This window comes from Phyllobates terribilis, unplaced genomic scaffold (assembly GCF_046119375.1).
Source record: "Phyllobates terribilis strain yellow unplaced genomic scaffold, ASM4611937v1 Scaffold_500__1_contigs__length_1315687, whole genome shotgun sequence".
NCBI classification, from domain to species: domain Eukaryota; kingdom Metazoa; phylum Chordata; class Amphibia; order Anura; family Dendrobatidae; genus Phyllobates; species Phyllobates terribilis.
The window spans coordinates 197,414-269,502 of NW_027363260.1; the positions used below are offsets into that span (position 1 = coordinate 197,414).

At 46.6% G+C, this 72,089-nt stretch overlaps 1 protein-coding gene across 1 annotated transcript; it reads left to right on the forward strand.

Moving 5' to 3' along the window:
- The first annotated feature begins 16,357 nt into the window (after positions 1–16,357).
- On the forward strand, positions 16,358–55,054 carry LOC141230952 (uncharacterized). The gene is made up of 12 exons (XM_073667653.1): positions 16,358–16,424; positions 19,833–19,968; positions 26,747–26,819; positions 26,949–27,053; positions 27,137–27,260; positions 27,344–27,441; positions 35,662–35,811; positions 35,941–36,120; positions 36,204–36,327; positions 36,411–36,508; positions 36,706–36,796; positions 54,292–55,054. Exons 2-12 carry the CDS (start codon positions 19,889–19,891, stop codon positions 54,915–54,917), a joined length of 1,749 nt encoding a protein of 582 aa, XP_073523754.1. The 5' UTR covers positions 16,358–16,424; positions 19,833–19,888; the 3' UTR covers positions 54,918–55,054.
- The last annotated feature ends 17,035 nt before the right edge of the window (positions 55,055–72,089 follow it).

Sequence of the window (72,089 nt, forward strand, 5' to 3'; positions counted from 1 at the left end):
GAGAATGAGACAAATAGTAATTTTTCCAAAGTTTACTGCTTCATTTTTTGTAATGGCAATTTGCATATACTCCTGAATGTCAAAGAGTGATCAGCTTAACAGCAATTACTGTACTTGCAAAGTCAATATTTGCCCAGAAAATGAACTTTAACCCCCAAAACACATTTCAACATCATTGCAGTCCTGCCTTAAAAGGAGCAGCTAACTTCGTTTTAGTGATTGATCCATTAACACAGGTGTGGGTGTTGATGAGGATAGGGCTGGCGATCAATCAGTCATGATTAAGTAAGAATGACATCACTGGACACTTTAAAAGGAGGCTGGTTCTTGGTATCATTGTTTCTCTTCAGTTAACCATGGTTATCTCTAAAGAAACACGTGCAGCCATCATTGCACTGCACAAAAATGGCCTAACAGGGAAGAGTATCGCAGCTACAAAGATTGCACCTCAGTCAACAATCTATCGCATCATCAAGAACTTCAAGGAGAGAGCTTCCATTGTTGTCAAAAAGGCTCCAGGGCACCCAAGAAAGACCAGTAAGCGCCAGGACCGTATCTTAAAACTGTTTCAGCTGCGGGATCGGACTACCAGCAGTGCAGAGCTTGCTCAGGAATGGCAGCAGGCTGGTGTGAGTGCTTCTGCACGCACTGTGAGGCGGAGACTCTTTGAGCAAGGGCTGGTTTCAAGGAGGGCAGCAAAGAAGCCACTTCTCTCCAGAAAAAACATCAGGGACCGACTGATATTCTGCAAAAGGTACAGGGAGTGGACTGCTGAGGACTGGGGCAAAGTCATTTTCTCTGATGAATCCCCTTTTCGATTGTTTGGGACATCTGGAAAACAGCTTATTTGGAGAAGAAGAGGTGAGCGCTACCACCAGTCTTGTCTCATGCCAACTGTAAAGCATCCTGAAACCATTCATGTGTGGGGTTGCTTCTCATCCAAGGGAATCGGCTCACTCACAGTCTTGCCTAAAAACACAGCCATGAATAAAGAATGGTACCAGAATGTCCTCCAAGAGCAACTTCTCCCAACCGTCCAAGAGCAGTTTGGCGCCCAACAATGCCTTTTCCAGCATGATGGAGCACCTTGCCATAAAGCAAAGGTGATAACTAAATGGCTCATGGAACAAAACATAGAGATTTTGGGTCCATGGCCTGGAAACTCCCCAGATCTTAATCCCATTGAGAACTTGTGGTCAATCATCAAGAGACGGGTGAACAAACAAAAACCAACAAATTCTGGCAAAATGCAAGCATTGATTATGCAAGAATGGACTGCTATCAGTCAGGATTTGGTCCAAAAGTTGATTGAGAGCATGCCAGGGAGAATTACAGAGGTCTTGAAGAAGAAGGGGCAACACTGCAAATATTGACTTGCTGCATTAACTCATTCTAACTGTCAATATAACCTATTGGTACTCATAATATGATTGCAATTATATTTCTGTATGTGATATAAACATCAGACAAACACTAATAAAAACCAGAGGCCAGCAGATCATGTGAAAATATCATTTTGGTGTCATTCTCAAAACTTTTGGCCATGACTGTACACTGTGTGGGGTCATCATACATCCTGCATAAGGGGCATAATGGGGGCATTACACTGTGTGGGGGCATCAAACATCCTGCATAAGGGGCATAATGGGAGCATTACACTGTGTGGGGGCATCATACATCCTGCATAAGGGGCATAATGGGGGCATTACATTGTCTGGGGGTATCATACATCCTGCATAAGGGGCATAATGGGGGCATTACATTGTCTGGGGGTATCATACATCCTGCATAAGGGGCATAATGGGGGCATTACACTGTGGGGGATCATACATCCTGCATAAGGGGCATTACACTGTGTGGGGCATCATACATCCTGCATAAGGAGCATAATAGGGGTATTACACTGTGTGGGGGCATCATACATACTGCATAAGGGGCATAATGGGGGCATTACACTGTGTGGGGGCATCATACATCCTGCATAAGGGGCATAATAGGGGCATTACACTGTGTGGGGGCATCATACATCCTACATAAGGGGCATAATAGGGGTATTACACTGTGTGGGGGCATCATACATACTGCATAAGGGGCATAATGGGGGCATTACACTGTGTGGGGGCATCATACATCCTGCATAAGGGGCATAATGGGGGCATTACATTGTATGGGGGCATCATACATCCTGTATAAGGGGCATAATGGGGGCATCATACATCCTGTATAAGGGGCATAATGGGGGTATTACACTGTGTGGGGGCATCATACATACTGCATAAGGGGCATAATGGGGGCATTACACTGTGTGGGGGTATCATACATCCTGCATAAGGGACATAATGGGGGCATTACACTGTGGGGGGATCATACATCCTGCATAAGGAGCATAATGGGGGCATTACACTGTGTGGGGGCATCATACATCCTGCATAAGGGGCATTACACTGTGTGGGGGCATCATACATCCTGCATAAGGGGCATAATGGGGGCATTACACTGTGGGGGCAGTAAAGGGGTCCTGTACTATGAGAACAATACGTTTCCTCCCTTCCTGTCTCCATAGTTGGGTCGTATGTATGTATTACAGGAAACAGAACAAAAACCTTATGATTCTTATAAAGGGGCAACACAAGACCCCAAAAGAGTCTCCGTGCTGAAGGGGTTAATGCCCCCTGCGCCCAGTAATGGGGGTCTCCACATACCTCCACCTGCAGAGCCGCCACCACATATATGGCTGCTCTGTGCGCACAGGAGCTGTGATGAGGTCACAGGAGGGGAGGAGTCAGGGGTCACATGATCAGGGGCCTCAGTGGATGCAGGACTCTGCTGTGCTGGTTGTCATGGTGCTGGATGAGCTGAAGTTTATGTGTGGGGTCAGGAGGGGTTTACAGTGTGGATGTAGCAGAGCCGTGTGTACGAGGTGTACGGAGCAGAGCCGCGTGTGTACGAGGTGTACGGAGCGGAGCCGCGCGTGTACGAGGTGTTCGGAGCAGAGCCGTGTGTGTACGAGGTGTACGGAGCTAAACTGCGTGTGTACGAGGCGTGCGGAGCGGAGCCGTGTGTGTATGAGGTGTACGGAGCGGAGCCACATGTGTCCCCGCTTTCCCCCACATTTCCCAGAATAATGCAAAGTCACGTTCAACTATTATGGGATGCAATAGGTCCTTAACGACCGCCACTTCATGAGATGTGGTGCCACAGTCCGTGTTTACATCCACCGGGGCCACTGGATAGTTCTTAGCGTCCCCATGGATACACCGGACACGCACCACCTTCCCAGGAATCAGTCCATGAGGGAGTGTGGCCCTTATCAGTGTCTCCAAACTTCCTGAGTCCAATAGTCCAGAGACTCGTGCCCCGTTTACTGACACTGAGCATGCCTGAGGGCCCTTGACATGTTGAGAAACCGCGCTGCCGGCGGGGTAGGCAAAATAAGAGCAACGTCGGCCCATGTTGCAGTCCATTGGCTCAGAGTTTACGGAACACCGGGCGGCAGTATAGCCAGGGGTATGACATCTTCAACACACTATATTATGGGGTGGAACCTTGGGCACCAACTCAGACCCCTCCTGAACTCTATGACGCCCCCCAGATGTGGCGCTAGCTCCCTTCTTTTGGTTGTCCGCTGCCTTTTGAGAACCCCAGTATTGAGAGGCTACGACCCCTTGTTTTCCCAACGGACTCTCAACCGCCTGGTATCTTTCCACCAACCCCACCAAGTCATCGGCATTATGGGGATCTCCCTGGGCAACCCAGGATTTCACCAACTTCGGAAGAGAGTGTATAAACCTGTCTATAATGACCTTCTCCACCATCTGTGCTGTGGAAGAAGATTCTGGTTGCAACCACTTTTGGACCAGGTGTAGGAGGTCGAACATCTGGGACCGGGGAGGTTTGTCACTGCAATAGGCCCAGTGGTGCACCCGTTGCGCCCTGACAGTCAGAGTCACTCCTAAGCGTGCCAAAATCTCAGTTTTCAACATAGCGTACTCTTTCGCGTCCTGCAAGGCCAAGTCATAATAGGCTTTCTGCGGCTCGCCTGTCAAATATGGCGCCAGCACCTCCGCCTACTGCTCCGGAGACAATTTTTCCCGCTCTGCCACCCTCTCAAAGACAGTCAGGAACGCCTCAACGTCATCACCCGGGGTCTTCTTTTGTAATGCTCTTCTTACCGTCTTCCTGACATATGAGTCATCACCTAGATCTGAGGATGTGGCGGTCGTCCTGCCACGGTTCTGCTCTGCCAAGATTTCATTTGTCTTTGCTGCTGTTGGATCAGCTGCATCAGAAGTTTGCTTCCTGCTGCAGCATGCTCTGCTGGTACTGCTGCTGGTGTTGCGCTTGTTGCGCCTGCTGTGCTTGCAACTAATGTTTAAGCAGGTACTCCATTTTGTCCGGCGACACTTGCTGGCTTATGGCGGACTTCACCCAGGACATATACGTCTTCTTGCAGCAGTCACACTGCTGCTTGGGATCTGTGCCCGTGCTTCTAGCACCAATTGTAGGGATTTGTACTCACTGAGCCGCGTTGGAGGTAGGCACAGATTCACACAGTGATGCAATCCGCGAGTTCAAACAAACTGGTGGTTTATTTAGTGTCCATACACCAGTGAGGAAACAAAAGTAACAGTCTTTTCCTGGCACAAAAAGGAATAACAGAACAAAGCTCAAAATAATAAGTCCATGCGACCAAAAGTTTGGACACACCTTCTCATTTAACGATTTTTCTGTATTTTCATGACTTTGAAAATTGTACATTCACACTGAAGGCATCAAAACTATGAATTAACACATGTGGAATTATATACTTAACAAAAAAGTGTGAAACAACTGAAAATATGTCTTATATTCTAGGTTCTTCAAAGTAGCCGCCTTTTGCTTTGATGACCGCTTTGCACACTCTTGGCATTCTCTTGATGAGCTTCAAGAGGTAGTCACCGGAAATGGTTTTCACTTCACAGGTGTGCCCTGTCAGGTTTAATAAGTGGGATTTTTGGGCTTATAAATGGGGTTGGGACCATCAGTTGTGTTGTGCAGAAGTCTGGTGGATACACAGCTGATAGTCCTACTGAATAGACTGTTACAATTTGTATTATTACAAGAAAAAAGCAGCTAAGTAAAGAAAAACGAGTGGCCATCATTACTTTAAGAAATGAAGGTCAGTCAGTCCGAAAAATTGGGCAAACTTTGAAAGTGTCCCAAGTGCAGTTACAAAAACCATCAAGCGCTACAAAGAAACTGGCTCACATGAGGACCGCCCCAGGAAAGGAAGACCAAGAGTCACCTCTGCTTCTGAGGATAAGTTTATCCGAGTCACCAGCCTCAGAAATCGCAGGTTAACAGCAGCTCAGATTAGAGACCAGGTCAATGCCACACAGAGTTCTAGCAGCAGACACAACTCTACAACAACTGTTAAGAGGAGACTTTGTGCAGCAGGCCTTGATGGTAAAATAGCTGCTAGGAAACTACTGCTAAGGACAGGCAACAAGCAGAAGAGACTTGTTTGGGCTAAAGAACACAAGGAATGGACATTAGACCAGTGGAAATCTGTGCTTTGGTCTCATGAGTCTAAATTTGAGATCTTTGGTTCCAACCACCATGTCTTTGTGCGACGCAGAAAAGGTGAACAGATGTACTCTACATGCCTGGTTCCCACTGTGAAGCATGGAGGAGGAGGTGTGTGTAGCGTCGGCGTCCCTGCCTCCTGCTAGGCAGGGACGCCGTTCCCCTCACCTCTCCGTGCCCGGCGGCTTCCTCCCGCTCTGCTGGCAGCGCGCGCTGCTTCCCGGCCTCTGTGCTTAGGGCGCGTGCGCGCTCCCCCTCTCTTAAAGGGGCCGCGCGCGCTGTCCTAAGGAGTCCCCGGCCAATGGCCGGAGGACTTCACCATATATAAGGCACTTCCTCCAAAATGGAGGTGCCCGAGCAATGTTGTTGCAAAGTCTTTCAACTCTGCTTCAGCCCTCAGGTCCCGTTACCAGTTACCTGCCAGTTACCGGCCAGATTCCTGCTTGATACCTGCCTGATACTTGTCTATCTGCTTGCATTCCTGCGGTCCGACAGCCTGCCTACCAGCCCTGCCAGTCTGTCTATGGATCAGTCCGCCCGCTCACCTGGGAGCGCTCACCTGCTACCTGCCTGCTAGCCTACCTGGAGGCTCTTCCGTCACGTGCCGTGACCACCTGCCTGTCCAGAGACTCTTGCCCGCTCACCTGGGAGCGCTCACCTGCTATCTGCCTGTTAGCCTACCTGGAGGCTCTGCCGTCACGTGCCGTGACCACCTGCCTGTCCAGAGACTCTTGCCCGCTCACCTGGGAGCGCTCACCTGCTACCTGCCTGCTAGCCTACCTGGAGGCTTAGCCGTCACTTGCTGTGACCACCTGCCTGTCCAGAGACTGTCCCCGTCACTTGCCGTGACCTCCTGCCCTTCTACCCAGAGACTGTCCTCGTCACTTGCCGTGACCTCCTGCCCTTCTACCCAGAGACTGTCCCCGTCACTTGCCGTGACCTCCTGCCCTTCTACCCAGAGACTGTCCCCGTCACTAGCCGTGACTACCTGCCCGCCTTCCCTGGGAGCCATCCGCTTCCTTACAAGGACTGCCCCTTTGTATAGTTGCTCAGAGGTTCCACCTCCCAGACCCGTTACAGTTTGCTCGGGCCATGGAACCCGGTGGCACCCAAGCTCCCTCGCTCTCGGACCTATGTCATGAACTTTCCCATCAGAGGTCCCAACAGGAGTCCATCCTGAGTCACCTGCGTAGTGTTAACTCCCGCCTGGACACATTGACTACCTCATCGGGAGCTGCCTCCACTCGCACACTTACTACTCCGGCACCGTCGCTGCCAATCAATACCATGGCATCTCTTCCCGGTCCCCGCCTCTCCGCCCCGCCTCGTTTTGGCGGAGATCCCAGCCAGGCATGGGGCTTCATTAACCAGTGCACTCTGCACTTCGAACTGTTGGCACACCAGTTTTCCTCCGACCGAGCCAAAGTAGCCTTCATCATGTTCCATCTCACGGGGGAGGCGCTGGCTTGGCTAAATCCTCTATGGGAGAGAGGAGACCCCCTGGTGTCCAACCTGCCAGTCTTTCTCACGGCTTTCCGGAAAGTTTTCGACGAACCAGGACGGAAGACCTCATCCGCCTCATCTCTGCTTCGCCTCCGTCAAGGAAGCCTCACCGTGGGCCAATATGCCATACGGTTCCGTACCCTTGCTTCGGAGCTTGCCTGGGATAACGACGCCCTGGTGTCCGTCTTCTGGGAGGGTCTGTCCGGCCGTATTAAAGATGAACTCGCCGGTCGGGACATTCCTACCACTCTCGACGACTTAATTACCCTTGCCACCCGGATTGACATCCGGTTCCAGGAGCGCATCAAAGAGGCTACCCATGAGAGGAGGTTTCCACGCCTTGCCCCTACCTTCCAGAGACTCACTTCCTCCGTTACTTCCCCGGCGCACTCACCCGAGCCTATGCAGGTCGACCAGACCAAGATGGTCAAAACCCGTCAAGAATTACGCCGTGCCGAGGGGAGCTGCTTCTACTGTGGCAGTAAGGAGCACCGGATCCGTTCCTGTCCGGAGAGGTCGGGAAACGCCTGTGTCTAGGATCGCTCAGAGAGGTCGCCCTAGACAGAAATAAACCCTCTCCATCTCTTATGCTGTCGGTCTCTATCATCTGCGGGGAGAACCGTTATTTTGAACTGGCTCAACTTGACTCTGGAGCTGCCGGAAATCTCATTTCTCAGTCCCTGGTAGAGAAATACCGCATTCCCACCAAACCTCTGGCTGTACCCTTATCTGTCGCCGCCGTGGATGGGGGCCTCTTACCTCATCCCATCCAACTCATCACCGAATCCATAACTCTGCAGGTGGGAATGTTGCACTCTGAGAGCATCTACTTCCATGTTCTGCCTGGACTCTCTCACACCCTCTTGCTAGGCCTACCTTGGCTCCAGAGACACGCACCCGTGCTTGATTGGCAGACCGGAGAAGTTCTTCGCTGGGGACAGGACTGCATAAGACTTGTTTAGTTCCCGTTCATCCTGCTCGTCCTTCTCCTACCCCAGCCAATCTACCCGGCCTACCGGTTCCCTATTGGTCTTTTGCGGACGTCTTTAATAAAAGAGAAGCGGAGACATTACCCCCTCATAGACCATACGACTGCCCAATTGACCTGATGCCCGGCGCTACTCCTCCCCGTGGGCGTATTTACCCTTTGTCCACTGCTGAGACCCGGTCCATGTCTGAATATATTGAGGAGAATCTGGCCCGAGGATTTATCCGGAAATCTACCTCCCCGGCGGGAGCAGGCTTCTTCTTCGTCAAAAAGAAGGACGGCTCACTCCGTCCCTGTATAGACTATAGAGGCCTTAACCAGATCACAGTGAAGAATAAATACCCCCTTCCGCTCATTCCTGAATTATTTGACCGTTTGAGGGGGGCTAGAATCTTCACCAAGCTGGACCTCCGTGGGGCGTATAATCTGGTCCGTATCCGTCAGGGGGATGAATGGAAGACGGCATTCAACACCCGGGACGGCCACTATGAATACCTTGTAATGCCCTTCGGTCTCTGTAATGCTCCCGCCGTCTTTCAAGAGTTGGTCAATGACATCTTCCGGGACCTTCTCTACTCCTGCGTGGTGGTGTACCTGGACGACATCTTGGTCTTCTCTCCGGATCTTCTCACTCACCGGAGGGACGTTCGTCAGGTCCTGCTCAGGCTCAGGCAGAACCACCTCTACGCTAAATATGAGAAGTGCCTCTTTGAGGAGACCTTGCTTCCATTTCTGGGCTACATAATCTCTCAGACCGGCCTACAAATGGACCCTGAGAAACTGTCTGCCATCCAGAAGTGGCCTCGACCTGAGGGGTTGAAGGCTATTCAGCGGTTCCTGGGCTTCGCCAACTACTACCGCCTCTTCATTCCGCACTTCTCTTCCCGGACTGCCCCTATCTCAGCGCTCACCCGTAAGGGCGCTAATCCCAGAGAATGGTCGCCCGAAGCAGAGGAGGCCTTCCTTTCCTTAAAACAGGCTTTTTCCTCCGCCCCTGTGCTGCATCGTCCGGACGGCAACAAACAATTCTTCCTAGAAGTCGACGCTTCCTCCTCCGGAGCCGGAGCGGTACTTACCCAAAAGTCGTCTTCCGGAAGAATGGTAACCTGCGGCTTCTTCTCCAAACTCTTCTCCTCTTCTGAGCGCAATTATTCTATAGGAGACCGAGAATTGTTGGCCATTAAGCTGGCACTGGAGGAGTGGCGTTACCTGCTCAAAGGGGCTCTTCACCCGGTAATAATTTATACGGACCACAAGAACTTGGCTTACCTCCAGAGTGCCCAGAGACTTAACCCGCGCCAAGCCCGGTAGCCCTTGTTCTTCGCCCGCTTTAATTTCATTCTTCATTTTCGCCCGGCTGACAAAAACATCAAAGCTGATGCCTTATCCCGATCCTTTTTGGTCTCTGATCTTGAGGAGGAGCCTAAACACATCATCGACCCCGCAAAAGTGATGCAGGTGGCCCCCGTGAATCTGGATCGTCTTCCACCCGGTAAGACGTTCGTAACTGTACCTGATCGTGAGAGGGTTCTACACTGGGGACACTCGTCCAAGCTAGCTGGCCACGCTGGTCAGAAAAAGACCCTCCAGCTTATTACCCGGCATTACTGGTGGCCTACCCTGCACAAGGACGTAATAGACTTTGTTTCAGCCTGTGTGTCCTGCGCCCGCAACAAGGTTCCGAGACATCTGCCAGCCGGCCGTCTCCTTCCTATTCCTGCTGCCCCGTGGCAGCATATAGCTATGGACTTTATAACGGACCTCCCTGTCTCTGCCGGTTGTACGGTCATATGGGTGGTCGCTGACCGCTTTTCCAAAATGGCTCACTTTATTCCCCTGCCGGGTCTCCCGTCTGCATCAGAGTTAGCCAAAGACTTTATCCATCATGTCTTCCGTCTTCATGGTCTTCCTCTCCACATCGTATCCGACCGAGGGGTTCAGTTCACCTCTCGTTTTTGGCGAGCTATGTGTAAATTGCTGGGGGTCACCTTGGACTTTTCTTCAACTTATCACCCACAGTCCAATGGCCAAGTAGAACGGATCAACCAAATTTTAACCAGTTACCTCCGGCACTTTGTTAATGCTCACCATTCCGACTGGGTGGATCTTTTACCGTGGGCCGAATTTTCTTACAATAATCACGAGAGCGAATCTTCCTCCAAATCCCCGTTTTTTGTAGTCTTCGGTCAGCATCCTCGGATCCCGTTTCCCGTCTCCACCTCGGTGGACAACCCGGCTGCGGAATCTCTCGTTAACGAATTTTCCTCCATTTGGGAAAGTACCAGATCTGCACTTCTTCAGTCATCCGAGCGGATGAAAAAACAGGCTGACAAAAAACGTCTGGATCCACCACAATTCCGTCCTGAAGATAAGGTCTGGCTCTCGTCCAAATATGTCCGGCTCAAGATTCCTTCCTACAAGTTAGGGCCTCGGTTCATCGGCCCACTGGAAGTTATCAAACAAATCAACCCAGTGGCCTATAAATTGAAACTCCCGGCCAATTTGCGGATTCCTAACTCCTTCCATGTATCTCTACTCAAACCCGTGGTACTTAACTCTTTTTCCAAGTCTACAGGTACGCCTCCTGCTCCGGTTTCCGCTGAAAACGAGTTTGAGGTAGAGAACATTCTGGCCACCAAAAGGGTAAGAGGAAAGACCTTTTTTCTAGTGGATTGGAAGGGGTTTGGTCCTGAGGAGAGAACATGGGAGCCCCGGGAGAACATCCATGTCCCTCTCATCCTTGATAAATTTCTCTCTGGCCTAAAAAAGGGGGGGCCTAAAGGGGGGGGTACTGTAGCGTCGGCGTCCCTGCCTCCTGCTAGGCAGGGACGCCGTTCCCCTCACCTCTCCGTGCCCGGCGGCTTCCTCCCGCTCTGCTGGCAGCGCGCGCTGCTTCCCGGCCTTTGTGCTTAGGGCGCGCGCGCTCCCCCTCTCTTAAAGGGGCCGCGCGCGCCGTCCTAAGGAGTCCCCGGCCAATGGCCGGTGGACTTCACCATATATAAGGCACCTCCTCCAAAATGGAGGTGCCTGAGCAATGTTGTTGCAAAGCCTTTCAACTCTGCTTCAGCCCTCAGGTCCCGTTACCAGTTACCTACCAGTTACCTGCCAGTTACCTGCCAGTTACCTGCCAGTTACCTGCCAGATTCCTGCTTGATACCTGCCTGATACTTGTCTATCTGCTTGCATTCCTGCGGTCCGACAGTCTGCCTACCAGCCCTGCCAGTCTGTCTATGGATCAGTCTGCCCGCTCACCTGGGAGCGCTCACCTGCTACCTGCCTGCTAGCCTACCTGGAGGCTCTGCCGTCACGTGCCGTGACCACCTGCCTGTCCAGAGACTGTTGCCCGCTCACCTGGGAGCGCTCACCTGCTACCTGCCTGTTAGCCTACCTGGAGGCTCTGCCGTCACGTGCCGTGACCACCTGCCTGTCCAGAGACTCTTGCCCGCTCACCTGGGAGCGCTCACCTGCTACCTGCCTGCTAGCCTACCTGGAGGCTTAGCCGTCACTTGCTGTGACCACCTGCCTGTCCAGAGACTCTTGCCCGCTCACCTGGGAGCGCCCACCTTCTACCTGCCTGCTAGCCTACCTGGAGGCTCTGCCGTCACTTGCCGTGACCACCCGCCTGTCAAGAGACTGTCCCCGTCACTTGCCGTGACCTCCTGCCCTTCTACCCAGAGACTGTCCCCGTCACTTGCCGTGACCTCCTGCCCTTCTACCCAGAGACTGTCCCCGTCACTTCCCGTGACCTCCTGCCCTTCTACCCAGAGACTGTCCCCGTCACTAGCCGTGACTACCTGCCCGCCTTCCCTGCGTGCCACCCGCTTCCTTACAAGGACCCTTTGTATAGTTGCTCAGAGGTTCCACCTCCCAGACCCGTTACAGTGTGATGGTGTGGGGGTGCTTTGCTGGTGAAACTGTTGGGGATTTATTCAAAATTGAAGGCATACTGAACCTGCATGGCTACCACAGCATCTTGCAGCGGCATGCTATTCCATCCGGTTTGCGTTTAGTTGGACCTTCATTTATTTTTCAACAGAGTGATGGGGTGCTACGCCAGATGACCTGGCCTCCACAGTCACCAGACCTGAACCCAATCGAGATGGTTTGGGGTGAGCTGGACTGAAGACTGAAGGCAAAAGGGCCAACACGTGCTAAGCATCTCTGGGAACTCCTTCAAGATTGTTGGAAGACCATTTCTGGTGACTACCTCTTGAAGCTCAGCAAGAGAATGCCAAGAGTGTGCAAAGCAGTCATCAGAACAAAAAGTGGCTACTTTGAAGAACCTAAAATATAAGACATATTTTCAGTTGTTTCACACTTTTTTGTTAAGTATATAATTCCACATGTGTTAATTCATAGTTTTGATGCCTTCAGTGTGAATGTACAATTTTCATAGTCATGAAAATACAGAAAAATCTTTAAATGAGAAGGTGTGTCCAAACTTTTGGTCTGTACTGTATATATTCTGTACTGTATGTATATAGGGTCAGTATGTATATATTCTGTACTGTATGTATATACGGTCAGTATGTATATATTCTGTACTGTACGTGTATAGGGTCAGTATGTATATATTCTGTACTGTATGTATATAGGGTCAGTATGTATATATTCTGTACTGTATGAGTATAGGGTCAGTATGTATATATTCTGTTCTGTATGTGTATAGGGTCAGTATGTATATACTCTGTACTGTATGTGTATAGGGTCAGTATGTATAAATTCTGTACTGTATGTGTATAGGGTCAGTATGTATATATTCTGTTCTGTATGTGTATAGGGTCAGTATGTATATACTCTGTACTGTATGTGTATAGGGTCAGTATGTATATATTCTGTACTGTATGTGTATAGGGTCAGTATGTATATATTCTGTTCTGTATGTGTATAGGGTCAGTATGTATATACTCTGTACTGTATGTGTATAGGGTCAGTATGTATATATTCTGTACTGTATGTATATAGGGTCAGTATGTATACACTCTGTACTGTATGTGTATAGGGTCAGTATGTAGATATTCTGTACTGTATGTGTATAGGGTCAGTATGTATATATTCTGTACTGTATGTGCATAGGGTCAGTATGTATATATTCTGTACTGTATGTGTATAGGGTCAGTATGTACAGTATATACTCTGTACTGTATGTGTATAGGGTCAGTATGTATATATTCTGTACTGTATGTGTATAGGGTCAGTATGTATATATTCTGTACTGTATGTGTATAGGGTCAGTATGTATATACTCTGTACTGTATGTGTATAGGGTCAGTATGTAAATTTTCTGTACTGTATGTATATAGGGTCAGTATATATATACTCTGTACTGTATGTGTATAGGGTCAGTATGTATATATTCTGTACTGTATGTATATAAGGTCAGTATGTATATATTCTGTACTGTATGTATATAGGGTCAGTATGTATATATTCTGTACTGTATGTGTATAGGGTCAGTATGTATATATTCTGTACTGTATGTATATAGGGTCAGTATGTATATATTCTGTACTGTATGTATATATGGTCAGTATGTATATATTCTGTACTGTATGTGTATAGGGTCAGTATGTATATATTCTGTACTGTATGTATATAGGGTCAGTATGTATATACTCTGTACTGTATGTGTATAGGGTAAGTATGTATATATTCTGTACTGTATGTATATAAGGTCAGTATGTATATATTCTGTACTGTATGTGTATAGGGTCAGTATGTATATACTCTGTACTGTATGTGTATAGGGTCAGTATGTATATATTCTGTACTGTATGTATATAGGGTCAGTATGTATATATTCTGTACTGTATGTATATAAGGTCAGTATGTATATATTCTGTACTGTATGTATATAGGGTCAGTATGTATATATTCTGTACTGTATGTATATAGGGTCAGTATGTATATATTCTGTACTGTATGTATATAGGGTCAGTATGTATATATTCTGTACTGTATGTGTATAGGGTCAGTATGTATATATTCTGTACTGTATGTGTATAGGGTCAGTATGTATATATTCTGTACTGTATGTGTACATTTATAAAGATAAGTGATATAGTGATCGTACACACACACGGCTCCGCTCCATACACCTCGTACACGCAAGGTTCCGCTCTGTACACCTCGTACATGTGTGGCTCCGCTCCGTACACCTCGTACACACACGGCTCCGCTCCGTACGCCTCGTACACGCGCGGCTCCGCTCCGTACGCCTCGTACACGCGCGGCTCCGCTCCGTACGCCTCGTACACGCGTGGCTCCGCTCCGTACGCCTCGTACACGCGCGGCTCCGCTCCGTACACCTCGTACACGCGCGGCTCCGCTCCGTACACCTCGTACACACGCGGCTCCGCTCCGTACACCTCGTACACGTGCGCCTCTGCTCCGTACACCTCGTACACGTGCGCCTCTGCTCTGTACACCTCGTACACACGCGGCTCTGCTCCGTACACCTTGTACACACGCGGCTCTGCTCCGTACACACGCGGCTCCGCTCCGTACACCTCGTACACACGCGGCTCCGCTCCGTACACCTCGTACATACGCGGCTCCGCTCCGTACACCTCGTACACACGCGGCTCCGCTCCGTACACCTCGTACACACGCGGCTCCGCTCCGTACACCTCGTACACACGCGGCTCCGCTCCGTACACACACGGCTCTGCTCCGTACATCTCATACACACGCGGCTCGGCTCCGTACACCTCGTACACACGCGGCTCTGCTCCGTACACACGCGGCACCGCTCCGTACACCTCGTACACACGCGGCTCCACTCTGTACACCTCGTACACACGCGGCTCTGCTCCGTACACCTCGTACACGCGGCTCCGCTCCGTACACCTCGTACACACGCGGCTCTGCTCCGTACACCTCGTACACACGCGCCTCCGCTCCGTACACCTCGTACACACGCGCCTCCGCTCCGTACACCTCGTACACACGCGGCTCTGCTCCGTACACCTCGTACACACGCGGCTCTGCTCCGTACACCTCGTACACACGCGCCTCCGCTCCGTACACCTCGTACACACGCGGCTCCGCTCCGTACACCTCGTACACACGCGCCTCCGCTCCGTACACCTCGTACACACGCGGCTCCGCTCCGTACACCTCGTACACACGCGGCTCCGCTCCGTACACCTCGTACACACGCGGCTCCGCTCCGTACACCTCGTACACACGCGGCTCCGCTCCGTACACCTCGTACACACGCGGCTCTGCTCCGTACACCTCGTACACACGCGCCTCCGCTCCGTACACATCGTACACACGCGGCTCTGCTCCGTACTCCTCGTACACACGCGGCTCTGCTCCGTACACCTCGTACACACGCGGCTCCGCTCCGTACACCTCGTACACACGCGGCTCTGCTCCGCACACCTCGTACACACGCGGCTCTGCTCCGTACACCTCGTACACACGCGGCTCCGCTCCGTACACCTCGTACACACGCGGCTCCGCTCTGTACACCTCGTACACACACGGCTCCGCTCCGTACACCTCGTACACACACGGCTCCGCTCCGTACACCTCGCACACGCGCGGCTCCGCTCCGTACACCTCGTACACACGCGGCTCCGCTCCGTACACCTCGTACACACGCGGCTCCGCTCCGTACACCTCGTACACACGCGGCTCTGCTCCGTACACCTCGTACACACGCGGCTCTGCTCCGTACACCTCGTACACACGCGGCTCCGCTCCGTACACCTCGTACACACGCGGCTCCGCTCTGTACACCTCGTACACACACGGCTCCGCTCCGTACACCTCGTACACACACGGCTCTGCTCCGTACACCTCGTACACACGCGGCTCTGCTCCGTACACCTCGTACACACGCGGCTCTGCTCCGTACACCTCGTACACGCGCGGCTCCGCTCCGTACACCTCGCACACGCGCGGCTCCGCTCCGTACACCTCGTACACCTCGTACACACGCGGCTCCGCTCCGTACACCTCGTACACACGCGGCTCTGCTCCGTACACCTCGTACACACGCGGCTCTGCTCCGTACACCTCGTACACACGCGGCTCTGCTCCGTACACCTCGTACACATGCGGCTCCGCTCCGTACACCTCGTACACACGCGGCTCCGCTCCGTACACCTAGTACACGCGCGGCTCTGCTCCGTACACCTCGTACACACACGGCTCTGCTACATCCACACTGTAAACCCCTCGTGACCCCACACATAAACTTCAGCTCATCCAGCACCATGACAACCAGCACAGCAGAGTCCTGCATCCACTGAGGCCCCTGATCATGTGACCCCTGACTCCTCCCCTCCTGTGACCTCATCACAGCTCCTGGGCGCACAGAGCAGCCATATATGTGGTGGCGGCTCTGCAGGTGGAGGTATGTGGAGACCCCATTACTGGGCGCAGGGGGCATTAACCCCTTCAGCACGGAGACTCTTTTGGGGTCTTGTGTTGCCCCTTTATAAGAATCATAAGGTTTTTGTTCTGTTTCCTGTAATAGATACATACGACCCAACTATGGAGACAGGAAGGGAGGAAACGTATTGTTCTCATAGTACAGGACCCCTTTACTGGCCCCATAGTGTAATGCCCCCATTATGCCCCTATACAGGATGTATGATGCCCCCACACAGTGTAATGCCCCCATTATGCCCCTTATGCAGGATGTATGATGACCCCACACAGTGTAATGCCCCCATTATGCCCCTTATGCAGGATGTATGATGCCCCCACACAGTGTAAAGCCCCCATTATGCCCCTTATACAGTATGTATGATGCCCCCCACAGTGTAATGCCCCCATTATGCCCCTTATGCAGGATGTATGATGCCCCCCACAGTGTAATGCCCCCATTATGCCCCTTATGCAGGATGTATGATGCCCCCCACACAGTGTAATGCCCCTTATGCAGGATGTATGATGCCCCCACACAGTGTAATGCCCCCATTATGCCCCTTATGCAGGATGTATGATGCTCCCACACAGTGTAATACCCCCATTATGCCCCTTATGCAGGATGTATGATGCCCCCACACAGTGTAATGCCCCCATTATGCCCCTTATACAGGATGTATGATGCCCCCACACAGTGTAATGCCCCCATTATGCCCCTTATGCAGGATGTATGATGCCCCCACACAGTGTAATGCCCCCATTATGCCCCTTATGCAGGATGTATGATGCCCCCCACAGTGTAATGCCCCCATTATGCCCCTTATGCAGGATGTATGATGCCCCCATTATGCCCCTTATGCAGTATGTATGATGCCCCCACACAGTGTAATGCCCCCATTATTCCCCTTATGCAGTATGTATGATGCCCCCCTCACAGTGTAATGCTCCCAATATGCCCCTTATAAAGTATGTATGATCCCCCCACACAGTGTAATGCCCCTCTTATGCAGTATATATGATGCCCCACACAGTGTAATGCCCCCATTATGCCCCTTATGCAGTATGTATGATGCCCCCCACAGTGTAATGCCCCCATTATGCCCCTTATGCAGGATGTATGATGCCCCCCACACAGTGTAATGCCCCTTATGCAGGATGTATGATGCCCCCACACAGTGTAATGCCCCCATTATGCCCCTTATGCAGGATGTATGATGCTCCCACACAGTGTAATACCCCCATTATGCCCCTTATGCAGGATGTATGATGCCCCCACACAGTGTAATGCCCCCATTATGCCCCTTATACAGGATGTATGATGCCCCCACACAGTGTAATGCCCCCATTATGCCCCTTATGCAGGATGTATGATGCCCCCACACAGTGTAATGCCCCCATTATGCCCCTTATGCAGGATGTATGATGCCCCCCACAGTGTAATGCCCCCATTATGCCCCTTATGCAGGATGTATGATGCCCCCATTATGCCCCTTATGCAGTATGTATGATGCCCCCACACAGTGTAATGCCCCCATTATTCCCCTTATGCAGTATGTATGATGCCCCCCTCACAGTGTAATGCTCCCAATATGCCCCTTATAAAGTATGTATGATCCCCCCACACAGTGTAATGCCCCTCTTATGCAGTATATATGATGCCCCACACAGTGTAATGCCCCCATTATGCCCCTTATGCAGTATGTATGATGCCTCCACACAGTGTAATGCCCCCATTATGCCCCTTATACAGTATGTATAATGCCCCACACAGTGTAATGCCCCCCTTATGCAGGATGTATGATGGCCCCACACAGTGTAATGCCCCCATTATGCCCCTTATGCAGTATGTATGAGGCCCCCACACAGTATAATGTCCCCCCAGTATCACCTGAGGTCCTGCAGTTGGAATAATCCCTCTGGAAAATGGTTTTCCCTTTGCCTGCTCCCCTACATGTAGACCAGGGGTCTCAAACACGCGGCCCGCGGGCCGCATGCGGCCCCTGAGGCTGCTTTATGCGGCCCGCAGGCACAGACCCCTTGACGATCCCGACCTGGTCCAGGAGGAGCCGCCGACAGCAGCGCAGCATTGCCACACAGAGACTGTCTCCCAGCACTGCATTTTCAATGCCAGCCGCCGGCCAATCAGAGGCCAGCAGCTGACATCTGCATATGGCAATGACGTCATACTCGCTGCGCCGACACGCAGATATCAGCTGCTGGCCTCTGATTGGCCGGCGGCTGACATTGAAACTGCTGTGCTGGGAGACAGTCTCTGTGCGGCAATGCAGCGCTGCTGTCGGCGGCTCCTCCTGGACCAGGTCGGGATCGTCAAGGGGTCTGACTCTGTGGTGCCTGCGGGCCACATCTGCAGGAAGGCCGCCGAGGGAACGGAGGACAGGTGAGAATCATCTTTTTTTTTTTTTTTTTTATGTGTGTGAAGAACAGCACAGGGGGCACAGAGCCACAACATGGGGACCGGGATGGGGCACATAGCCACAAGAGGGGACCTGGATGGGGCACATAGCCACAAGAGGGGACCTGGATGGGGCACATAGCCACAAGATGGGGACCTGGATGGGGCACATAGCCACAAGATGGGGACCTGGATGGGGCACATAGCCACAAGATGGGGACCTGGATGGGGCACATAGCCACAGGATGGGGACCTGGATGGGGCACATAGCCACAGGATGGGGACCTGGATGGGGCACATAGCCACAAGATGGGGACCTGGATGGGGCACATAGCCACAAGATGGTGACCTGGATGGGGCACATAGCCACAAGATGGGGACCTGGATGAGGCACATAGCCACAGGATGGGGACCTGGATGGGGAACATTACTACAAGATGTTTGCCATTATTACTATATGATGCTAATTGTAAGACAATATTACTGAATGTGGCCAATTGGGGGAAACAAAATTGTAAAAATCAAAAAAATAAAAATAAAGCATGAAAAAATATTGGGCACTAAAAATGCTGTTTTAAATGTAAACTAAAGTAAACACAAAAAAGTGCACGTTTATTATCGCCACATCCATAACGACCCAAGCCATAAAAAAATAAACACGGAAAAAATGGTATCACTAAAAATGTCACATTCAACAAAGAATGCGGCCCCCCAAATTCAATTTTTTTCCATGTGCGGCCCATATACCCAGCCGAGTTTGAGACCCCTGATGTAGACCCTCGAGCATGTATACATGCATGTAGGGGAGCAGGCCTTACTAGATATCGAGGCTTTGTACAGTAATATACCGCATGAGGATGGTATCAGAGGAGAAAGACATTTCTTGAAATCGAGATCAATACAGTGTAGCAGACATAATGACTTCATGGAGGATCTTCTAAAATTCATTCTTACTCATAACTTCTTTCTTTTTGACAGGAAGTATTTCCACCAGCTCAGCGGTACTGCGATGGGGAGCCTCTGTGCCCCCTCATATGCTAACTTATCCCTGGACTGGTGGGAGGAATCCACAATATTCAGGGATGATCATAAGTGATGGCAGCCATATATTGGGGTATGGTACAAATATATTGACTACATTTTTATCACCTGGTCAGGGACGAGTGAACAATCTTTTTAATTTGTCGGGGAACTCAACATCAATAGAGTGGGCCTTAGATTTACATCTGAATTTCTTATAATAATAATTTTTATTTTTAAAGCGACAACACATTCCGCAGCATTTTACAATTTAGGGGGGGACTTATACAGACAATACAGACTTTACAGAATAAGCATAACTCAGATATTAAAAGGAGTGAGGGCCCTGCTCACAAGCTTACAGTCTATAAGGAAATAGGGGAGACACAAAAGGTAAAATGTACATATATTGTATAATACTGCCTTAATATACTAAATAGGGTAAGTACATAACACTACATGAACTGGTCCCCAGCCAGTATGTGTACAGTACAGGCAGAGGCTATTCAGTGCATGGATGGTATGAGCATGATTTTGAAGAAAATTTAAATATGGGCCAAACTGGGACAGTTAGATAAGTGTGTTGAGGTGATAGGCCAATCTAAAGAAATGGGTTTTTACGGCACGCTTAAAACTGTGAGTATTGGGAATTAATCAAATTGTCCTGGGTAGTGCATTCCAAAGAATTGGTGCAGCATGCGAGAAATCTTGGAGACGGGAGTGAGAGGTTTGGAGGAGGATTTTAGTTTTAAGTCATTAGCAGAATGGAGTGCACGGGTAGGGTGGTAGACTGAGACGAGGGAGGTGATGTAGGGCGGTGCTGAATCGTCAAGAGCTTTGTGGGTAAGAGCAATAAGTTTATATTGAACTCTGTATTGGATGGGCAATCAGTGCAATGACTGGCACAGGGAAGAGGCATCGGTGTATCGGTTGGTGAGGAATATGATCCTGGCTGCTGCGTTCAGGACGGATTGGAGAGGGGAAAGTTTAGAAAGAGGGAGACCGATAAGTAAAGAGTTGCAATAGTCTAGACGAGAATGAGTAAGAGCTACAGTAAGAGTTTTTACAGAGTCAAAAGTAAGAAAATTTCTGATTCTAGAGATGTTTTGGAGGTGTAGATGACACGATCGAGCGAGTGATTTGATGTGAGGAGTGAAGGAAAGATCTGAATCAAGTATGACCCCAAGACAGTGGGCATTTTGCTGGGGAGTAATGATGGAGCCACAAACAGAAATGGCAATATCGGGCACAGGTAGGTTAGTGGAGGGAGGAAATATGAGTAGTTCAGTTTTTGACAGATTAAATTTTAGATAGAGGGAGGAAATAGTGTTAGAGACAGCTGAAAGACAATCACTGGTATTTTGTAATAATGCAGGGGTGATGTCCGGAGAAGAGGTGTATAATTGGGTGTCATCAGCATAGAGATGGTACTAAAAACCGAATCTACCGATTGTTTGTCCAATAGGAGCTGTATATAAGGAGAAAAGAAGGGGGCCTAGTACTGATCCTTGAGGAACCCCGACAATAAGGGGAAGGGGAGAGGAAGAGGAGCCAGCAAAAGACACAGTGAAGGAGCAGGCAGAGAGGTAGATCCACAGTGTTGAATGCTGCAGAGAGATTCAGGAGAATCACCAGTGACTAGTGACCATTAGATTTGGCTGTTAGATCATTAGACATTTTAGTGAGTGCAGTTTCAGTAGAATGTAACGAGCGGAAACCAGATTGTAAAGGGTCAAGAAGGGAGTTATCTGAGAGATTGTGTATTAGACAGGAGTGGACCAGTCATTCCAGGAGTTTAGAGATAAAGGGAAGATTGGAAACAGGTCTGTAGTTAGCAGCACAGTTCTGGTCGAGGGATGTTTTTTTAAGTCATGGATGTATGCTGGCGTGTGTAACCCCTTTATGACCCAGGGCGTATTAGTACGTATCTGTGCCCTGGGCCTTATGGGCCTGATACGTATTAATACACCCTGGCGATTTCGTCCGCACACAAGCGGTGCGGGCGAGATCGCCGCCGAGTGTCAGCTGATTGTTACAGCTGACACCCAGTGCTATGTGCAGGGAGCAGTCCCGCACCGCTCCCGGCACATTAACCCCCAAAATGCGATCAAAATCAATCGCAGCATTCCGGTGGCAAGAGGAGGTAAGCGCGATACTTGCCTTCTCTGCCGGCATCCAGCGGCATCTGAGTCCGGTCCCGGATGTTCCCATGGTGACCCGACGTCATCATGACAACATCCGGGACACCAGGAGGCATGAAGTTGCTTTGGTCATGCACAGTGCACGACCAAAGTAACTTTTCCCTGTGCAGCGCTGACAGGCTGCATGGCATGGGGAGCTGCTGCTCTCTATGTCATGCAGCCGATCAGGCTGCAAAAAGTGAAAGTCCCATAGTGGGACAATGTGTAAAAGTAATAAAAATGTCAGAAAAAAAAAAGAAAAAAAAAATATATATATATATATTGTACCCATAAATAAATAATCTTATGAAAAAAAAAAATAAACCAATAAAAGTACACATATTTGGTATCGCCGCGTCCGGAATGACCTGACCTATAAAACTGTCCTGCTAGTTAACCCCTTTAGTGAACACGATAAAAAAAACCAAAAAAAACAAAACATAAAACGATGCTTTATCATCATACCGCCAAATGAAAAATGGAATAAAACGCGATCAAAAAGACGAATGTAAATAACAATGGTACCGCTGAAAACGTCATCTTATCCCTCAAAAAACAAGCCACCATGCAGCTCCAACGGCCGAAAAATAAAAAAGTTATAGCTCTCAGAATAAAGCGATGCAAAAACAATTCTTTTTTCTATAAAATAGTTTTCTTGTGTAAAAGCGCCAAAATATAAAAAAATATATAAATGTAGTACTGCTGTAAACGTACTGACCCAAAGAATAAAGCTACCTTATCAATTTTACCACATGCAGAACAGCATTAAAAAAAACCTCAAAAAAACAATTCCTGAATTGTTGGTTTTTGTTCATTCTCCCTTCTAAAAATCAGAATAGAAAGCGATCAAAAAATGTCACGTGTCCAAAAATGGTACCAATAAAAATGTCAACTTGTCCCGCAAAAAACAAGCCATCACATGACTGTCGGCCAAAATATGGAAAAATTATAGCTCTCAAAATATGGCGATGTAAAAACTAGTCTGCAAAAAAATGTGTCTTTTAGTGTGTGACAGCTGTCAGTCATAAAAACCCGATATGAATCTGGCATCACTGTAATTGCACCGACCTGAAGAATAAAGTCGTCTAATCACTTATACCGCACGAGGAACGGCATAAAAAATAAACTCTAGGGTTAGGGTTGGGGTTGGGCTAGGGTTAGGGTTGGGCTAGGGTTAGGCTAGAGTTAGGGTTGGGCTATGGTTGGGGTTGGGGTTGGGATTTTTTCAGAAGTAGAGAAAAAAAAAATGACGATATGGTGACTAATGTTGAACGCAAGTGCTCGCTACTTGAGTTTGCATCGTGTGCTCGGGTATGCACTGAGTATAGCGGGTGCTCGAGTGACATGCTTGAGTCTCCACCCCAAATGTTTTGCAGCTGTTATACAGCCAAAAAAACCTTGCGGTGATTGCCTGCCATGCACCAGCGATCCCCGCATGTTTTTTTTTGGGTGTCTAATAACCGTGAAGCATGCGGGGCGGGGACACGAGCATGTCACTCGAGCACCCGCGATACATGGTGCATATCTGAGCACCCTATGCAAACGCAAATAGCGAGCACTTGCACTCAAGACTAATGACAACTTATTGAATATGATGACCTAATGTTATCAAATTCTGTGTCGTTCCTCTGGGTTCAAAATGTTCACTATACCCCTTGATAAAATCCTTGAGGTGTGTAGTTTCCAAAATGGGGTCACTTGTGGGGGGTTTCCACTACGTAGGCACATCAGGGGCTCTCCAAACGCGACATGGCATCCGCTCTCGATTCCAGCCAATTTTGCGTTCAAAAAGTCACACAGTGCTCCTTCCCTTCTGAACTCTGCCGTGTGCCCAAACACTGTATTTTCTCCACATATGGGGTATTGGCGTACTCAGGAAAAATTGCACAACAATTTTTGGGGTCCATTTTCCCCTCTTACCCTTGTGAAAATAAAAAATTGGGGCTAAAACATAATTTTTGTGGTAAAAGTTTGATTTTTTTATTTTCACGGCTCCATGTTATAAACTTCTGTAAAACACTTGGGGGTTCAGGGTGCTCACCACACATCTAGATAAGTTCCCTGAGGTGTCTAGTTTCCAAAATGGTGTCACTTGTGGGGGGTTTCCACTGTTTAGGCACATCAGGGGCTCTCCAAACACAACATGGCGTCCGCTAATTATTCAAGCAAATTTTACATTCAAAAAGTCAAATAGCGCTCCTCTCCTTCTGAATCCTGCCGCATGCCCAAACAGTGGTTTTCCCGCACATATGGGGTATCTGCTTACTCAGGAGAAATTGCACAACAAATTGCATAGTGCAATTTCTCTTGTTACCCTTATGAAAATGCAAAATTGGGAGCTGAAAAACATTTTTGCTGAAAAAATGTGAACATTTTATTTTTACGGTTCAATGTTATAAACTTCTGTGAAGCACCTGGGTGTTCAAGTTGATCACCATACATCTAGATAGGTTCCCTAAGGGGTCTAGTTTCCAAAATGGGTTCACTTGTGGGGGATTTCCACTGTTTAGGCACATCAGGGGCTCTCCAAACTTCACATGGCGTCCGCTAATTATTCAAGCAAATTTTACAATCAAAAAGTCTAATGGCGCTCCTTCCCTTCCGAGCCCTGCTGTGCGCTCAAACAGTGTTTTTTCCTCACATATGGGGTATCTGCGTGCTCAGGGGAAATTGCACAACCAATTTTGGGGTCCATTTTTTCCTGTTACCCCTGCGAAAACAAAAAAAAAGTGAAAAAAGTTAAATGTTAATTTTTTTCTTCCACATTCCAAAAATTCCTGTGAAGAACCTGAAGGGTTAATAAACTTCTTGAATGTGGTTTTGAGCACCTTGAGGGGTGCAGTTTTTAGAATGGTGTCACTCTTGGGTATTTTCTGTCATAAAGGCCCTTCAAAGTCACTTGAAATGTGATGTGGTCCCTAAAAAAAATGGTTTTGTAAATTTTGTTGTAAAAATGAGAAATTGCTGGTCAACTTTTAACCCTTATAGCTGCTTACTAGAAAAAAAATTTGGTTCCAAAATTGCGCTGATGTAAAGTAGACATGTGGGAAATTTTATTTATTAACTATTTTGTGTAACATATATCTCTGATTTAAGGGCATAAAAATTAAAATTTTGAAAATTAGTTAGGTGAGTGGTGGCAGCTGGAGAAAGGGACTGAAGGAGATGTGAAGGAATAGGGTCACTGGTGCAGGTGGTAGAGCGAGAGGAAGCAAGTAGCCTTGTCACTTCTTCTTCCGTGACTGGTTTGAAGTCAGAAAATGAGCAAGATGCAATGTGGGAGGGAGGAGCATGCATAACATTTGGGGATTGAGAAAAAATTTTCCTGTCGGATATGGTCAATTTTTTCTTTGAAATAATTGGCGAGATCTTCAGTGCTGAGGTCGGTGGTTGGGGCCTGTGCGGATTGATTAAGGAGAGAGTGAAAAGTGTCAAACAGGTGTTTAGGATTATTGGACCATGAGATGATGAGGTTGTTAAAGTAGGTTTGTTTGGAGAGGTGAAGGGCGGAGTTATAGGTTTTAAGCATAAATTTATAATGGAGGAAATCTTCGGCCAGACAAGATTTTGTCCACAGCCGTTCGGCACACCTGGAGCACCACTGGAAAAAATGTGTTTGCAGCGTGTTCCAGGGTTGTCGCCGTCTGTGCCTAGTTGTTCTCTGTGTAGGAGGTGCACCTTCATCCAGGGCGCATTGCAATATTTTGTTATGCTTCAGTGCAGAGTCAGGGCATGAGAGGGAGGAGATTGGGGCCAATGATCATTGCAACGTTTTCATAAATTTCTGGGTGTTAATGGCATGTATATTTCTATAAGTGTGGAAAGTGGGGGGTCTTGAGCAGGGTGACAGTTCTTGACAGAGAATGAGAGAAGGTTGTGATCAGAGAGCGGAAGAGGAGAGTTAGTAATGTCATGTATTGAACAGAGCTGGGCGAAGATCAGGTCAAAGAGTATTTCCATCTTTTAGTGTAGGAGAATTAGTAAGCTGTGAAAGGCCGAAGGAGGAAGTTAGCGATAAAAGATGAGCGGCAGATAGGTAGAGGGAATCGCCAATTGGGATGTTAAAGTCTCCCATGATGAGGGTGGGGATGTCATAGGATAGAAAGTTTGGAAGCCAAGTGGCAAAGTGATCCACAAACTGACGGGCGGGGCCCGGAGGGCGATACACAACCGCCACTGGCAGGGAGAAGGGCCGGTAGAGTCTGACTGTGTGGGCCTCAAAAGAAGGGAAGAAAAGTGAGAGTACTGAGGATATAACCTGAAAAGTACATTTTGTTTAAAGGAGCAGACCAACACCAATTATTACCAGTTGCCTTTCCTGTATGTACTGATGAAGAATGATTGTAATGGGACCATAGGGACACTCATCCACCATAAACCTTCAAGCACTAATAAACTATTGAAGTGGGATAACCACCACCCCCATCCCCATAAAAAGAGGAAAACTCAAGGGCCAAATATTACAGTTGAGAAGGTACTGCTCGAATGTCACAGATTTTAATATACAGGCAATAGATCTGAACACTAGATTAAGGGATGAAGGGTACTCGTGGTACATTTTGGATTCCGCATCATCGTTTGCAGAAAAATGGTCTTATCCATCAGCTTATCTTTTTCTCATTCAGTTCTCTAAAATACCGGATCCTCTCAGTGAAAGTCGTCTATATAAGAACATTTTCCTGATTTATCCAGGAAAATGATGGACAAGATGGTGGAGAGGATATTACACCTCACCCTAGAGATCCTCTTCCGGCTTACTGGCGAGGTGAGAGATTCTGATGGCGTCACATTACATCATTCTTATCTATGGGAATAACGGATGGACAGAACTGAAGAGGTGAGGACTCTGGAAATGTCTGTAGTGAGATTTATTAATGTGTCTCTCCATAACCAGAGATTAATCACGGGGCCTCCACCTCACCCCCTGATACATGAGGACATCAATGATCAGAAGATCCTAGAACTCGCCTACAAGATGATTGAGCTGCTGACTGGAGAGGTGACACTGCTGGGAATGCTGGGACATTATACAGTAATGCTATGAAGGGATCGGGGAGATGACGGTATCATTGTATGTGTCAGGTTCCTATAAGGTGTCAGGATGTCGCTGTCTATTTCTCCATGGAGGAGTGGGAGTATTTAGAAGGACACAAAGATGTGTACAAGGACGTCATGATGGAGGTTCCCCAGCTCCTCACATCACCAGGTAATAGACAGGACTAAATACACACGGCCTATAATTATCTGTATGTAAAGAATTAATTCAGTCCCTGTATGTGTTTCCTCCAGATCTATCCAGTAAGAGGACAACACCAGAGAGATGTCCCCATCCTCTTCTTCTACAGGACTGTAAAGAAGAAGATCCCAATGTTCCTCAGAATCATCAGGTAGATGGAGAGAAGGTGTCATGAGATCTCCCCTATGATGTGTAGATGGCTGTGAAGGGCTTGTGTTCAGTTTTGTTTTATCCACCAGTATTATATGTTTTATACTTGTGTAATGAGAACGGTGGAGATGGCAGGATTAGAGCTGATCATCGATGTGACTTCTCCATCTGTCTGTGACTTTTACAATATTTGTTTCAGGGTGAAGATCTGACCCATATTAACCCCTTAAGAACCAGAGCATTTTCCGTTTTTGCTTTTTTCGTTTTTTGCTCCCCTTGTTCCCAGAGCCATAGCGTTTTTATTTTTTGGTCAATATGGCCATGTGAGGGCTTATTTTTTGCGGGACGAGTTGTACTTTTCAACGCCATTACTAGTTTTACCATATCGTGTACGGGCAAAGGGGAAAAAAATTCCAAGTGCGGTAAAATTGCAAAAAAAGTGCAATACCACAGTTGTTTTTTATTTTTTTTACCACGTTCACTGAATGCTAAAACTGACCTGCTGTTCTTATTCTCCAGGTCATTACGAGTTCGTAGACACCAAACATGTATAGGTTCTTTTATATTTAAGTGGTGAAAAAAAAATCAAAAATTTGGTAAAAAAAAAAAAAAAAATAGCTCCATTTTCTAAGACCTGTAGCGTCTCCATTTTTCGGGATCTGGGGCTGGGTGAGGGCTTATTTTTTGGTCGCCGGGCTGACGTTTTTATTGATAACATTTTGGGGTAGATCCGATGTTTTGATCACCCGTTATTGCATTTTATTGCAATTTTGCGGCGACCAAAAGACGTAATTCTGGCATTTAGAATTTTTTTCTCGTTACGCCGTTTACCGATCTAATTAATTCTTTTTTTAGATTGATAGATCGGGCGATTCTGAACGCGGCGATACCAAATATGTCTATGTAGGGGTTTTTTTTTATATATTTTATTTTGAATGGGGCGAAAGGGGGTTGATTTAAACTTTTATATTTTTTAAATTTTTTTTATATTTTTAAAAACTTTTTTTTTTCACTCTTTGCTTGCTTCAATAGTCTCCATAGGAGACTAGAAGCAGCAACTATCCGATCGCCTCTGCTACATACAGGGATCAGGAGATCCCCTGCATATAGCAGAATTGGTCCTGTGCTATGAGCGCCGGCCACTTGGTGGCGCTCTTAGCGACCAGCTCATGACAACCACAGGCGTCTGCTGCAGACCCTGGGTTGTCATGCGCACCCATCGGTGACCCGCAGTCACGTGACGGGGTCGCCGATGGGCGGGGCTTAGGACACGCTTCCCGGAAGCGCCGCGTTAAATGCCGCTGTCGGAGATTGACAGCGGCATTTAACATGTTAACAGCCGCGGGTGGATCGCGATTCCACACGCGGCTGTTGTGGGCACATGTCAGCTGTAAGAATCAGCTGACATGTGCTCGGTTCAGTGCGGGCTCAGTGCAGCAGCCCTCACTGAACGGGGGGATGCAATTTGTGCATACTAATACAGCAGGGGTTAATACTACAGAGACATATGTGAGGGGCGATGAGCGGTGTAAAGAGGAGATTCCTACATATGACTAATCCTCTTCACCCTCGTCCACAGTTTATGGACTAGGCCACAGGTCGGGTATGACCTGCCTTTCTTCCCAAAAAATCCCGACTCTAGGCCCACCACCAATGGACTTTTTTTAGGATGAGCTTCCAAAACCGCCTGAATAGTCCCTTTCAGCGCCCACCCTCTAATATGTTGGGACTGTGCTGCCAAAAAGTATATCCACGGGGTTGGTAAGGCGAGACCCCCCTCTTCTTTCGACCTCTGGAGAGTCTCCAGCTTAATCCTGGGTTTTCCTCCACTCCAAAGCAGATCCCTAAATATTGAATTAATACGCTGGAACACCGACCAAGGAATCCACACAGGGGAGTTATGTAAAACATATAGCAATTTTGGCATCATCACCATTTTAAGAAGATTGGTGCGTTACACCACCGAGAGGCGCATTTTTCTCCACGTAGATGCTTTATCTTTTAATTTCCCAATTATCGGGTATACATTCAACTGAAGGTACTCCTTTACTGGTAGTGTTATTGTAATTCCAAGATATTTAAACTCTCGTACTAATCTAAGTTGTGTACGTTCTACGTGTTCAACATCTAAGCCATCCAAAGTATCTATTTCCATAATATGAGATTTATCCCAATTAATTTGTAACCCAGATAACAGACCAAATCTATTGATGATAGCTATTGCACCATGTAATGATGCCTGAGGGTCCTGTAAGAATAATAAAATATCATCTGCGTACAGCGCTATCTTCTCCTCAACCATTCCATACCGAAATCCCTTTACCACGTCTGACTGTCTTATTACAGAAGCAAGCATGGCTCGGGGGGCTGTTCCTGGAGGCTGGGGTCTCAGTGGGACTCTATGAGCTCGCTCTACAACAAAGACCTTCGACAGTTTATCAGCTCAAAATTTTTCCAACAGCAAATTCTCAAAAAATTCTGTACGGTTTGATCCTTCTGCTTTTTCCGGGACCCCCACTATCCTGACATTATTATGTCTCGACCTGTTTTCCAAGTCGTCATTTTTAGCAATAACATCAGTTAACAGCTTGTCCTGCTTTTTTTGAGCAGCTTGCACAGATATTATAGTGTCTTCAGCTGTGCTCACTCTTTCCTCCACCTCTCCTGTGTGGACATTGGCTTTCTGCATGGCAGCTTTAATATTAGTAATTTCTGCTTGCACACCAGTAACCTGCTTTGACAGCTTAGTAAGCGTTTGTTTGCAATACGACACCACAGTAAACACATCTTTCAGGCTATGTGCCCACGATGCAGAAAATTTCTGCAGCATTTCTGCATCTCCCTGGCAGAAAAAACGCATGCAGATTGTGCATGCGTTTTTCCTGCAGAATACATGCGGAATACATGCGGATTCACTTGCGTACCCACATGCGTTAACACATGTGTTTCCGCATGCGGACTGACAAGCACTTTCCAGGCGATAGCATCACTTGGAAAGTGCTTGACAACTAGGTCACACTGTATAAATCCATGCAAAAGGCATGGATTTATACAGTGTGACCGTAAAAATAAAAAAATAAAGCTATACTTACCCCCGATCCCACGCCGCGTGTGCTGTCGCGCTCGTCCTAGCTTCTTCCGGGTTGCCGGCATCTCGCGAGACAGCCTGCGGTCACATGACCGCGACGTCATCTCAGGTCCTGGAAGGTAAGCGCTGCAGGGGCCGCCGGACAGGTGAATATAAACTTTATTTATTATTTTATTCTTTTTTTTACAGGTACAATGGTACCCAGATCTGGATGAGAACCGCATATAATCCGCTTGTACAAATGTACAGACGCGCATTATATGCGTCTCAATGCAAGTCAATGGCGGCGCTTCCGCTGCACTTCCGCAAAATTAATGAATATGCTGCGGATTTATTTGCGCTGCAGAATCGCTGCGGAAAAATCTGCAGCATGTGCATTGACATTGCGGAATGCCATTGGGGACCATGGGGTGCGGATTACCATGCGTTTTTGATGCGTTTCCGCTGCGGAAATTCCGCAGCAGAAACGCATGAAAAACGCATCGTGGGCACGCAGCCTCAAAGTGGGTTCTCCCACATCAGGATCAACATCAGACTCCACATTTTTGTCCTGCTCATCATCTCCAGAGCCATCAGCCTCACAGTTCACTGTACCTATTGTACTCTGCTGATCCTCCATGTCATTATCTGCCCCAGCCTCCCACTCTGAGAGTCCAGCTTTATTGTCACTTGCTTCCACCCTCGCAAACTTCTCCAGGCGTGCAGCAGCCGACATCCTCCTGGAGCATGCTGTGTTCTCTCTGGCCGCCTCCTCCTGAGCCACGGCACCATCTTGGCCCCTACCTCCTCTTCCAGGGTCGGGATCCCGCTGCCTGGTGCGGGTCATTGCGGCAGTCTTGCTTTCCAGGAACGCTCCCCGGGACGTCAGGAGACTTTCCCCCAGGATCCGGCGGTATTTGAAAGGTTTTGCGGTGCCCTGGCTCAGCGCATACAGCTACGGTCGGCGGGAGAGTTCCTGACCTTTAGATGTGGAGAAAGTTGTACATGTAATTGGATGAGACCATGTAAATCTTTCTCGAGTTCCTCTACAGGTAAAATCTTTTTCCAGAGGGATTATTCCAACTGTAAAACCTCAGGACTTTTAGATATGGCCACATGCACCTGTCCCCTAGATTATGTATGCATGACCAAGAGGGAGCATAGGAGGAGGATGGAGGGCATTTGGGCGAAATACTCCATGTTCGGGATACCCCATTAATGAGACACATGAACAGTGTACATTGAGGTGAAACCGGAGACATCTCCTTTTGTATCAATGAGATAGTTAAACCCAATGTGAGAGGAGGTGATCTAATAGATGTATCCTCAAAAAGGAAAGTACCGTATTTTTCGGACTATAAGACGCACCGGACAATAAGAAACACCTAGGTTTTAGAGGAGGAAAATAAAAAAAAAATTAAGCAAAAAATGTGGTCATGATGCACTTTTAAGGGGGAGGGGGTCTTCTGCTGACACTGGTATAGGGGTATTGTCCCCCAATTCTGACAATATCCCATATTCTGATATATGTGCCGCCCCCCTTCCTTTTATACGTGGTCCCCATCCTCATCCTGGTATGCCTGGCATCCCTCCATTCTGGTATGCATGGAACCCCTCCATCCTGGTATGCATGGCACACCTCATCCCTATCCTGGTATGCATGGCACCCCTCATCCCTGTCCTGGTATGCATGGCACCCCTCATCCCTATCCTGGTATGCATGGCACCGCTCATCTCTGTCCTGGTATGCATGGCACCCCTCATCCCTATCCTGTTATGCATGGCACCCCTCATCCCTATCCTGGTATGCATGGCACCCCTCATCCCTATCCTGGTATGCATGGCACCCCTAATCCCTATCCTAGTATGCATGGCACCCTTCATTCTTTATCCTAGCATGCATGGTCCCCCTAATCCCCATCATGCTGCACATAAAAAAAAAAATAAACACTCCTACTCACCTCTCTTCTCTCCTCCAGCGCTGCGTCCTGTCTGCTCACACTGATCTCTACATGTGAGCCGCGCATGACATCACTGCCATGCGCGGCTCACAAGGAGAGATGAGCTGCTGGAAGTCATTGCTCCCCACGCTGGGACTGTGTGCGCGGGGAGCAGTGACTTCATTCTCCTTCATAGCCGGCACACAGCGGAGCCGCCCTACGGCTCCTGCTGCTGCCGGCTATCTCGTGTGCCCGCTCATTAAAGGGCATGAATATTCACCCCTCCCCACACCCATGGGCGTGGAGAGAGGTTGAATATTCATGCCCTTTAACAGCGGCACAGGCGATTCCGGCAGTAGCAGGAGCCGCAGCGCGGCTACACTGTGTGCTGCTATTAAGGAGCATGAATATTCATTGCTCCCCACGCCACCATTCCATATTTTCTGTAGTGATAAAGTAGATTTACATGCCTATTACATGATGGGAGGATGTGCAATACTTGTTTTTAGTCTCCCATGACGCTGATCTCAGAGATAGGATTTTTCATTTGGTGGAATGCAATCCAATACCATATGTGCTCCGGTGTGGAGCGCAGACATCTGGGCATGCGCAATCGCGGACAATGATCCCTCGTGCGCTCCGGTGTGGAATTATAACTACGGCCATGCGCAGTCATAGGTACGAGTGGCGCGGCGACAATCAGTTTATCTGGCGTTTCAGTGTAAAGCATGTCACTTCCGGACATGCACACTAAGGGATTGACATTATCGAACCTCTAGCTCATGAGAAGTAGCGTAGGTGCAGTACTTTATTGTAGATAGACTCCATTCTGTATATCCTGTGACAATTCACCTCTAGGAATGGGAATGAGCCTCCTAGTCTGGGAGGGGTTTTGGATGAAGTGGGATATTTAAACATGGACACCTGGCTATTAGGCACACTATGCTGAACATCATCAATTATTATCCCTCTATCAAGCCTCCTAATGAACCTGTTGGGGAATTGCGTTGAGGTGGATTATTGAAACATTCTCTGAGTACCATACCCTTTCCTTTATACATATTGTAGGGGTTTTACTCACTTGGATGCGACGGGAGGAAAACAGGAAGCATGTTCCATTAAAAGTTCATGTGGGTTTATGGCTTCATAAACCCAGAAGCCAAGCATAAAAGCAAATAGCCTTTAGATCAGGCAAACAAAGTAAATGTCCTTAGCAGGTCTCTGCTCAGCCAGGCCTGTGTGGCACACAAGCTGGGGTAGCGTCCAGTGTCCTGGCTTGGTCTCAAGACAAACATACACAGTAGGCCTTCTCCCTCCAAACACACAGACCATGTGCCAAACAACACCCTTCATTTTATAGGCTGTTAACCACACAAGAGGTGAGGTATGTGGGTAGCTGGACTCACCCATTCTTTCCTAGTTACCCGTAACCCGGCTCCCAGGTGCACCAAACGATCCTCTTAGTGCTTATGTGCCCTAGAAAAACACTCCGGGTTACATCACAGAGACTAGCCATCTCTGTGACACATACCTCCCATTGACTACGCAACCATTAGCCACCTTACAATGCCTTGATACATATCTGGTTTTATGACTACCCCACGGCTGATTAAAGGGAATCTATCACCCCCTGGGACTTATCTGACCTCTACTATGGGCATACAGGTGATAGCTATGTGGATCTATACATCTATGCCTCATATTAGAATTTCTTTTGCTGTGAAATGGCTTTTTATTATTCAGTGAAGATTCCAATGCTTGCTGGCCGAGGGACGGGAAGAAATCCTCGCCTACTGTGTTAATTAAAATATTTCCCACCTCCCCTGCACGTCACAGTGCCCTGTGACGTGCAGTCACCATGTCCAGATCCCGCGACTGAGCGCTTTTTACGGTAGTGACGAACTTGTACTGTGTACTAAGCAGTTATAGTACTGAAGGGATCTTGTGCCCAGGCGCCGGGAAGTCACCATGACTTGCCAGTGCCTGTGCACAAGATCCCTGCAGCACTATGATTGCCTAGTACACAGTACCACTGTGCCTTCCGTAAGAAGTGAAGTGCGCGGGACCTGGACATGGTGACTACACGTCAAAGGGCATTTCTTCCCGGCCCGCAAGCATCGGAATCTTCACTGAATAAAAAGCCTTTTCACAGCAAACAGACCTCTAATATGAGGTATACAGGTAAGTATAGATTCACATTTATATCACCTATATGCCCATATTAGAGGTTAGATAAGTCCCGAGTGACAGATTCCCTTTAATCAGCCGTGGGGTAGTCGTTGAAGTGGATTCCCTTTAATAAATACTCACTTAGCCCCATTCTTGGTGCAGGTACTAATGAATCCAGGACCTATGAGATTTTTACCAAATGATAGTTGGATAGTTGGGGGGTGTATCATCCATAGCGTCGGCCCATACGGCCACTATGGTGCCCGTGAAAAAACACAGATTTTGAGCTTGGTTTAAATTGGTATCCATGCAGCACATAGACGCATGTTTACTATGGCCATAAATCAGAAAAAAACTATAAAGAAAAATTATCATAAACCCTACTGTAAATAAATAAATAAAAAGCAAAAGTGCATTTAAATAAATTAGGGTTCTTATCGACACTGTTTTTGATCAAAAATAGCATGAAAGCTATCCCACCATAGCAAGGTGCACCCATTCGAGATAATCCTACTCTGTATAATATTAAAAACCTTACCATGTGTGAAAGCCTCAAACTTCTGTGTGTGAATCAGACATGAGATCTAACGAGATAGAAGATTACAGTCCGGGGAAGACGGGAAACATTCATATAGACGACTGGTGGAGATGTAGTCAGTGAAGCACTCTAGCCAAATATCTTTCTACAGCCATAGTAGAAGATGAAGATGTCGTCCTATTCATGAAGTAATTATTTCTCATGTCACGTGTAATGAATATCTCCTGCAGTATTGCTAATGCCGACTGCAGTGTCGGTAAATGAGACGAGAATTAGCATTATGGAAGATGAGTCTTTGAGAAACGAGTTCAGCTACAGACTCCAAGGAAGAAACTGCTTGTTGTCTGTGGCCTAAAATATATAGGTTTTATTACTAGATGTAAAGAAGAAAACTAAATACTGTAAAATGATATATCTCCTCATATGTTTTCCCTTATTATCTCCAGTAATTGTGTAATTACACAGTATTTTTATGATGTTACGTTGGCTAATCATCTTCTCATTCAGGTCCCTACAATATCGGATGCTCTCAGTGAAGATCTTCTATTTAAGAGAATTTTCCTTATGGACCCATCAAAGATGGATATGGACAGAGACAAGATGGCGGAGAGGATATTACACCTCACCCTAGAGATCCTCTTCCGACTTACTGGAGAGGTGAGAGATTCTGATGACGTCACATTACCTCATTCTTATCTATGGGAGTTACAGATGGACAGAACTTGAGAAGTGAGGACCTTGGAAATGTCTGTAGTGAGATTTAATAATTTGTCTCTCCATAACCAGCATTACACAATAGTGAAGAAGACCTCTAGTGGGCGCTGTCAGGCCCCTGTGTCTGAGGGATGGGGAAGACCACAGAGCCCAATCACCGGGGCTCCATCTCACCCCCTGATACATGAGGACATCAATGACCAGAAGATCCTAGAACTCACCTACAAGATGATTGAGCTGCTGACTGGAGAGGTGACACTGCTGGGAATGCTGGGACATTATACAGTAGCGCTATGAAGGGATCGGGGGGATGACTGTATCATTGTATGTGTCAGGTTCCTATAAGATGTCAGGATGTCGCTGTCTATTTCTCCATGGAGGAGTGGGAGTATTTAGAAGGACACAAAGATTTGTACAAAGACATCATGATGGAGGTTCCCCAGCCCCTCACATCTCCAGGTAAGAGACAGGACTAAATACACACGGCCTATAATTATCTGTATGTAAAGAATTAATTCAGTCCCTGTATGTGTTTCCTCCAGATCTATCCAGTAAGAGGACAACACCAGACAGATGTCCCCGTCCTCTTCTTCAACATGACTGTAAACAAGAAGATCCCAATGTTCCTCAGGATCATCAGGTAGATGGAGAGAAGGTGTCATGAGATCTCCCCTATGATGTGTAGATGGCTGTGAAGGTCTTGTGTTCAGTCTTGTTTTATCCACCAGTATTATGTGTTTTCTATTTGTGTAATGAGAACGGTGGAGATGGCAGGATTAGAGTTGATCATAGATGTGACTTCTCATCTGTTTGTGACTTTTACAATATTTGTTTCAGGGTGAAGATCTGACCCATATTAATACTACAGAGACATATGTGAGGGGTGATGAGCGGTGTAAAGAGGAGATTCCTACATATGACTACCCAGGTGAGTACTGACCACTAAATGCAGAGAAGTCATAGATTCTTCTCAGTCACCGGCTGTGGCTGCTTTATCAGTGGTGGAGTCCGGCCGTATCACAATCGTGTGATCACCATTTTGCCTCTAGACCACAACATTCTCTTCCACCCAAAACTGACTACCCAGGTGAGTAGTAACCACTAGTAACGAGCGAGTGTATTTGTTAATATTCGCTTTTCACCCTGATAGTACGGTATTCGGGTTACTCGTTATTCTGCGAGTATTTGTGTACTCGCCTCGCTATATTCGGATGTCCCGCCCTGCAGTTTTGGCGCCTTCTCTGCTGCCACTAAACATGCTGGGCTTCTTAACCAATCACAGTAATGCCGCAGACATCTTGGTTGTGGCATTACTGTGATTGGCTGGCTGCCCAGCGTCATGGGGTCTATTTAAGCCTTGCCGCCGCCATTTTGTGCACATTGGATCTGGAGCCTGCATTGTAATAGCCTATGGTAAGATCGCTGAGCTGCTAGGGAGAGTGTTTAGGCCTCTTGATAAAACAAAAGCCCTTTTAAGGGCTACCTGGAGTGTATACTAGTTTTGTGTTTAAAGGAGCCGCTCACTAGCTCCATAATACCACCAAAAATAGCTCTTTTCAGAGCTGAAGGCACACAACAAAATCAGAGTACAAGGAGGGAGCGATTGTGTATTAGGTAGGGAGTGTATTAGCTAGTGTTCTTTCAGTGTCCATCTTAAAACAGCTCTTGTCAGAGGCAAAGCAATATTTTTCCAGCACACACAGAACTAGCATTTTGTGCTGCCTTTTTTTTTAGCACCGGTCTATTTTCCCTGCTGTTTTAGGGGTCAGAGCCTGGCTTCTGCAGTCCACATTAGTCCACTTAAAAAGGTGTTTGGTGCCCTACGCAAAGCAGTAGTCCAAACATTTCCTACTGCCTGCTACAAAAGAAGCATGCACCAGCCCATTTTAACCGCTATTTTGGGGTGTCAGCCTGCCTTCTGTCCATATTAGTCCACTTAAAAAGGCATTTTGTGCCCTACACAAAGCAGTAGTCCAAACTTTTCCTACCGCCTGCTACAAAGCACGCACCAGGCCATTTTAACCACTATTTTGGAAGCCACCATCCCAAGGGCCACCAATCACAAATAGTAGTTAGGCTGGAGTAGGAATACTGTCCTGGTTTGTCCACTGCACATTCTGCATAGGGTTTGTAAAAATTAGCCCTATGGGCTGAATCATGGTTGACGCAGGAAGCCGTCATCCCAAGGGCCTCCAATCACAAATAGTAGTTAGGCTGGAGTAGGAATACTGTCCTGGTTTGTCCACTGCAGAATCTGCATAGAGTTTGTAAAAATTAGCCCTATGGGCTGAGTCATGGTTGACGAAGCAAGGAAACGGGTTCTTATGGGAAGGGGTTGACGTTAACAGCAGTAGCATGAATCTGCATTTTTGGTGAATTTAGTTTGGCTTGCTCTCATCTGGAGGGATTACAAACTGTGGAGATATCCAGTCCTTGTTGAATTTAATCAGAGTAAGTCTGTCTGCATTCTCCGTGGAGAGGCGTGTGCGCCTATCAGTGATGATTGCCCCAGCGGCACTGAAAACACGGTCAGACACCACACTAGCAGCCGGGCAGGCCAGCACCTCCAAGGCATATAAGGAGAGGTCGGCCAAGTGTTTAGCTTAGACACCCAATAATTAAAGGGAACTGAAGTGTCAGAAAGGACGCACGGATGGTCACTTAAAAGTAACCCTTGACCATGTTCTGCAACTTATTCCTCCTTGGCATTGTTACAGGCACAGATAGCCTTTACTGTTGTGCTGGTCTATATAAATAAAAATTATTATTATTATTATTACTGTTGGATAAAATGTGTATCACGCGAGGGTCTTGCCACAGATACTTATACATGAACTGTGCCATGTGGGTCAAGCTGCAAAAAGGCAAATGTTCTGTGTCCCCAACAGTAGAAACAGTACCCACCCTCTCCTCACGCTGACTCGCCTCCTCCTCCTCCACCACCTCCTCCTCTCCAGCCCATCCAGGCTGGGCAGACATGAAGCTTGGGTTGGGTGTCACCTCTGTAGCATTACCCCTCGGTAGCACAGAAAAACAAGTCCTCTCCCTCCTCATCCTCCCCCTCTTCACCCAATGTTGCCTCAGAATATTGGCTGGGCTGGGTAGTATCACCCATTGGGAAATCTGGCTCCATATCAACATTCTGGGCACTTAAAGCTTTCTCTTTGAGATTATGCAGTGATTGTTTCAAGAGACACAGTAGCGGGATGGTTACGCTGATAATAGCCTGATCGCTGCTCACAAGGCTGGTGCAGTACTCAAAGTTCTCAACAACCTCACAAATGTCAGCGATCCACACCCACTCAACAGATGTTATGTGTGGTGGCTGACTCTCAGTCTGACCGGCATGCTGAAGCTGGTATTCAGCTACTGCCCTCTGCTGTTCACTAATCCTCGCAAACGTAAGATAGGTGGAGTTCCACCGCGTGGGCAGGCCACAAATGAGTCGGTGACTTGGCAAATTCAAGCGCTTATGCAGCACTGCAAAAGCAGTAGAGGAATGGCGGAAATGGGCGCTAATATGGCTCACCTTCTCAAGTAGGTACAGGAAGTCACGGAAAGTTTTCAGAAATTTCTGAACAACTATGTCCAGCACGTGAGCCATGCATGGCACGTGTACCGGCTTGCCGATCTTTAAAGCCGCCACCAGGTTACGCCCATTATCGCAGACGACCGGAGGCCACTGATTGGTCTGTTGTTTTACAGCTTGCCGCAGCTCTGTTGCAGTGTGTGCTTTCTGACCTAAACAGATCAGCTTCAGCAGAGCGTCTTGCCACTTTGCCGATGCACTACTGCACAGGTCCCAGCTTGGCAGTGATGGGGAGAATAATTCAGCAGAGGATTAGGAGAAGGGGAGAGAGGAAGTGGAATTTGAATAGGTGGAGACCCTGACAGAAGTTGGAACCGCTATTCTTAGCGTGGGTGGGATGTGTGATGTTCCAGTTTGCGCCTTTGTCCCACCCTCCACCAGGTTCCCCCAGTGTGGCATGACAGAAATGTATCATCCCTGTACACGACAATTTGTCCAGGTGTCTGTTATTAGGTGGACCTTCCCGGTTACGGTGTTGGTGAGAGCATGGTTCAGATTGTTTAACACGTGCTTGTGTAACGCAGGGACGGCACATCGGGCAAAATAGTGGCGGCTGGGAACACTGTATCGTGGGGCAGCCACAGCCAAGAGATCATGGAAGACTGTGTTCCCACAAGCCCAACATCTCCATAGCTAGCAATTTGGCAATGTGCGAGTTTAGTATTTGTACCTGTGGGTGCGTGGCTGGGCATTTACGCATTCTTTCCAAGCTCTCAGGCACGGACAATTGGACACTTTGCTGGAACAAGGAAGTGGATGTGGTTGATGTTTGTTGCGTGTGAGCAACCGCAGCTTGTGGGCAGGAGGTATGAGCGCCTGCTTCTTGAACAGCAGATTCTGAAGGACATAGCCCAGGCGACATGGCATAAGTTTCCACGGAACCCAAAAGCACTACAGATACTGGCTGGTGATCAGCTTATGCAACCTTTGTCTATCCCTCATCCCCTCAAGATGACTGGACCATCATTGTAAATAAGTCCCTGTCCTTTGTGTCACCCCCCACCTCATTGTAGATCGTAAGCTCCTATGAGCAGGGTCATCATTATTTTTCCTTTAATTATTATATTATCTTTAGCTATGTTACTTATGACTGTTGAATATGAACCTCTGAATTGTAAAGCGCTGCGGAATAGGTTGTTGCTATATAAATAAAGAGTATTATTATTATTGGTTTGACCCGCAGACGCAGATTTGGTACCTTGGTGTTCCGCCCACCTACTCGGCTGCTTGGCTGCCATGTGGTTTCTCATACTCTTTGTGCTCAGGTTGCCTTTGCCCTGGCCTCTGCTCAACTTGGTATTGCAGATGCTACAGACAACAATGTTTTTCTCTGAAGGACTTTCAGAAAAAAAAATTCCACACAGCAGCTGAACGCCCTCTTGCCCTGACTTGGCGCACAGCGGGGGTGCTCTTGGGAACAGTTGACCCAGTTTTTACTCTGGGCAAACCACGACCCCTTGGTGCCTGTGTTGGTCCATCTTCCTCTGTGTTGCTGCCAACGGTCCAGGTCGGATCAGTGGACTCATCATCGACCACCTCGTCTTCTATCTCATCCTCCTTCCCAGTTGATATTGTAGGCTGACCTGATGGCAACTGTGTCTCATCATCATCAGCCTCCACCTCTGGAGACAGTAAATGACGTTCCTCCAAGTGGCTTTCTTCTGGTTGTAGGTCCTAAAATACTTGAGCATCAACGCACGCCGCCACCTCTTGTCCCTCTTCAATGCTGCATGGTGATAGGCCAGGTCTAACCAAAGGATACGTACCAAACAGATCCTCGGAGTGGCCAAGCTTGGGGTCATATGTCTCCTGTGACTGATAATGGTGGGAGGAAGGAGAACCAGCTTCAGGATTGGAAGGGCCAGCCTTCTGTGTATCCACAGTAGACTGTGTGGTCGCGGAAGTTTTGGTGCTGCTTGACAAATGCGTAGAGGCCTTGTCTGCTATCCAAGACAGAATCTGCTCTCGCTCTTGTGGCTTCCACACATGTTTACGTTCCAGACCGGGAACTTTTTCCAGGAACATTGTGGATGCATCAAGCTTCTTCTGACCTGACACAGACTGAGTGGCTTCTCGCGCACCACTGACAACACCACGTCCACGTCCCTTAACAACAGGCTTTTTTGGCATTTTGGGTTTTGTTGACAGATTTTCAGATGTTGATGGCACAAGCCAAGCTAGCTGTCAAAGGCACAGCCAAAATAATGAGTCAACCGTGACACAGCCAATAGGGCTAATTTTTACAAATCCTATGTACATTGTGCCGTGGACAAACCAGGACAGTATTCATACTCCAGCCTAACTACTATTTGTGATTGGAGGCCCTTGGGATGGTGGCTTCCTGCGTCAACCATGACTTAGCCAATAGGCCTAATTTTCACAAACCATATGCACATTGTGCAGTGGACAAATCTGGAATGTACAGTAGTCCTACCAAACTAATATTTGTCATTGGAGGCCCTTCTCACAGGTTGTGTCACATTGTGAGATAGGGGATACATATTCAATAGAAATTTACACTGATTGTTGATGACCGACTGATGGCCCTCTGAAAACTTAAATTGAGGATCACAACTACTACAATACTCCATCGTAGATAATGTTTGTCAAGGGAGGCCCTTGTCATGCAATCTTCCTGCACCTATGACACAGCCCCCAGCCCCAGGAGTAATTTTTGGAAATACGATGCACATTCTACTGGACCAAGTAGTACAGTATCAAGAAGTCTTCTCCTGCTATATAATCTGGGGAATATTGACAATCAAAATCTCTAAGCCAATCTCTAAGAAGCTTCACCAACCCATCCTGGAGGGGGGGCACCATAAATACTTTGTCCAGTGACTTGCATAAGTGATATATTTGAGCTTGTCATCGAGTTGACTAGTGCAGTTTTATTTTTACGGTTCACTGAGTTCAGCCATACCTGAGGGTCGTAGTCCGCACTCACTGCTACCTTCTAGTACTCCATGTATCTTGGCCATTTTCTCTGTAGTCTCTGCCCTTAAATTAGTTAAATAATAATGAGGGCCCTACAGTATGAATAAGTGAGGGCACTCTCAAGTGTACACAAGAGGCAACTCCAAAAGTTCTAGAGGAGGGCACTTCAAAATGTTTGTTAGAGGGCCACACAAGGGCTCTCACAAAACTCAGCTTTCCTGCTTACTGCAGGCGATCTGAACATTTGAATTTAGGGCCCGAGTCTCACATGGTGGTGGAGGAGGAGGGTCAAGCCCAATGCTACAATGAACATATTGTAAACTGCTATGGAATGTGTATTCCACTATCTGAGTGTCAATGATGGAGGGACCGCCCAAATGTCTAAGTAATAGCTGTCCCTCCAAAACGCATGTTACAGAGCCACCTGAGGCCTCTCAGGTCAAATATCTACATACATACTGATACTTTCTAGCTGAGCTTGTAAAGTGCTGGGGAATAGCGAACTAAAGATGATGTATGACAGACGAACCTACAAAATGTATAAGTCAGGGCCCTCCCAATTATAAAAGGCGAAAAAAAAAAAGCCACAACATTATGTGTGAACAAACGCTAAAAGGGGTATTTTTTGGTTTCTCTGATTTATTTAGCCTTATATACAAGTGATTGTGCAGGAAAAACTGTTTCTTAACCTTTTTGGCCTGTTAAATGCAATTTAGGTTAAGTTTGGTAGTTGTTCTTGTGTGTCTGTAAAAGTGGCGTAACACTGCGACAAAATTATTCCCAGAAACCATATGTGAGTCAGAAATGCATGCAGGCACATTCTCCAGGCTCTTCCCATTCTGTTTCATCACTTTCCCATCCATTTCACTTTCCCATCATCTTTTCCTCAGGCCCCTTTGTAGGGTCCAGCAGAAAATTACTCGCATTTCCCATTGACTTACATTGTACTCGCTATTCTGAACGAATACGCAATTATTACAAAGTACTATATATATAGCGAGTATAGCGATTACGAATATTACGGTACTCGCTCATCACTAGTAAACACTAAATGCAGAGAAGTCACAGATTCTTCTTAGTCACCGGCTGTGGCTGCTTTATCGGTGGTGTAGTCCGGCTGTATCACAATCGTGTGATCACCATTTTGCCTCTAGACCACAACATTCTCCTCCACCCAAAACTGTTCAGATGATTTTGGGCACTGAAAGCCCTTTTCTATAGAATTTACAACCTGGAGGATCCACCTACCTCCTGAGATTAGAAGATGCTGACCGTTACCTGATGACAAGTTAGAAAATCACTTGAAGAAAAATATCATGATGGGCCTCTAAGAGAAAGCGGAGGGTAATGATGGTGTTGGCTTCCTAGAACCCTGATATCTTATTGGATGAATCCACCTTCTCTCCCTTCTGTGCTGCTGAATGTGCTCATATGGTCCCTACAAGACCAGGTCCAGTCTTTCTGGCCAAGCTTCACTTTTATGATCGACAACATTAAATTTGCAGTGAGGCCAAGTGTGAATTTCTGTACAATAACAGCAGAGTTTCCCTTTATCCTGACTTTTCAATTTTTTTTAAAACTAACTTCAAACAGGATTGTGACAAACTAAACAAAAAAACATTACACCTGTGCCATGATATATCTCTAAGCTAAATTTAAGACGCCTCAGCTCTGCACTATTATAAAAAGTTCTCTTTGAGTGTCTAATATTTCTTCTTGAAATTCATCTGACAGAAAATATTGTCCCTTAGATTGTCCCTTAGTTTAGATTGCCAAGAGCCACCGAGCTCCATACTCTAATTACCCCAGAGAGGTTTCACCACTAATTACTCACTACTTACTGATGGAGACTGTTGAGTTTGATCATTTCAGTAGATGTGTTATTGTCTATAGTCACAGTTTTGACTATAGTAGTTAGTGCCCAAAATAGTCTGATTTAACCCCTTCCTGCAGCCAGTTTTGTGTTCCTATCTGGGCCCATTTTTCAAATCTGACGTGTGTCACTTTATCTGGTGATAACTTTGGAATTCTTCACAAAGAATAATAGGAAACAAATGGACCTTACAAATTATTTTCCAACTTCTCTTGAATCCGACAATCCCCTATATACGGTTGCACACTACTGTCTGGGCACATGGCAGGTTAAGAAGGGAAGGAGCGACATTTAGCTATTTGAATACAGATCTTGCTCGAATAGTTTGCAGACACAATGTATTGGGGACACTGTTCATGGTCACCTGGCAGCGCAAAAGATGGCTACCACAAACAGGCTTGGCGTCATCTACTCCATTTTCCAGATCCCAGGTGTAACGGGTCTGGGAGGCGGAACCTCTGAGCTACTATACAAGGAGGCGGTCCTTGTAAGGGAGCGGGTGGCGACCAGGGAAGACGGGCTGGAAGTCTCAGCAGGTGAACGGGACAGTCTCTGAGTGAACGGGACAGTCTCTGAGTGAACGGGCTGGAGGTCACGGCAAGTGACCGGGGCAGTCTCTAGGTATAGGGTTGGTACGACCTGTGGCGGCTGAAGATAGACGTGAGCTCCCAGGTGAGCAGGCGAGAGTCTCTGGATGAACGGGTGGTCACAGCATGTGACGGCGGAGCCTCCAGGAAGACCAGCGGACAGGCGACAGATGAGCGCTCCCAGGTGAGCGGGCAGAAGTCTCTGGACAGGCGGGTGGTCACAGCACGTGACGGCAGAGCCTCCGGGTAGGCAAACAGACAGGTAGCAGAAGAGCGCTCCCAGGTGAGCGGGCAGGAGTCACTGGACAGGCAGGTGGTCACAGCACGTGACGGCGGAGCCTCCAGGTAGGCTAGCAGGCAGATAGCAGATGTGCGCTCCCAGGTGAGCGGGCAAGCTGGTCCATAGACAGACTGACAGGAGTTGGAAGGCAGACCGTCGGACCTCAGGCAGGCAGGCAGGCAGGCAGGTAGCTGATGTGCGCTCCCAGGTGAGCGGGCAGGCTGGTCCTTAGACAGACTGACAGGATTAGTAAGGCAGACCGTCGGACCTCAGACAAGCTGGCAGGTAGCTGATGTGCGCTCCCAGGTGAGCGGGCAGGCTGGTCCTTAGACAGACTGACAGGATTAGTAAGGCAGACCGTCGGACCTCAGACTAGCAGGCAGGTAGCAAGTAATCAGGCAGGAATCTGGCAGGTAACTGGCAGGTAACTGGCAACGGGACCTGAGGGCTGAAGCACAGGTGAGACACAGGTGCAAACAACATTGCTCGGGCACCTCCATTTTGGAGGAGGTGCCTTATATACGGTAAAGTCCTCCGGCCATTGGCCGGGGACTCCTTAGGACGGCGCGCGCGCCCTAAGCACAGTGGCCGGGAAGGAGCGCGCGCTGCCAGCAGAGCGGGAGAAGGACGCCGGGCACGGAGCAGAGCGGTGAGGGGAACAGCGTCCCTGCCTAGCAGAGGGCAGGGACGCCGGCACTACAGTACCCCCCCCTTTAGGCCCCCCCTTTTTTAGGCCAGATAGAAATTTAGCTAGGATGAGAGGGGCATGGATGTTCTCCCGGGGCTCCCACGTTCTCTCCTCAGGACCAAACCCCTTCCAATCTACCAGAAAAAAGGTCTTTCCTCTTACCCTTTTGGTGGCAAGAATGCTCTCTACCTCAAACTCGTCCTCAGCAGAAACCGGAGCAGGAGGCGTACCTGTAGACTTGGAAAAAGAGTTAAGCACCACGGGTTTGAGGAGAGATACATGGAAGGAGTTGGGGATCCGTAAGTTGGCCGGGAGTTTCAATTTATAGGCCACCGGGTTGATCTGACTGATGACCTCCAGAGGGCCGATGAACCGAGGCCCTAACTTGTAAGAAGGTATCTTGAGTCGAACATATTTAGATGAGAGCCAGACTTTATCTCCTGGACGAAATTGTGGAGGATCCAGGCGTTTTTTGTCAGCGTGTCTTTTCATACGCTCGGATGACAGAAGGAGTGCGGACCGGGTACTCTCCCATATGGAGGAAAATTTGCTAACGAGAGATTCCGCAGCCGGGTTGTCCACAGAGGTGGAGACAGGAAAAGGAATCCGAGGATGCTGACCAAAGACTACAAAAAACGGGGATTTGGAGGAGGATTCGCTCTCGTGATTATTATAAGAGAACTCGGCCCATGGTAGGAGATCCACCCAGTCAGAATGGTGGGCATTAACGAAGTGCCGGAGGTAACTGGTCAGGTTCTGATTGATCCGCTCCACTTGACCATTGGACTGTGGGTGGTAAGCGGAAGAGAAGTCCAGGGTGACGTCTAGTAGTTTACAAGTGGCTCTCCAGAAACGTGAGGTGAACTGTACCCCACGATCCGACACGATGTGGAGGGGCAGGCCATGAAGACGGAAGATGTGGCGGATAAAGTCTTTAGCCAGCTCGGGTGCAGACGGAAGTCCTGGCAGGGGAATAAAGTGAGCCATCTTGGAAAAGCGGTCAGCGACCACCCAAATGACCGTACAACCGGCAGAGACGGGGAGATCAGTTATAAAGTCCATTGCTATATGCTGCCAGGGGGCAGCAGGTACAGGAAGCGGAAGGAGACGTCCGGCTGGTAGATGTCTCGGGACTTTGTTGCGGGCGCAGGACACACAGGCAGAAACAAAGTCTATTATGTCCTTGTGCAGGGTAGGCCACCAATAGTGCCGGGCAATAAGCTGGAGGGTCTTTTTCTGACCGGCGTGGCCAGCTAGTTTAGACGAATGGCCCCAGTGTAGGATCTTCTCCCGATCAGGTACTGAAACAAACGTCTTACCGGGAGGGAGACGATTCAGACTCACGGGAGCCACCTGCATTACTCTGGCAGGATCGATGATATGTTTAGGTTCTTCCTCGAGATCGGACACCAGAAAGGATCGGGACAAGGCGTCTGCTTTGACGTTTTTGTCAGCCGGGCGAAAATGAAGAACAAAATCAAAACGAGCAAAAAACAAGGACCACCGGGCTTGGCGCGGGTTAAGTCTCTGGGCATGCTGGAGGTAAGCCAAGTTCTTGTGGTCAGTGTAAATTATTACCGGATGAAGAGCCCCCTCGAGTAGGTAACGCCACTCCTCCAACGCCAGCTTGATGGCCAATAACTCTCGGTCTCCTATGGAATAGTTGCGCTCTGAAGAGGAGAAGAGTTTGGAGAAGAAGCCACAAGTTACCATTCTCCCGGAAGATGATTTTTGAGTAAGTACCGCTCCGGTTCCAGAGGAGGAGGCGTCAACTTCCAGGAAGAACTGCTTGTTGCCGTCCGGGCGATGCAGCACCGGGGCGGAAGAGAAGGCCTGTTTTAGGGAAAGAAAGGCCTCCTCTGCTTCGGGCGGCCACTCTTTGGGATTAGTACCCTTACGGGTGAGTGCGGAAATTGGGGCAGTCCGGGAAGAGAAGTGCGGGATGAAGAGGCGGTAATAGTTGGCGAAGCCCAGGAACCGTTGAATAGCCTTCAACCCCTCTGGTCGGGGCCATTTCTCGATGGCAGACAGTTTCTCAGGATCCATTTGTAGGCCGGTCTGAGAGATAATGTAGCCCAGAAACGGAAGCGAGGTCTGCTCAAAGAGGCACTTCTCATATTTAGCGTAGAGATGGTTCTGCCTGAGCCTGAGCAGGACCTGACGAACGTCCCTCCGGTGAGTCTGGAGATCCGGAGAGAAGACCAAGATGTCGTCCAGGTACACCACTACGCAGGAGTAGAGAAGGTCCCGGAAGATGTCATTGACCAACTCTTGAAAGACGGCAGGAGCGTTACAGAGACCAAAGGGCATTACCAGATATTCATAGTGGCCGTCCCGGGTGTTGAATGCCGTCTTCCATTCATCCCCCTGACGGATACGAACCAGGTTGTACGCCCCACGGAGGTCCAGTTTGGTGAAGATTCTAGCCCCCCTCAGACGATCAAATAACTCCGGAATGAGCGGAAGGGGGTACTTATTCTTCACCGTGATCTGGTTAAGGCCTCTATAGTCTATACAGGGACGGAGAGAGCCGTCCTTCTTTTTGACGAAAAAGAAGCCTGCTCCCGCCGGGGAGGTAGATTTCCGAATGAATCCCCTGGCCAGATTTTCCTCAATATATTCGGACATCGACCGGGTCTCAGCAGCGGATAATGGATAAATACGCCCACGGGGAGGAGAAGTACCAGGTAACAGGTCGATAGGACAGTCGTATGGTCTATGAGGGGGTAGTGTCTCTGCCTCCTTTTTATTAAAGACATCAGCATAAGACCAATAAGGAATCGGAAGTCCAGGTAGATTAGCTGGGGTAGGAGAAGGACGGACGGGATGAACGGGAACCAGACAGGTCTTATGGCAGCCCTGTCCCCAGCGAAGGACCTCTCCGGTCTGCCAGTCAAGAACGGGTGCATGTTTCTGGAGCCAAGGTAGGCCTAGCAAGAGGGCGTGAGAGAGTCCAGGCAGAACATGGAAGGAGATACTTTCAGAATGCAGCATTCCCACCTGTAGAGTAATGGATTCGGTGATGAGTTGGATGGGGCGTGGTAAGAGCCCCCCATCCACGGCAGCAACAGACAAGGGTACAGCCAGAGGTTTGGTGGGGATGCGGTATTTCTCTACCAGGGACTGTGAAATAAGATTCCCGGCTGCTCCAGAGTCCAGTTGGGCTAGTTCGAAATACCGGTTCTCCCCGTAGACGATTGAAACTGACAACAGCAGGGATGGAGAGGATTTATTCTTGTCTAGGTGGACCTCTCTGAGCGAACCTAGACACAGGCGTTTCCCGATCTCTCCGGGCAGGCACGGATCCGGTGCTCCTTACTGCCACAGTAGAAGCAGGTCCCCTCGGCACGGCGTAAGCCTGACGGGTCTTGACCATCTTGGTCTGGTCGACCTGCATAGGCTCAGGAGGGTGTACCTGGTTAGAGACAGAAGGAGTGACGGGTTTCTGAAAAGTAGGAGCTAGACGTGGTAACCTCCTCTCACGGGTGACCTCTCTGGCACGCTCCTGGAACCGTAGGTCAATCCGGGTGGCAAGAGTTATTAAGTCATCGAGAGTGGTAGGAATGTCCCGACCGGCAAGTTCATCTTTAATACGGCCGGACAGACCCTCCCAGAAGACGGAAACCAGAGCGTCGTTATCCCAGGCCAGCTCCGAGGCAAGGGTACGGAACCGTATGGCATATTGGCCCACGGTGAGACTTCCCTGACGGAGGCGTAGCAACGATGATGCGGATGAGGTCTTCCGTCCGGGTTCGTCGAAGACTTTCCGGAAAGCCGTGAGAAAAGCAGGCAAGTTGGACACCAGGGGGTCTCCTCTCTCCCATAGAGGATTTAGCCAGGCCAGGGCCTCCCCGGTGAGATGGGACATGATGAATGCAATTTTGGCTCTGTCGGAGTTAAACTGGTGGGACAAAAGTTCAAAGTGCAGGGTGCACTGATTTATGAAGCCCCGAGCCTGGGCGGAGTCGCCTCCGAAGCGAGGAGGTGCAGAAAGCCGGGGTCCAGGGTAGGATACCATGGTATTAGTGGGCAGCGGAGCTGCCGGATTGCGAGACATGGCACTGGCGGAGGTTGCTGGTGGAGTAGTCAGAGTGTCCAGGCGAGTATTGACATTCCGCAGGTGACCCAGGATGGACTCCTGTTGGGACCTTTGACGGGACAGTTCATGACACAGGTCCGAGAGCGAGGGAGCTTGGGTGCCACCGGGTTCCATGGCCCGAGCAAACTGTAACGGGTCTGGGAGGCGGAACCTCTGAGCTACTATACAAGGAGGCGGTCCTTGTAAGGGAGCGGGTGGCGACCAGGGAAGACGGGCTGGAAGTCTCAGCAGGTGAACGGGACAGTCTCTGAGTGAACGGGACAGTCTCTGAGTGAACGGGACAGTCTCTGAGTGAACGGGCTGGAGGTCACGGCAAGTGACCGGGGCAGTCTCTAGGTATAGGGTTGGTACGACCTGTGACGGCTGAAGATAGACGTGAGCTCCCAGGTGAGCAGGCGAGAGTCTCTGGATGAACGGGTGGTCACAGCATGTGACGGCGGAGCCTCCAGGAAGACCAGCGGACAGGCGACAGATGAGCGCTCCCAGGTGAGCGGGCAGAAGTCTCTGGACAGGCGGGTGGTCACAGCACGTGACGGCAGAGCCTCCGGGTAGGCAAACAGACAGGTAGCAGAAGAGCGCTCCCAGGTGAGCGGGCAGGAGTCACTGGACAGGCAGGTGGTCACAGCACGTGACGGCGGAGCCTCCAGGTAGGCTAGCAGGCAGATAGCAGATGTGCGCTCCCAGGTGAGCGGGCAAGCTGGTCCATAGACAGACTGACAGGAGTTGGAAGGCAGACCGTCGGACCTCAGGCAGGCAGGCAGGTAGCTGATGTGCGCTCCCAGGTGAGCGGGCAGGCTGGTCCTTAGACAGACTGACAGGATTAGTAAGGCAGACCGTCGGACCTCAGACAAGCTGGCAGGTAGCTGATGTGCGCTCCCAGGTGAGCGGGCAGGCTGGTCCTTAGACAGACTGACAGGATTAGTAAGGCAGACCGTCGGACCTCAGACTAGCAGGCAGGTAGCAAGTAATCAGGCAGGAATCTGGCAGGTAACTGGCAGGTAACTGGCAACGGGACCTGAGGGCTGAAGCACAGGTGAGACACAGGTGCAAACAACATTGCTCGGGCACCTCCATTTTGGAGGTGCCTTATATACGGTAAAGTCCTCCGGCCATTGGCCGGGGACTCCTTAGGACGGCGCGCGCGGCCCCTTTAAGAGGGAGGGAGGGCGCGCGCGCGCGCCCTAAGCACAGTGGCCGGGAAGGAGCGCGCGCTGCCAGCAGAGCGGGAGAGGGACGCCGGGCACGGAGCAGAGCGGTGAGGGGAACAGCGTCCCTGCCTAGCAGAGGGCAGGGACGCCGGCACTACACCAGGGTTTGCCTTGCTCATCACCCTTTAACCCCTCTACATGGATTTGGACTTAGACAGAGACCCCTAGGCTTGGGCCACAGTGTTTCCTGCTGTTCTATTGAGTGAAATGGCAAGAAGAATAGTCACTTAACCGGGTCACAACATGGAGGTCAATGAAAATAGAAAATCACACAAGAGTAGTCAGTAAATGGGCCGAGGTCACAACAGGAAACAAATACACAAGCCGGGAGCTGAGCACAGAGGACTGAACCAGAGGAGAACAAGGCTGGATCTGGCAGCTTCTGGTAATATGCACAAAAAGCAAAGCCACACTAAGAAGAATTAAAATTCCCCCAATATTTAAGAAAAAACACAGCAAAAAAGGGCAGCAATGTTTACCTGCCCAGATGTTCAGAACTAAATGCACTACCAGGGTGCAGTATACCCACATACAGATGGCGGCTACACGGGTGCAAAATACTGATGAGTCAATCATTCACAACCAACCTACAATCACTCACAACCTACCATTTCATGGAGGGGTGACTGCTTAGTATTTGAATTACTCACAAAAAGGTTTGTATAGGGTGCTGTTCACACTTGGGTAGTGTACAGTATCGGCTTCCTGCCTATTAGTTACGCCCATACTATTAGATTAGGCGGGCTGCCCGGTACTATCCATATATTATATATATATGCATTTTTGCACTTTTTTATCCCAGGGTGCAGCCAGGCCCATCAGTGCGGGCATTGTAAACTGTGTCTGTTCTCATGGAGTGCACTTGGATAGTACCGGGCAGCCCACCTAATCTAATAGTATGGCCGTAACTAATAGGCTGTAAGTCAGATACTGTGCATTATCCAAGTGTGAACAGCTCCATATACAAGCCTTTTCTTGTGCAATTCAAATACTACGCAGTCACCCCCTCCATGAAATGGTAGGTTGTGAGTGATTGTCTCATCAGTATTCTGCACCTGTGTAGCCTCCATCTTTATGTGGGTTTGCTGCACCCTGGTAGTGCATTTAGTTCTGAAGATCTGGGCAGGTAAACACTGCTGCCCTATTTGGCTGTGTTTTAGCTTCCGGCAATATGCTTTGAGCTTTAGCAGGGTGCGGTGCTTTCCAATTGGCTAAAGCAGGGAGCAGATTACTCTAGCTGGACATTACACACACCCATACTGCCAGACTGGATGGTACTACAGGTCCCAGATACCCTAATCTTAGTGGCTGGACAGAAGCTGTACCTCCCAGTAGCTTCTGGTTCTGATGTCTCCTCCATCACCAGCGCCACCTGCAGGATGAATAAGGCGGCTCCTGGTGAGAGAAGCTGACGTCGCTGGAGCAGATCCCAGAGGAGATGGGACACACCATTTACAGAAACCCTAATGTGACCAAATTGCAGAAAACCAGAACAGTACAAATTCCCATAAAGTGACTCCATTTTGGAAATTATAACCCTCAGTGAAATAATCTATAGGAGTAGTGACTATATTGACTCCACAGGCACTTTTCGGAAATTAGCACACAGTGGATGTTGGTGAGTGAAAATAACAAATATATAGTTTCATTACCCAACACATAGTGCCCAGATTGTGTTCCAGGAGACACACACCATCAATTAAGTGGGTTCTTCTCACTGTAGTAATGCCAAATACATGGAGGCTAAATGTGTTTTGGGTGCATTGCAAGGCTCAGAAGTGAGGGGGAGATCTGACTTTGGGAGAGCGGATATTGCTGGATTGGGTTATGGAAGCCATGTTGCTTTTCAAAAGCCTTTGAGCCACTAATAATGTGGAAACCTCTGTTTTTCCATTGACAGATGGACAGATTGACAGTCGTTGAGTGGGGACTTGTTTTTTGTGAGATGAGTAGAAGTTTTTATTGATATTATTTCACCTACATAACATTGTTTTGTGGCTTTTTATTCCATATTTGGGAGACAGAATTAACAAACAGTTGAACACCACGATCCACTGGTTCATCTTATGGGGTTTTCTATTAGAATGTGAACTGTTATTGTCTTGGTGAATAATGACGGCTAACATAAGGCAAAATATAACAAAAATCACAGAAAAAGATACAGCCTTACTAACACCAAATCATATAACAGATGCACTAGCAGGATGCCACAGACCCCCATGATAAAGGGGTGGGGGGGCAGCACAGGTGCAAAATACTTTATGGAGCAACCACTCACAAACCTACCAATTCATGGAGAGGGTGATTACTTAGTATTAAAGATGCACACAGATGAAGCTTGCATAGGACGCCAGTCACACAGGCAGGTTTGATGCACAGTGTCTGGCTTAGCCTATATGCAAATTGCCTCTTCCGAGAAAAAGAGGACTTGGACTCTATAGCGCCACCTATTGAAAGCAGCAATCCTTCAAGTGACAATCAACCCTTTAACAAGTCATGCAATATGACTTAGGATAAAAGCCAAATCAGAATCTCAATTTGCAGGCATGGTGTTTCAGGCTGTTGGCCCTCGTCAGTGCAAAGTATGAGAACTGATTTGGCTAGGTGAGAGGCTCTGGACTGAGGTCTAAGGGGTAATGTTTCTCCTTGCAGAGAGTGAGATACCAGCTCTGGCACGTCAAGGTAAGGAGGCTTATTCACCAAGCAATGCTGTTATGGGAAATTTAATATGCAAATTGCCTCTTCAGAGAAAAAGAGGACTTGAACTCTATAGCGCCACCTATTGGAAGCAGCAATCTTACAAGTCGCAATCAACCCTTTAACGAGTCGTGCAATATGACTTAGGATAAAAGCCAAATCAGAATCTCAATTTGCAGACGCGGAGTTTCGGGCTGTTGGCCCTCGTCAGTGCAAAGTATGAGAACTGATTTGGATAGATGAGAGGCTCTGGACTGAGGTCTAAGGGGTAACATTTCTCCTTGTGGAGAGTGACTAGTGATGTTGCCCATACTATTAGATCAGAAGGGCTGCCTAGCACTATATAAGTGCACCCCACATAGACAGACACCCCAGTACACGCAAGAAACACTAAAATGCTAGTGCATTTGTTATCTGATTTGGTGTTAGTAAGGCTGATTTTTTTCTTGGTTTTCTTCTTGGCAGATGACTGTACCAGGAGATCAGAGGAACAGCTGACATCTTCAATTTTTAAATCAGATGACCTTGAGATCAGACAGGATACAATTGAAGTGAATGCCATTACTCCAGATATACCATCATCCCTTCACAGCAAAGATCAGTCATCTGATACTTTGAAACAGGTCCTGTCTTCTGATTCATTACCGAACACTAGGGAAAATCAAAGTCACAAAATAAGCATTAAAAAACAAACTGCTCCTAAAGCAAAGAAGTCATTTTTCTGTTCAGAATATGGAAATAGTTTTTTCCTTGAAAAGTCTTTTCTTAAACATCAAAACATTCACACAGCAGAGAATAGATTTTTTTGTTTCAAGTGTGGGAAATGTTTTAACCAGAAATCAAATCTTGTTAATCACCAGAGAAGTCACACACAGAAGAAGCCAATTTCTTGTTCAGAATGTGGAAAATGTTTTACAGATAATTCAAGTTTAATCAGACATCAGAGAACTCACACAGGGGAGAAGCCTTTTTCCTGTTCAGAATGTGGGAAATGTTTTAAACAGAAAGTGCATCTTGATAACCATCAGACAACTCACACAGGAGAGAAGCCCTTTTTTTTGTTCAGAATGTGGAAAATGTTTTACAGATAATTCAAGTTTTATTAGACATCAGATGACTCACACAGGGGAGAAGCATTTTTCCTGTTCAGAATGTGGAAAATGTTTTATCCAGAAATCAGCTTTGGTTAATCACCAGAGAACTCACACAGGGGAGAAGCCTTTTTCCTGTTCAGAATGTGGGAAATGTTTTAGCCAGAAATCAGATTTGGTTAAGCACCAGAGAACTCACACAGGAGAGAAGCCTTTTTCCTGTTCAGAATGTGGGAATTGTTATAACCAGAAAACAAATCTTGTTAATCACCAGAGAAGTCACACAGGGGAGAAGCCTTTTTCTTGTTCAGAATGTGGAAAATGTTTTACAAATAAATCAAGTTTAATCAGACATCAGAGAACTCACACAGGGGAGAAGCCTTTTTCTTGCTCAGAATGTGGGAAATGTTTTAAACAGAAAGTGCATCTTGATAACCACCAGACAACCCACACAGGAGAGAAGCCTTTTTCTTGTTCAGAATGTGGAAAATGTTTTAAATTGAAATCACGTTTTATCAGACATCAGAGAAATCACACAGGGGAGAAGTCTTTTTCCTGTTTCGAATGTTGAAACTGTTTTAGCCAGAAATCAGATTTGGTTAAGCACCAGAGAATTCACTCAGAGGAGAAGCCTTTTTCGTGTTCAGAATGTGGAAAATGTTTTGTGAAGAAATCATCACTTCTTAGTCACCAGAGAACTCACACAGGGGAGAAGTCATTTTCATGTTCTTAATGTGGGAAATGTTTTACACGGAAATCAACTCTTATTAAACTTCCGAGAACTCACACAGGGGAGAAGCCTTTTTCATTTTTAACCGAAAATTGTATCTTCTTAAAGGGTTTGTCCACTACTAGGACAACTATTTCTCATTCCTCATGTTTGGCCTTGTTAAAATAAAAACACTTATATACAGGTCCCGATCTGGCAGTGTTCCATTGGTGCCACAACTTGCGTTCCCGGGGCACACATAAGGATAGGGCATCAATGTATTATTGGCCGGGGTCCCGTACGCGCCTCCCCTGACAATCAGCTGTTATCTGTGCAGGTGGCGGCTGCTGCCGGCTGGAAGTCCTTATCTGTGGTGCTTGGCCGTCAAGTTGTAGTGGCCGCCACTTGTAACTGCACATCAGCCTCCCGTTCAATTGAATGGAAGGCGGATGCGAAGTACCCCACAGCGGCCACTACAGATGGACGGCCAAGCGGCACAGGTAAGGACTTCTGGAGGGCGGTAGCCGCTGCCGGCACCGATAACAGTTGATCGGCGGGGGTGCCGCGTGCAGTGACTCATCCTCAAAATGAAATGTATAAAATATGTAGAAGATTTCATATATGTTACAAGCCATATCAGATGATTCAAAAGTCAATTTCTTCAGAAAGAGTTAAAAATTCAAAACTATGACTTCTCTCTAAAAAACAAAATCTCCGAAATAGACAGACAGAGGCAAGTGAGACGACCAGATCACAATGACATCATGGAATGTAGACTGAAGAACAGGCAATTATCTGAGCTTTTAAAAGATAGAAAAATGTCTTTTCTAAATAGAGCTTTTCTGGAGATTTTTGACAAGAGACATAATTGGTTTAGGGAGTGGCTAAGGAAAAACCATAATTATATGTTGTATAAAAGTATTACAATGTATCATTAGTTATTTATTATTTTATACAGTAAAATTGTGAAGTTATATAGATTTTTGTATATATATATATATATATATATATATATATACACACTTGTATACAGTAGAGATTGTATATAATTGTATTTATATATATTTATTGTAATAATTAAAAATAAATTAATAAATTAGAACGTCATATATAAATTAAAGCGGCAATATTTTGGATTACATTAGAATCAATATATGCATAAGATATTTAAATAATTATGTTTCTACATGAATTTGATATTTAATATTATCTTATATGTACCCTTAGAGTTTTCATTCCAAAGCAGGATTTGATCAAACAACTCTAAAATTGGTTTATTTCTTTATTCACACAGGAAGTTGGAAAAAATTGCATGATTTTATGTGTATAACATTTTAAAATAATAACATAACTAGTTGAACTATATTATGTGTAACACTTATTAATTAGATCTTTTGTGCTGCTAATATTTTTTGTGCATGAATTATTTGTGCTTTATAACTAAAGTAACTTTACAGCATGACGTGTGTGACAGCTGCAGCCTTTGAACTTTGAGCAAATAATATGGATTTCCATTCATCCTATTTTTAGTTGGTGTAATTTAAACCTGGTAGCCAGTAAAAAAAAAGAATCTAAGGCATTTCTATTTTAGCAAGTCAAGAGCAATTTTTTTTTTCAAGTGTCCTAAATTTCAGAAAAATATTATATCATATTATATGTACTTAGGGAATATTCAAAGAAATATTAAGATATTACATTTAATAGTTTACAATGCGCATTGATAATTAGGATACAAAAAAATTTGGGTTAAATATATATATATATATATATATATATATATATATATATATATATATATATATATATATATATATATATATATATATATATATATAATGTTCATACCTTTGTATGTGGAATGTATGGTTCAACAAATTTGTGAATGTCAGAGTGAAATAGCAGCTGCTCATTTACTTCATCTGCTAAGTGTGACAGAGGCCTCATTTCATGTATGTTTGAAAAAAAATGTTTCTTTATGTGAAGGTACACAAATATATTTAATTCTGAGAAAATTATGATACATAAATAAGTATTATCTATATAATATACAGTACAGACCAAAAGTTTGGACACACCTTCTCATTTAAAGATTTTTCTGTATTTTCATGACTATGAAAATTGTACATTCACACTGAAGGCATCAAAACTATGAATTAACACATGTGGAATTATATACTTAACAAAAAAGTGTGAAACAACTGAAAATATGTCTTATATTCTAGGTTCTTCAAAGTAGCCACCTTTTGCTTTGATGACTGCTTTGCACACTCTTGGCATTCTCTTGATGAGCTTCAAGAGGTAGTCACCGGAAATGGTCTTCCAACAATCTTGAAGGAGTTCCCAGAGATGCTTAGCACTTGTTTCCCCTTTTGCCTTCACTCTGCGGTCCAGCTCACCCCAAACCATCTCGATTGGGTTCAGGTCTGCTGACTGTGTTGGCTAGGTCATCTGGCGTAGCACCCCATCTCTCTCTTTCTTGGTCAAATAGCCCTTACACAGCCTGGAGGTGTGTTTGAGGTCATTGTCCTGTTGAAAAATAAATGATCGTCCAACTAAACGCAAACCGGATGGAATAGCATGCTGCTGCAAGGTGCTGTGGTAGCCATGCTGGTTCAGTATGCCTTCAATTTTGAATAAATCCCCAACAGTGTAACCAGCAAAGCACCCCCACACCATCACACCTCCTCCTCCATGCTTCACGGTGGGAACCAGGCATGTAGAGTCCATCCGTTCACCTTTTCTGCGTTGCACAAAGACACGGTGGTTGGAACCAAAGATCTCAAATTTGGACTCATCAGACCAAAGCACAGATTTCCACTGGTCTAATGTCCATTCCTTGTGTTCTTTAGCCCAAACAAGTCTCTTCTGCTTGTTGCCTGTCCTTAGCAGTGGTTTCCTAGCAGCTATTTTACCATGAAGGCCGGCTGCACAAAGTCTCCTCTTAACAGTTGTTGAAGAGATGTACAGTCATATGAAAAAGTTTGGGCACCCATATTAATCTTAAGCTTAATGTTTTATAAAAATTGGTGTTTTTGCAACAGCTATTTCAGTTTGATATATGTAATAACTGTTGGATACAGTAATGTTTCTGCCTTGAAATGAGGTTTATTGTACTAACAGAAAATGTGCAATCTGCATTCAAACAAAATTTGACAGGTGCATAAGTATGGGCACCTCACCAGAAAAGTGACATTAATATTTAGTAGATCCTCCTTTTGCAAAAATAACAGCCTCTAGTCGCTTCCTGTAGCTTTTAATGAGTTCCTGGATCCTGGATGAAGGTATTTTTGACCATTCCTCTTTACAAAACAATTCCAGTTCAGTTAAGTTTGATGGTCGCCGAGCATGGACAGCCTCTTCAAATGATCCCACAGATGTTCAATGATATTCAGGTCTGGGGACTGGGATGGCCATTCCAGAACATTGTAATTGTTCCTCTGCATGAATGCCTGAGTAGATTTGGAGTGGTGTTTTGGATCATTGTCTTGCTGAAAGATACATCCACTGCGTAACTTCAACTTTATCACTGATTCTTGAACACTATTGCCAAGAATCTGCTGATAATGAGTGGAATCCATGCATCCCTCAACTTTAACAAGATTCCCAGTGCCGGCATTGACCACACAGCCCCAAAGCATGATGGAACCTCCACCAAATTTTACTGTGGGTAGCAAGTGTTTTTCTTGGAATGCTGTGTTTTTTTGCCACCATGCATAACGCCTTTTTGTATGACCAAACAACTCAATCTTGGTTTCATCAGTCCACAGGACCTTCTTCCAAAAAGAAATAGGCTTCTTCCAATGTGCTTTTGCATACCTCAGCCGACTCTGTTTGTGCGTACTTGCAGAAACGGCTTCTTTCGCATCACTCTCCCATACAGCTTCTCCTTGTGCAAAGTGCGTTGTATAGTTGACCGATGCACAGTGACACCATCTGCAGCAAGTTGATGCTGCAGCTCTCTGGAGGTGGTCTGAGGATTGTCCTTGACTGATCTCACCATTCTTCTTCTCTGCCTTTCTGATGTTTTTCTTGTCCTGACACTTCTGGCCTTAACAAGAACTGTCCCTATGTTCTTCCATTTCCTTACTATGTTCCTCACAGTGGAAACTGACAGGTTAAATCTCTGAGACAGCTTTTTGTATCCTTCCCCTGAACAACTATGTTGAATAATCTTTGTTTTCAGATCATTTGACAGTTGTTTTGAGGAGCCCATGATGCCACTCTTCAGAGGAGATTCAAACAGGAGAACAACTTGCAAGTGGCCACTTTAAGTAGCTTTTCTCATGATTGCATACACCTGGCTATAAAGTTCAAAGCTCAATGAGGTTACAAAACCAAAAAAAGTGCTTTAGTAAGTCAGTAAAAAGTAGGCAGGAGTATTTAAAACAAGAAAATGATAAGGGTGCCCATACTTATGCACCGGTCAAATTTTGTTTGAATGCAGATTGCACATTTTCTGTTAGCACAATAAACCTCATTTCAAGGCAGAAACATTACTGTGTCCAACAGTTATTACATATATCAAACTGAAATAGCTGTTGCAAAAACACCAATTTTTATAAAACATTAAGCTTAAGATTAATAGGGGTGCCCAAACTTTTTCATATGACTGTATCTGCTGCTAGAACTCTGTGTGGCATTGACCTGGTCTCTAATCTGAGCTGCTGTTAACCTGCGATTTCTGAGGCTGGTGACTCGGATAAACTTATCCTTAGAAGCAGAGGTGACTCTTGGTCTTCCTTTCCTGGGGCGGTCCTCATGTGAGCCAGTTTCTTTGTAGTGCTTGATGGTTTTTGCAACTGCACTTGGGGACACTCAAAGTTTTCTCAATTTTTCGGACTGACTGACCTTCATTTCTTAAAGTAATGATGGCCACTCGTTTTTCTTTACTTAGCTGCTTTTTTTCTCACCATAATACAAATTCTAACAGTCTATTCAGTAGGACTATCAGCTGTGTATCCACCAGACTTCTGCACAACACAACTGATGGTCCTAACCCCATTTATAAGGCAAGAAATCCCACTTATTAAACCTGACAGGGCACACCTGTGAAGTGAAAACCATTTCCGGTGACTACCTCTTGAAGCTCATCAAGAGAATGCCAAGAGTGTGCAAAGCAGTCATCAAAGCAAAAGGTGGCTACTTTGAAGAACCTAGAATATAAGACATATTTTCAGTTGTTTCACACTTTTTTGTTAAGTATATAATTCCACATGTGTTAATTCATAGTTTTGATGCCTTCAGTGTGAAAGTACAATTTTCATAGTCATGAAAATACAGAAAAATCTTTAAATGAGCAGGTGTGTCCAAACTTTTGGTCTGTACTGTATATATATACATTTCTATATTTCTTTGGTAATTATTATTTCTTGATTTAGCTAATAGTGGATAAGGGCAACCACACATCAAAATGGTTTATAAAGCAAATTTACATTTACAATAATTTTTCCAAATGATAATTTTATAGTATTCAAGGTTATTATTTTTTAATGGTTACCTAAATATGTACACATCTCTTCAGACAAATATATGCTACACATTGATATGAAATTTATGAAAAATATTTATAGAAGAATAATCATTTTTAATTTGGTTCTGATATATAAATTATTTTATAAAATAATATTTTTTGGCATTAAGGGGAAATGTGTTTTTGATCCTGATTACATAATTACATTTGATCGATACTTATTTTTCACAAATTTTTAATAAAGGAAAAATAGTAATAAGGTACAATGGTATAACAAAGAAGGGGTTATATGCAAAGCTGCATAATTTAATCATTTTTGGTAATACAAGGTTATGACAAATATGAAATCATCCAGATAATTGAAATATAAGAGTATTTTTATGGAGAATATAATTACTCTGCATTTGTAATTAACATAAAAAGGCATTATTATTATTATTATTATTATTATTATTATTTTTAGTCTTAATTTTAATCTTCATTTTTAAATTTTATTCTTACTTTCTTATTTTTCCATTTTTCATTTTTAATTCTCATTTTTTGATTTTATTTCAGCTCAATATCTCAGTTGAGAAAGCACATTAATATTTAATAAAGTAATGCCTAGTACAAGAATATTGCTTCATTAAATACAATGATATGGTTCCAATATAAGAAGAAAAAATGTTTCAATTTTCTGAGTAAACACAACAAGTCATTCTTGCATTCCTTCATTCTTATATTTATTCATTTTGGTTCATGAGTATACATTCTTTGGTATTATTGGTTTAATAAAGATATAAACACTTGTTGTTTCAAAACACACTGACACCTATGGGTTGGAAAAGGTAATTACACCTATGGCACAAAAATATTCTATCACATTAAGAACTTGATTAATAATGAATTATTTATTATTCCTAACATAATTTATTTTAATCTTTTGATAATAATTAGATGGATATTATTGATTGCTATGGTACGCTGTGATATTATAGGTTAGGAAAATTGCCAGATTTGGTATCAGATTAGGGAATGAAGACTTCAATCAAGACATCGCAATTATGAATTCTATCTTAATAAAGACTTTCATATTTAAAAATCATAGAGACTCTCAAAAGTTACAAGAAGAAGCAACCGATATCCGGAGGTCTCAGAAGTTAAAGATGTTGTGAATGCTGAGTGTTATAATAGACTGTGTCAAATACATTCACACAGTGGCGTTCCCCAAGCAGCCTGGGAACGAGGAGGATAGGTGAGTAGGAGGTTGCGGCGACAGAGGAGCGGGTTGCGGCAGTGGAGGAGCAGGGCACACGCAGTAGCCCCTGCCGCAGCTACTACATGTGCCCGCTGTTAAAGGAACATGAATATTCCCTCTTCTCCACGCCCATGGGCATGGAGAAGAGGGAATATTCATTCTCTTCAGCAGTGGGCACGGAGGAGCGCTGAGCCGCGGCTCCTGTCAGTGCCTGCTGCTAAAGAGGAAGCATATTCACGCACATAGTCCCGGCGTGGAGAGGAGTGAATATGCCGGCAGCAGCAGCAGCTCACCTAGGCAACTGAGAGCGCGCGCTGCTCAGATGCCGACATGAGCTGCTGCAGACAGGACTCAGCGATGGAGCAGAGGTGAGGAAGGAAGGTGAGTATAAGTGTTTATTGTTTTATGTGTGCAGTGATTGGGGATTGAGGAGGCCACACATACCAGGATACTTGCATTGAGGAGGCCACACATACCAGGATTGGGGGATTGAGGAGGCCACACTTACCAGGATTGGGGGATTGAGGAGGCCACACTTACCAGGATTGGGGGATTGAGGAGGCCACACATACCAGGATTGGGGGATTGAGGAGGCCACACATACCAGGGATTGTGGGGGCCACACATACCAGGGATTGTGGGATTGAGGGGGCCACACATACCAGGATGGGGAAATTTACCAGTAGCTGCTGCATTTCCCATCCTAGGCTTATACTCAAGTCAATAGGTTTTCCCATTTTTATGTGGTAAAATTAGGGGCCTCGGCTTATTTTCGGGTCGGCTTATTTAAAATATACAGTATTTTAAAATCAGTGAGTACGTGGTGCCCATAATACTGCAGGACTGTGGCATTATACTATATGGGCTGCATTTTACCCTATGGGGTGTGTAATATACTGTATGGAGGACTATGGGCAGTGCATTATATTCTATGGAGGACAATATGAAGTTCATTATACTATATGGAGGATTATGGGGGGCACATTATACTATATGGGGGGAGCATTATACTATATGGAAGATTATGGGGGAGCCTTATACTATATGGAGGATTATGGGGGCGCATTATACTATATGGAAGATTATCGGTGGTGTATTATACTATATGGAAGGCTATGTTGGGCCATCATAATATTTGAGGGCTATGTGGGGGGGCCATTATACTGTATGAAAGCAATTATACAGTGTGAAGGTGTGTGTGGGGTCCATTATACTGTTTGGAGGGCTGTGTGGGGGCCATGAGAGTGTATGGAGGCTAATGTGGAGGAATGCACCATGGGGGTATCATACTGTGTTTGGGGGGCACTTTTGTTGGCATCATACTTTATGGGGCAATGAAAGAGGAATCTACAACTTCAAAAGGAGGAAAATTACTATGTAAAGGCTGGAAAGTTATGAGATCTTCTCTTCTGTGACACAGACAAATATATATATTTTTTTTTGGTGGGGGGGCCCAATTAGAGCTTCTGCTATGGGGCCCCATGACTTCTATGTACGCCCCTGCATTCACACCACTGATAACCACGACTACAGAGGACGATGATCCTATATGAACTGGGTTGTGTTCAAGTTTTCATCACATTCCAGTGGTTTCCTATCACATGAAAGCTGCTGAATAATGAAGGAGTGTCAGAAAGCTGCCAGCCTGACATATGTGTCCTGTACATTAAGGACTGAGTACTGGTTATGGTGCTATGTTAAGCAGGGAAGTGTCAAGTTAACCCTTGCTTTGCTGACCAAAGACGTCACATCTGTTCCAAAAGTGACACGAGACCAGTGCGGATGACACGGAGGATTCCAGAATTATCCAAAAACAATCCAGCGTAAGTCCAGATGACACTGCACAGATATTAAAGCTACATTTCATCCATGGACTTTGTTTTCTTATCAATTGACACACATGATCTTTCTAATAAAGAGTACAGTTTATGGACTGAACAATAATGAACACAATTATGGACTGTACAATATCTACACGCTATCATTTATTTCAAAGGAGTTTTCATCTAAAGACTGTGTTATAAAAGAACCAAGAAGAAGACGAGACGACGACCCGATGACATCAGATGATGACGATTGGACCCGTGATTGCTTCAATTTAGATTTAGGGAAGTATAATTATACATATTAAATGAATATTAGTCACGGCTTACCATAACATGAATTCATATCATTATGCTATTGAATACATATAACAATAAATTGATATTGATATTAATATTATTATTATGGACATTAAATGATATTGCCAAGGAAGAAGAAAAGAAAAATGATCCTGTTATCCTAATGATGAACCTATCTACTTTGAAGATTTCAGTTGATGTCTGTCATCCTCTAAAAGGGGGAATTGTTAAATATTAATTACGGATATTCATTTTATTCTGTATTCTGTACCATATACTGCATAAGATTCCATCAGCCATCGTGCTAGGGTTTCTAGATGACATGTGCTATTTGTGTATTTTTAGTTCAGCGCCATATGCAGAAGAACAGGTGTTACATGACCAGCTATAAAAGCCCATGTTAGAGAGAGGAGGGATCTTGCCATTTCACAGGACAAGAATCTATGTGTGAAGAAAACAGCTGCTGATGTAGGCCTAAGGAGACACGTTCTTTACCCGGACACATGGTGTCATCCGGACACATGTGCTGGACACAGACAGACGCAATCTACCATCCAGGATCCCAGGGAAAGATGGGTGACTCTCAACAATTAAGCTAATTATGGACAAATGGACAATCACTTTGTAACTATTTCAATCATTCTTTTTAATGGAGAATCCGAGAATAAATCAATACATTTTTTTCATAATAATATTGTGATATAGTTTTTGATCAATCACATCTAATAAGAAGTCCTCGATAGAAAATTATACGAAAATAAGTATTTTTTACAGATTACCGTGAGAACTGGGGTGAGTATATAATTTAAATGATTAAAGAACGTGTCTGTTGTATTTCAAATAAACTGTTTACTCTGTGTGTTTTATTTAACTTTAATTAGATTTGGTCATGAAAGGGTCTGTTTGACACCTTGTCAACACCAAACAAAAGAGCTAGGTGTCAGCTAATTCAATTTCAATCTTCATTAGCATTTCTATTCATGTAGTTTCTGGGGCAGCTGCGAGCTGCTATTTTTAGCCTGGGAAAGTGCTATTTGCAAACATGTTCCCTGGCTGTTATTAACAGCTCACAGCTGTTAATCACAGCCGCTACGTCCCCACGAACAGCAAGAAGCAGCGCTTTGGATGCAGCATATTCTTGCTGCGTCCAAAATGAGGTGTTCTAATGCCGCACTTTTGTTGTCGGTATATGTCAATCCACCGCATATAATAACACTTCAATCGGTCAAAATCTGCAGCATAGACCAGCGTGTCCGCTACAGAAATTTACATGCTGCGGGTGAGTTTGGGTACATGGCCACGATCAGGAGCCGCTGCAGGTTTGATGCTGCATGTTTATACAGCGTCATACCTGCAGCATCCAGATGTTACCCTACACATAATGGATGGGATCTCTAGAAATCCCATGTTCACTATGCATGCATCAGAGGCTGCGGATCATCCGTGGAGACTGACAACTTTATTCACACAGATACAGAGGACTTTATTCACACAGACACAGAGGACGTTATTCACACAGATACTGATGACTTTATTCACACGGATACAGAGGACTTTATTCAGACAGATACAGAGGACTTTATTCACATACATATAGAGGACTTTATTCACACAGATACATAGGACTTTATTCACACGGATACAGAGGACTTTATTCACACAGATACATAGGACTTTATTCACACTGATACAGAGGACTTTATTCACACTGATACAGAGGACTTTATTCACACAGATACAGAGGACTTTATTCACACAGATACAGAGAACTTTATTCACACAGACACAGAGGACGTTATTCACACAGATACTGATGACTTTATTCACACGGATACAGAGGACTTTATTCAGACAGATACAGAGGACTTTATTCACATACATATAGAGGACTTTATTCACACAGATACATAGGACTTTATTCACACGGATACAGAGGACTTTATTCACACAGATACATAGGACTTTATTCACACTGATACAGAGGACTTTATTCACACTGATACAGAGGACTTTATTCACACAGATACAGAGGACTTTATTCACACAGATACAGAGGACTTTATTCACACGGATACAGAGGACTTTATTCACACAGATACAGAGGACTCAACCCGAGCAATGAGCCCAATGTAAGTCTATGGGAAACTAGAGCATTTTTCAGGCGGATCCCCCGGGGGTCTGCAGAGTTTCGATGGGAACAGTGCTCAAATAACATGGGAACAGCATGGGGAAGACCCCTGGAAGTATTTCTGACTCCCAGGTCACTTCTGTCAACAACGTGGTCAGAGGTATTACGCCACTATTGCGGACTCACAATAAAACATACAAAAACAAAACCAAAATGGATTTTCCTGGGAAATATGTTAAGGAATTTCCTTTCCAGGGTAATAACTTGTATGTAAAGCAAAATAAATAACCAAAAACAAAAATACTCCTCCACACCTTGGGCTATGTTCACACTAAGCATTTTTGATGCATTTTTGCACTTTTGCATTGCTTTCAACCGTGACAAATGACCAGGTAATGTCATTTTAACATTTTACAACCTTATCGGGCCATGTGGTGTGTGACACATCATCAGACACATCCTATTTTATTTATGATGGAGGGACTCTGAAAGTCACAAAGCCTATTTTTATAGGGCCATCAGGCGGCCTTTACTATTCTTAAAGGACCAGCAGTCGGTCCTCACTATTCTTAGAGAGCCATCACCCGGCTATGCTTTATTGTTCCCATTACTAAATAGTGGGTCTCCTATACTGTTATTGCGTATGCAGTTAGTGGCAGGGCTGCCCAAAATTTGGACACACCCCAATACCCCTTTTGAAGAGACTTAGAGGAGGGCCTCCTGAAACCAATGTTCCCATTATTAGGAAGTAGGTCTACCATTGTGTTTGCCTATGCAGTGAATGCAAGGGTTGCCAAAAATTTGGAGGCACTCCAATGCCCCTTGGAAGAGACGTAGAGGTCAGAGGGCCTCCTGAAAACAATGTTCCCATTATTAGGAAGTGGGTCTCCCATTGTGTTTGCCTATGCAGTGAATGCAAGGGCTGCCAAAAATTGGGAGGCACTCCAATGCCCCTTGGAAGAGACGTGGAGGAGGGCCTCATAAAAAAATGTTCCCATTAGAAAGGAGCGGGCCTCCTATACTTGAAATGCCCATGCACTAAGTGTATGGGCTGACAAACATTTACCCCTGGGGGGTATATATGAACATACTGTATACATTTTTTTTTTACGGGCATCATAAACAACACCCTTTAAAAAAATTAGGTGGATGTTGCATCACGGACCACGGTCACCCTGGTGATATGGTGGTGGAGGATGAGGAGAAAGAGGAGGACAAGAGCAAATAGCCAAAATCAGGAAGCGTATACCCATGTGTGGGTGTGAGGAGATGCATGGGAATACACCTCACGAAAAAAGACACTGGATTTGAGTTTATGTTACGCTGCTATCATTCGGAGGTGTTGAGAAGTCTGGCCCAATCAAGCCCTTGTTTATTTTTATAAGAGTCAGCCTGTCAGCATTTTCAGCTGACAGGCGGATGCGCTTATCAGTTATAATTCCACCAGCGGCACTAAAAACCCGCTCTGATAAAACGCTGGTGGCAGGGCAGGCCAAGACCTCCAAGGCGTAGAGAGCCAGTTCATTCCACATATCCAGCTTGGATACCCAATAATTATAAGGCACAGAGGAATCACGGAGGACGTTGGTACGGTCGGTAAAGCACTCCCTCAGCATCTTCCCAAACTTTGCACTCCTTGTGAGAGTACCCTGCATCTCAGGGCCTGTGCGATGGGAGGGGCTGAGAAAATTCTCCCAGAACTTTGACAGTGTTTCCCTGCCTCTGCTGGATTGAAGTTGTGTCTCTCCTGTAGTCCTTGGTTGTCCAGCGAACTGTGACCTCTGCCGCCAGCGTTTTCAGATGGGAATTTTTTTAATAGTTCTGCAACAAGGGCCTTCTGGTACAGCCCCATTTTTGTAGACCTGTCCGCCTCAGGAATAAGAGATATAAAGTTCTCCTTGTAGCGTGGGTCTAGAAGTGTCACCAACCAGTAATGACTGTCACCCAAAATTTTGAAAACGCGAGGGTCATGGGAAAGGCAGTGTAACATAAACTTAGCCATGTGTGCCAGACTGCTAACAGGCAAGACTTCCGAGTCCTCACCAAAAGGATGACTGACCATGCTCTCCTCCTCCTCCTCCTCTCTGTCCTCTGGCCATCCACGCTGAACAGACGGTATTACAGCTGTGCAGATAGTACCGTCTATAGCGGTACTACTAGCTCCTGTTCTTCCTCCTCCTCCTCTTCCTCATTGTCACCCAATCCACATTGGGATGAGATGAGGCTGGGCTGTGTGTAATCACCCTGTATGATTCCTTGATCCATATTATCGTGCTCCGCCTGCAATGCATCCTCTTTGATTGTGAGCAGAGGTCATTTCAGAAGGCAGAGAAGAGGGATGGTGACGCTAATTATGGCATCATCATCGCTCACCATCTTAGTGGAGTCCTCAAAGTTTTGGAGGATGGTACATATGTCTGACATCCATGTCCACTCCTGAGGTCTTATGTGTGGAGTCTGAACTGAATACCGACGGCCTTGTTGATGCTGGTAATCAACAACGGCCCTCTTCTGCTCACAAATCCTCCCAACATCTGCAGTGTAGAGTTCCAATGCGTGGGGACATCACACACCAGTCTGTGAGCCGGAAGCTGAAAATACTGCTGAAACACGGCATGGGCGGAAGCTGTAGGTGAGTCTCTAAAATGGGCACACAGGCGGCGTACTTTAACAAGCAGATCCAGCAGCTCCAGGTAGGATTTGAGAAACCACTGAACCACGAGGTTAAGCACATGGGCCAGGCATGGTACGTGTGTGAGCTCGCCTCGCCTCGGAGCCGCCACCAGGTTCCGGCCATTGTCACACACGACCATGCCTGGCTGTAGGTTCTGTCCACAACTCTTCAGGATTGTGCGGTTTGTCACCTAAGCATATTAGCTTCAGCACAGCCTGTTTCCTCTTGGCCGAGGCAGTGCTGCAGTGCTTCTAGCTTGTGACCGATGTGGTCATTTCGGAGATGGAGGCTGAAGAGGAGGCTGATGTGCAGGAACTGTAGACTGTGGGGGCAACCCTGATTGACCTAGGGCCCGCAATCCTTGGCAGCGGGAGGACATGTTCTGTCCCAAGGTCCAACTGGGTCCCGGCTTCCACTATATTAACCCAGTGTGCCGTCAGCGAGATGTACCGTCCCTGCCCACAAGCACTTGTCCACGTGTCCGTGGTTAGGTGGACTTTCCCGGTAACTGCGTTGTTGAGGGCACGGCTAATGTTTTGGGACACGTGCTTGTGTAATGTGGGGACGGCACACCGGGAGAAATAGTGGTGGCTGGGGACCGGGTACCGAGGGACGGCTGCCGCCATCAGGTTGCGGAATCCTTCTGTCTCCACGAGCATAAAAGGCAACATTTCGAGCGCAAGCAGTCGTGTAATGTGGGAATTTAGTATTGTGGCCTGTGGGGCGTTGGCTGCGTATTTGCGCTTGCGTTCCAAGGACTGAGGTATGGACAACTGAATGCTGCGCTGGGACAAGGACGTGCTTCCTGATGCTGCTACTTGAGAGTGTGCAACGACAGGTGCAGGGCAGGAGGCATCTTCGCATGCACCATGGACAGGGGATTGGCTTGCAAGCACAACAGCGGAAGAGTCAATGGTGCCACCCGCTGACACTGTTCCTTGTCCCGGGGGTTCGGCCCACAAAGTCGGGTACTTTGCTGCCATGTGCCTGATCATGCTGGTGGTGGTCTGGCTGCTAGTTTTGCCAACCCTGCTGATGCTGGCCTGGCAGGTGGTGCAAATAGCCTTTTGGGGGTTGTCGGCGGAGTCTTTAAAAAACAACCAGACTCGGGAAGACCTAACAGTTGTACTGGCAACTTGCTTCGTGCTGGTGTTATGGGGAGCGGTTGCCTGCCTTCTGTCTGCGGCCACCACACTGCTTCTTCCTGCCTGTTGGGGTACTCTGCCTCCCTCCACCTGTATGCTCCTGTCCTCCTGCCATGTTGGGTCAGTTACTATATCATCCACCACCTCGTCTTCCACTTCCGCACCCTGTTCCTCCTCCTGACTTTCTGGCAATTGTGTCTCATTATCGTCCACCTCTTGTGACACTTTCCCACCGTAGCCTTCATGTGACCGTGGCTGCTCAAATATTTGGGTATCGCTACCTGCGATGTCCTCTTGCCCCACTTCAAGTGGACCGGGCGAGAGGCCTGAATCTATAAATGGAAAAGTGAACAGCTCTTCAGAGTGTCCAAGTGTGGGATCATTTGTCTCTGGGCACTCGGCCTGGTGGGAGGAAGGAGGATCAGGGTGAATATGCGGTCCAGACTCATGGCTACTGAGACTTGACCGTGTGGAAGACATGATGGTGGTGGTGACTGAAAGCATTATCCGCTATCCAACCAACAACCCTTTGACACTGCTCTGGGTTCAATAGTGGTGTGCTGCGGTCCCCTAGGAATTGGGACAGGAAGGTCAGGCGATAAGATTTGGGTGTTTGTTGTGGCACAATTTCAGCTTGCCCACTGCCTCGGCATGCACCATCACCATCACGTCCAGTTCCCCGTCCCTTGCCACGCGCCTTGCCCATTTTAAATGGAGGACAATATCTTCCACGCTCACTACAAATGGCTGAATTTGGAGCGAAGTTATAAGTAATCCATGTGATGGAGAAACCACAGTTTTAAATACCTGGCCTGTAGGTAACTATTTTAAACAGCAAACCGATGCCAATAACTTTGCTGACACACTGAAAAAAAATTTGAATGGAGACCAAAAATGGCAGTATTTTCAGCGCAATTATATGTAATCCGTGTGACGGACAAACCACAGTTTTAAATAGCTGGATTTTTAGCGCTGTAAAGGATCTGGCTGTATTCTGCAGTGCTAACAAGCAAATGGCACAAAAAAAGTGTTCTCTGGATTGCTTTTTAAGCAAATAATAAGGATTAAGATCCCCAAAAAAATATTCCTGGCCTCTGAGACCTGGGCCTTTGTCTAGAAATATCTAACATCCGCAGAAGGCAGAACTGGAATGGAGCCTCTTGTGCTATATGCACTGCTGTCTGCAATATATCCTGCCTGCCTATATACGCTGCCTGTCTGATATCTCTGCAGATGGATTAGTCCTCAGAAGGACTGTTTGTTGAGATGGATATGTGTAATGTACTTGTTTTCTCCCTACATTACCTAATACACAACCAAATCTCTCCCTAGCTCAGCAGCACCTCTCCCTACACTGCCTGATTGCGGAGTAGACTGACGAGCACAGCGGCGCCAGGTCTGATATAGACCTGATAACGCTGTGCGGCCAACCAATCACTGTAATGCCACAACCAACATGGCTGCGGCATTACAGTGAGTGGCAGGCAATCCCTGCATGTTCATTGGCTCTGTAAAGAGCGCCAAAAATGCAGGGAGGCGACCCGAGCATCCGCCCGAGCATCTCGCAAGTACGTGGCGAGCTCCGAGCATCTTGAGCACTGAGATGCTCGGGCGAGTACTTGCGAGTATGCTCGATCATCAATAATACAGAGGACTTTATTCACACAGACACATAGGACTTTATTC

What these genes read in the sequence shown, in the direction of transcription:
- LOC141230952 (XM_073667653.1), top strand. Translation starts at nt 19,889, where the DNA reads ATGCTAACTTATCCCTGGACTGGTGGGAGGAATCCACAATATTCAGGG. An exon ending in TTGAGCTGCTGACTGGAGAG is followed by an intron (nt 27,054 to 27,136) that starts GTGACACTGCTG and finishes TGTATGTGTCAG; the next exon opens with GTTCCTATAAGGTGTCAGGA. An exon ending in CCAGCTCCTCACATCACCAG is followed by an intron (nt 27,261 to 27,343) that starts GTAATAGACAGG and finishes TGTTTCCTCCAG; the next exon opens with ATCTATCCAGTAAGAGGACA.